Source organism: Stegostoma tigrinum, chromosome 12 (assembly GCF_030684315.1).
Source record: "Stegostoma tigrinum isolate sSteTig4 chromosome 12, sSteTig4.hap1, whole genome shotgun sequence".
NCBI classification, from domain to species: Eukaryota; Metazoa; Chordata; class Chondrichthyes; order Orectolobiformes; family Stegostomatidae; genus Stegostoma; species Stegostoma tigrinum.
In genome coordinates, this window is record NC_081365.1 from 22,388,719 (window position 1) to 22,460,807 (window position 72,089).

The following is a 72,089-nucleotide window of genomic DNA, read 5'->3' on the forward strand; positions in this document are numbered from 1 at the left end:
TTCCTCCAGCTCCACACTGTGTTGTCTCTGGCTCCAGCATCTGTGGTTTTTGCTATCTCCAAATGAAGGCTACCCCTTCACTGGTTGGTTGATGACAGTTTATTTGTTGATGTACTGTTCTCTAGAAAGTGATCCACTTTCTCCTACTTTCCGAAGAAGGTTGGAATTGTGATATGGCTTAAAAGTAAAGTTGATTGATTCTGAACAATGTGCATATTTTTAATTCTCTTATGTGGTTTACAGTGTAATGTAACTTGTAGTATTCTGTGCTTCAGACAGGCATAATCTTATCTCTGTAGGTGGTGGCGTCTGCTTTTTCAGCCATGGTAGCTGGTTTGATAGGATAGAACCTTGGCACTTGTGCCAAACTTAAATGCACTAGGATATCCATTGACATTGACAAGCTCTGTGAATCCCAGATTGTTGGGACCAACAATATCCACATAAATACCTCAGTTCTATTTCAAAGGGAGATTGCTGTAACATGTTAAAGTCTTTTCATGTGTAAACTATTCCCTTTCTGCAATTCTATAGCCATGTGCTTCTTCCACACTTTTAATGTTGAGGCAATGTTGCAACATATAAACTGACTCCTCCATGATATCCAATCCAGTGTTCTGTATGGTCCTTTTCTGACCTTGAATTTGCTTGGAATTATTATGTATTTTCCCACTTCTACTCAATGTGCTGATGAACCTTATTATTGTTAAGGTATTTTAAATTTGTACTAATTCATATTGCTTTAAGCCTGCTTTTCTTGTGTCCTTGTATTGGTGAAATTGAATGAAATGTTAAATTGAACGACCGTCAAGGTGCCTAGACATTGTATTGCAACACTGTTGTTCTCACTTCCCATCGTTTAAAACATAAGCACTCTTATCTACTCATTTGTTTTAAAGAAAGTTCTCTGGCTGTGCCCTTTAAACATTCGCACCAAAATTGATAACTACCCCTTGTTCCATTTCAATTATTACCTTTTCCCAAATTTGTTTATCAATTTTTCCTCGGATGATTTCCCTGGTTAGGGAGTCTAGAAGCAGGTATCACAGCCTCAGGATATGGGGTGGGCCTTTTGGGACTGAGATGAGACAAGAATTCATTGCTCGAAGTTTATTAAACACATGCAAAACTGTGGAGGCCAAGTCACTGAATATATATTTAGATTTAAAGACATCAAGAATTATGAGGAGAATATGACATTGACATGGAAAGTCACCATTATCATACTGAATGATGGAACAGGCTTGAGGGGCTGAAAGATCTTTTACTGCTCATAGTTTCTATGTTTTTACTGTTACTGTGTAAACATATTTGTTTCCTTTATATTCTGGATTTTTTCTCCTCACAGTCAGGTGGGATCTGCTCCTTTGCAACCATGTGGTACTATAGTCATGACGACCATGGGTGTCTTGTTGTATTTCACCTCTTTCAGTAAGTGGTGTTGGGTGCAAATTGTATAAGATAGTTCACTGCCACAAATCTTCCTCTGTTTTTACTTTGTCTTGGGTCTACCTAGCAGTTAGTGGTAGAGTATACACCATCATTAACTATCTAGATAACAAGAAGCAAGAAGTACATCTGGTCGGGCATAATTACAATGACCTTAGGGAACTGGTACACGTACAACTGGTCTCTCCAAAAGCTGGTGTAGAACTTCTGAGCTCCATCAACAGATTACATGTGACATCAATAGAATGGATGAAGTCTATGTAGCATTAACCCCTTCAAAACTAATACCCTGTACAACAGTCTGTACTTTTAAAACTTCCCTTTTCAACTGTTATGCTCACAGGTTTGTGCAGCGCAAATACCTATATTCCCTTCACAGTATTCAACCATCCCAGTAAACAACCTTGTATTTTCTCCCTCCAGGATATCTAATAACTGAGACATGAGAGCGAGAGGCACCAGCAGGCCTAAAGCTAAGATTACAGGGTCTTTCTAATGTATTCATTGCAGTTGCGTATTGACATAGATGTAGAAATTCTTGTTTAATCTGAATATCATATCATAAATACATGAAAGATCAGAGATGTGTTTCTATCCCCATAGATGCTGCCTGACCTGTTCAGAGCTTCCAAATATTTCCTGCCCTTATTTCAGACCTGCAGCATCTGGAGGTTATTTTTGTTTTTGCTATGTTACATTTGATAGTTTGTATATCCAATATGTATATGCAGAAATAATTTCTGGATATTGAAACTGATTTTCATTTTCTTTTTCCTGGAACGGTTAAACTATGAGTGAGTGAATGCAAAACATTGGGATAGGGAAGCGGCTGAGGGAGCTGTGCTTTATTCTGATCTGGTAAATTGCATGTTCTGTCACAGTACTCCAGTCATTGTCAGTGCAACTAACCACAGGAAGGTCTGGAATATCCAGTTTAATCTTTTATGAAAATTATTTTTTGTCAATAGATCGATATGATAAAACAGGCAAAGAATATGATTGGAAAATTGTGTGACACATTTTAAATCGTTCCTGATGCTACCCATATCGTTCTTATTACCTAAATAGAGCAGAATGAAACTTTGAAAGAGAGAAATAGTTAGCTTGTTAACAACCATGCAGATCTTGTTAAAAGGCAATAGTGATAGAGACATACTGCTTTACTATAAGGTGCCTGTGAACTTCCATTTAGAGCAAGGGTTAGTCATGCAAAGGAATGTCTGGATACAACTGACACTTCTTGATATAAATAATCAGTAACAGACGTAAGGAACATGCAGACAATGAAGCTAAATTCCCCATGTTAAGTCAGTACCTAAAATAACTCCAGAGGCCGGTATCCCATCACCAAGTCACTCCTTATTTACATGTGGAGAATCCTTGACACTGATCCAGTTCCCTCAGAGCTGACTCTCAGAATGAACGGAACCTCCTGTTCTTATCTGTCAGCCAGGGCTCCCTGATTGGGGCTGTTAACCTGGTCCAATCAGGGAACTGATATTCTATGATATCCAACTGGCTGACCTCGTTACAATCACGACAGCACCCACTGGCAGTCCGTGACCAGTCCCAACCCCACTTTGACATAATTATGCAGAAAACACAGATCATTTTGAATCCTCCTGGGAGCTGGGTTAGAAGAGCAAGGAAACTAAGAATACAGATGTATAATCATTAAACTGTCAGTGCAGGTCAGCAAAGTGAATAAAAATGCTAAAAAGTACACTTTCCACCTTATGTTAGGGCTAAGTCTCTGCCCTGCTAAAGTCCTGCAGCAATGTCCAGGGAATGAGATGATTAACCTCCAACACCTGCAATCATTTTCCTATGACACCAGCCAGTAAAGAGTTTTCCACTTCATTTCTATTCACTTCAATTTTACGAGGGCTCCTTGATGACAAGCAATATTGGAGGATCACTCTCCCCTCACATATTGGTCAAATTGTATTTTTTAAAAAATAACAGTTAAGTCTTTGATCATGTAGTTTTAGCATCTCTATCTCTGACTGTAAATTCTGTGTCCAAGACCCCCTTGTCTTGGTGGTGTGTCATAAGATACCTGAACAGATTGATTAAACGTAGACCAAGCATCAATTGTAAACAAAATCCAAATGTTTACAAATGTTTGCATTCATAAGACTTTGCTAATTTCATTTGTAAATGGCTTTGGCTTTAATTTTGAGGACTTGGCCCCTTGTCCTAGCATAGAAATGGTTTCTCTGCAGCTACTATATAGATGTCCTTACGATCATGAAAAAGCTGACTAAAGCTTTTAACTTGCTAAAGTCCAAAGAATACAACCTCATCTTGTATGATCCGCCTCATAATTTAAGCTTTGGAGTCTAGGTATCATTCTGTTACATTTATCCATCTCTCACTCAAAGCTCAGTATGTCCTTCTGAAGATAAGAAGCTGAGAATTGCTCATGTTACTCCACGTGAAGTCGGAATAGGGCTTGTTGTAGCTGAAAGATGATGTCCTCTAGAAAAAAAAAGTCAATATTGGGTCTAGGCCCGAAATGTCAGCTTTTGTGCTCCTGAGATGCTGCTTGGCCTGCTGTGTTCATCCAGCCTCACATTTTGTTGTCAATATTTCATTTGTGTCTTGATAACCTTTTGTATGTTCCCATGACATTTTATTGATTTATGAATGTGTAACTCTAAGTTTTTCTGGACCTCCACTATTTCTAGATTTTCACCATTGAGAACATAATTAGTTTAGATTCCCTACAGTGTGGAAACAGGCCCTTTGGCCCAACAAGTCCACACTGCCCTTTGGAGCATCCCACCCAGACCCATCCCCCTATACCCCACACACACCTGAACACTATGGGCAATTTAGCATGGCCAATCCACCTAGCCTGCATATCTTTGGACTGTGGGAGGAAACCCACGCAGACACAGAGGGAATGTGCAAACTCTGCACAGACAGTTGCCTGAGGCTGAGAATTGAGTCTGGGTCCCTGGTGCTGTGAGGCTGCAGTGCTAACCACTGAGCCACCGTGCCACCCCAAATCTACACTTACTTTCTGAATCCAAAGTGGATGACTTCATATTTGCTTCAATTTTTTTTTCTCTTGTAGGTCATTGCCATTACTTGCTGGGCCAGCATTTATTACCCGTCTCTAGTTGCCTTTGAGAAGGTGATGGTGAACTGCTCTCTTGAATCTCTGCCATCCACATACTGTAGGTAGACTCACAATGTGATTAGGGATGGAATTCTAGGATTTTGACCTAGCGGCAGTGAAGGAATGGCAATATATTTCCAAGTCAGGATGGTGAATGACTTGGAGGAATACTTGCAAATGGTGACATTCTCATGTATCTGCTGTCCTTGTTCTTCTCCAAGGAAGTAGTCACTGTTTTGAAAAGCACTTTCTCAAGATCTTGGGTGTATTTCTGCAGTGCATCTTGTAGATAGTACACACTGCAATGAATGAGCGTCATTGGTGAAGGGAATGGCTGCTTATGAATGTGGTGCCAATCAAGTGGGCTCCTTTGAATTTTTTTTCATACAGCACAGAAAAGGCACTTCAGCCCATTGAGACATAACTATCACTAAAGGTGTACTAATCCCAATTTCCTGCACTTGTCCCATGCTCACTTCAGTATTCCCAGCCTCTAATCTTCTCTTACAGCCACAATATTAATATAGCAAGTCCGGTTGAGTTTCTGGTCAATTGTAAGCCCCAGGATGTTGATAGTGGGGGATTCAGTGAAGGTAATACCATTGAATGTGAAAGGGTAGTAGTTAGTTTGTTTCTTATTAGAGATGGTTATTGCCTGCATTTGTGAGACATGAACGTTACTTGCTACCTGTCAGCCCAAGCCTTGATGTTGCATTTGAACATAAACTGCCTCAGTAACTGAGGAGTCACGAATTGTGTTAGATATTGTGCGGCCATTGGCAAACATTCCTACTTCTGATCTTACGACCCAGGGGGGATCATTGGCGATGCTCCTGAAGGCGGTTGGGCCTTGGACATTACCCTGAGGAACTCCTGCAGAAATGTCCTGAAGCTGAGAAAACTGACCTCCACAACCTCAACCATCTTCCCATGTAACAGGTATGACGTCAACCAACGATGGTTGCTCCTTGATTCCCATTGATTCAGTGTTGCCTAGGCTATTTTATGGCACATATGGTCAAATACAGCCTTGATGTCAAACTCTGTCACTCTCACTTCTCACATATTTTTATCATAATTTTACCTGCTAATTTAATCTAATTATCTTGTGTATTTTAAATGCATGTCTTTATACTCCTCGTTGTATCATCATTAAATTCTAAAATGTTGTTTTCTATCTTACTTTCTCATTTATTAACAAATAAAGTGGAAATCTGAGGGTCCCGTTGTAATGATACTATGGCTTTAAAAGGTGTATTTTGTCCCGTTTTATTTTATGAAGAGATGTTGAGACAAAGGTGGAGAGTGATCTGGTCCAAGGCAATATTGTATACAACTGGTGAGACCTTGTTTTTTTTTTAATTGGGACAAGAGAAGCAACATGAGTGGAAGATGTCAAGCTCCCACAGAACCAGGGTTTAATTTTCAGTAGTTGTTAGGGTTTTGAAGTTGCCATACATTTATCCCTGCTACAGCAAGATGCTTGAGTTCTCTCTCTCTCTGTGCCAGAATTTTCTTTTGATATTCTTTCCTCCTGGTCTGGAGAAATATTACGTGTGAGACAATTTATTTTACTGAATTAGCCTCTGCCAAGGGTGTGTTTATGGGAAGTTACTGGATCAGAAGAGATGCTGTTTAGTAGTTAAGTAATCTACTATTCTTTGTTTTCCAATAGAACTAAAGCCAGGCCAATTCTTCTTTCTTTTGTTTGCATTTAACTGTTGAGTAAGAATAAAGCATTTTTTTGCTCAAAGCTGAGCAGTGTTCCCAACCAAATTATATCTGGAACACACTACCTTACACTTGCCTTTAAACAAGAAAAAGTTTGGGTCTAGCTGCCTCCTTTATATATTTGAAGTGGGCTCAATCTCTTCCATAACACCACGTAAATCCTTATAGGATTCTGTTCACAGCCAGATAGTTAGAGGTCCTGCTCATTGTTCCTGAAAAATGCTTCCTGCCATTCAAACAATTCCCAAACCAGATTAACAGTTTGCCATTCTCTTGAGCTTCACTGTTAGCTAACACTCTTTGTGGGGGTAATTTACAAATTATTTTTGGTAGTCCACACAAATAACTTCCATTGACATTTTCTTGTCATCACCTTTAATCAACTCTTTGATTGGATGATGTTCATCTGGTATGACCAGACTACAAATTTCTCAGAACAGGTAAGAAGTTTCTAGTTGTTGCTTTTTAAAGATACAATAGCATTGGACAGTCAGGGTGGAATCTTACTATCTGGAGATATCAATGGATCAGGTGAGCAAGGCAAGGGAATGTTTTAAGAATGGAGTATTGAAGCAAACACCTCATACATTTTAATATCTATCTCATACACTTTGACCTCAAATCTATCTGTCAGGGTGGGTGAGCAATGGAAGCATTTACTTACATGGCAGAGATGGGAAGCTCATTAATGTTATTTAACTGGCCAACTGGGGTCAGGCTCAAACTACAGCTAGGACCTTATCTGTTGAAAATGGGCCCTAAGCAAAGACCGTCAGTTCCCTGGATTCAGCCTAGGAGACTGGGCATGCTGGAGCGGGTCAGGAAGATCTCCTTTATTTACTTTCCCAGCTTTGTCCAATAGGATTCCTCCTCTACAATAATATTAATTATGGCTACAAAGGACCGAAAAATTTTCCTATATCTTTAGATGGCAGCTACATCTTTCATATCTGCTGCAGCAGCGAACACCTCTCCTGCTGGCTCTGAGAACTAACTGGGTAGATACCCCACCCTGGCATCCTTAAAGTGTACAGTGTTTCTGGAACTGTCTCTCAATAGATGTCCCCTGGTAAGATCATCCAATTGGCTGTCCAGGTATTAGAGAGAGCTAGAATCCGCTTTTGATTCCAATTTCTGAAACTCCCAAAGGCCTGAAGTAGTTTTCTTGTAAAGTGATTGATTAAATCAGACCAAAGCTCATTGCTGAAGCAGGTCAAGTGGCAAAATTGCTCCCCATACCATGGGTAGAACAGTAGACTTATAGATGAGGAATGAACTAGAAAGGGAGGTGATAGTCCAGTGGTAATCTCACTGGATGGTAATCTCGGACCCATATGCCCTGAGATTATGGATATGAATCCTACCATGGCAACTGATCAGATTTGAATTGAATTACAAAAAAACACCTGGAATAATGGTGAGCATGTGACCACTTTCATAGTTGTAAAAGCCTATCTAGCAGTAATGTACTTTAGCGAAGGAAATTTGCTGTCCATACCTGATCTGACCTACATGCGTTTCCACACTCACAGTAACGTACTGACTCTTAACTGTCCTCTGGGCAATTAGGGATGGACAATAATATTGCCTAATGTAAACCTAATATTGCCCATATCTCATGAATGAATAAAAATATTTTAGTAAAAAAGGGAAAATGGAAGGCTTGGTTTGAACACTGAAGGACAAAATGTCAAAACTTTCAAGGTAAGAGTCATTTTACATGGAACTGCTTAATGCATCTGCACATCAAACATGGAGCCATCCTTGTGCATGGTCACAACGTGATAGTAATTTCAGATGAAGTTGTCACTGAGCGAAACAAACTGCAAGAACACAGTCAGGAACTGAAAGTATAACCAAAGCTATACAATCAAATACAAACTTTAAGATACAGAAATGTGGCTCCAGGATTCCATTCTCCATTATCTCACAGGGCAGTTTAAAAACTCATTGCTCAGTATAATCCAATTTTTAAAACACTTTTTTAACCTTGTAAGGGATTGTACCAGCAAAATGTTCAAGGGTAACCACAGTTACTGCAAGCTTGTCAACTTCGGGCAAGATTCATAATGATGATATCCCAGTTCCCAAGTACTGTTTCACCTCACTTCATTTCTATTTCCTATCTGTAAGCAAGCCCTTGACTTGAAAAGATGCCACATTTTACCATCAATGAGTCACTGTCTAACTTTCTGAGATGTGTGGGAGCGATGCAGGTCTGAGACACGTGGGGAATCTCAAAAGATGTCTGAAAACAAAATCAAACAATGTTTATAATGAGACCTCAGAAATGTCTGCATTATAGCATTATCGCATGCTAAATTAGAGCAACTCATGACTTTGTTTAACCTGCAGTGAGACTTCATTCAGAAATGTCAACAATCTCTCAATTGGCCTCAACAATGCTGTAATTTACTGTGTGAAGCTTATTCATCCCATGTGAAAGTAATAACCACCAGAGACGGATTTCACTAAGTCAGACATTTCAGACGCAGCATATATGAGTAAAGACTCTTGACTCTGCAACAACATGACCTGTATGTGGTTTGAGGTCAACTCTGGATAAGTCAGAAATCCAGTAGGAGCTGGAGAAGTAACTGTCCCATGGCTTTGTGGGTAAACCGTGATCTGGTATATTCTTTCCAGACCATACAAACCAGGATCGGGCCCTGGTCTGTGCTGAGCTTGGTAGAGTTAGGGCAGTAGGTGGCAGTGCTACAGTGGGTCTCAGTGGCTTACGAAAGGTGAAGTCAGAGTCAGGGTTCCCACTTTCCGTCAACATGCATTGACTCATGCTGAAAGAGCTTGTGTGGGTCATGGATAATGCTCGTTAATGTGTAAGCTGTCAATGCACAATGTCTAAAGAATATGACTGGTGTGAAGTTGCTGAGAGTCTAAGGTAGATGTGGATTTGTATTCCAGCAAGGGCGAGCTCCTCTGGGGCCAGAAGGAGTAAAAAAAGTGGGAAAATAATGCTGTCAGCATGGCTCAGTGGTGATAATTATTTGTGTGTCAGACACAGCGGTTTCAAGTTGAACTGCTTGCACGTTATTTAGGTTGTCATTTCAGTGCACTACTGTATCGATGGAGCACAGCATTGTCTAGTGAACTGGTAGATGTTTTAGATGGAAAACAAAGAAGAGAGTTCTTCTAGTTCCTTTTTTTCCTTAAAGAAACATCAATACAGGTCTTTTCTTTTTTAATTCATTCACAGGATGACAGCATCATTAACTAGGCTAGAATTTATTGCCTATCCCAGACAACAATTAAGAATCAACTACATTAATGTAGGTCTGGAGTCACATGTAGGGCCAGACCTGATAAGGACAACAGTCTCCTTCCCTAAAGGATGATAGTGAACCAGATGAACCACATTAAGTTTTATTTCCACATTTTTATTGAATTCAAATTCCACTATTTGGCATGGTCAAATTTGAACCCAGGTCCCCATAGCATTAACTGAGTCTCTGGCTTAATAGTCCAGCATTATACCACTAGGCCATTATCTCCACCTCTGCTTGTTTCTCCCATTCCTGTTTGTGGAACTTTGCTGTTGTGAACAACCTGCCTTGAAAACAGTCCTGGTTCCAGATTGAAAAGAATGAATCTCAAAAGATTGGAGGTTTTTTGGAGTTGCCTTTGTTCGTGAAAGGTGCTAGGTAAATTCTCATACAATTTGAATGTAAGAAGAAAGGTCCATTTGAGTTAGGTACCCACACAAATATTCTGCACCAAATAAGTTATGCATCTTTCTGTTTAAAAGCTTTAGACATAAGGAAGTAACAACAGAGGAAGCTGCAGTTTAAGAGCAGAACTAAGACAGTACCAGTCAGATGGAAACTTTAAGTCAACACTGTGAAATTTTAGACAGAATTTTATCATTTGTTAATACCGAGCAGATGCACTACTTCAAAAAAAAAGTTCCGCCTGGGGTCTAACAAAGGATACTTTAATATGAGTCATTCAGAGCAGCGATTGTTTACATATTGTACCTAGTAATTACCAAGTCATCAGTTCACTTCTTATGTTTATTAGAAAAAGGTCACTAATACCTAAGATTGGAACTTTCTGCAAATGGGTCATGTTCCACGGGATCAGAGACAGGTTAAGGAGCAACGCAAGCTTCTTCCTGTATCTTACCCAAACCACAGCAGTAAAAAGGGCTTTTCATCTTGTGCCAAGCTGGCATCTCCAGTCATAACATTCCCAGTCAGAGATAGCATAACAGAATTGAATGAACAGTTTAGAATCAGTTTTTTTTCTCTCTGTTAACTTGAAGTCTGCCCCCAAAATGCAAAATACTGATTCAAATGCATAAGACGTAGCAGCTAGTGAAACTGATACTAAGGTCATCTCCAATACAGCATCTGAGGCTCCTTTACTCCTTCTGTTTCAATATTTGCTCTTGATCTTGGGCCCACTCTACAGAGTAGAGCATATAATCCGCATACTATAGATGCAACCAGTCAATGCCATCTTTGCAATGAAACTCTGAAAAGTTGTAAACTGTGAGGAGGACAGCGTTGAACTCCAATAGGACATTGGCAAATTGATGGAGTGGACAGAGAGGTGGCAGATGAAACTCAATGCAAAGAAGTGTGAGATGATCCTGTTTGGTTAGAAGAACTTTGTCAGACATCACAAAATACCGGATTCAATGCAAAAGGAGGTACAGGAACAAATGGACATGGGGTGCATACTGTAGCAAGAGAAGTGGAGAAAGCAGTAAGTAAAGCATACTGTATTCTCTGCTTTATTATTGTGGGTGTAGAGTACAAGAGCAAGAAGAGAATGATCAGGGAGAAGGTAGGGCCGATCAGGGATAGCGTAGGGAACTTGTTCGTGGAGTCTAAGCAGATAGGGGGAGCCCTAAATGAGTTTTTTTCTTCAGTTTTCAATAAGGAAAGGGACCTTGTTGTGAATGAGAACTTTGAGGAGCAGGAAAACAGGCTTGAACAGATCGAGATTGAGGAAGTTGATTTGCTGGAAATTTTAGCGAACATTAAGATTGAAAAGTCCCCAGGGCCAGACCAGATTTATCCTAGGTTGCTCCAGGAAGCGAGAAAGGTGGTTGCTAAGCCGCTGGTGAAGATCTTTGCTTTCTCACTCTCCACGGAAGTTGTACCGGAAGATTGGAGGGAAGCAAATGTTGTTCCTCTTTTCAAGAAAGGGAACAGGGAAATCCCTGGAAATTACAGACCAGTCAGTCTTACGTCTGTCGTCAGCAAGGTTTTGGAAAGAATTCTGAGGGATAGGATTTATGACTATTTGGAAAAGCATAGCGTGATTAAAGGGAGTCAGCATGGCTTTGTGCGGGGCAGGTCATGCCTTACAAATCTTATTGAGTTCTTTGAGGAAGTCATGAGACAGGTTGACGAGGGTCGAGCAGTGGATGTTGTGCACATGGACTTCTTCAGCAAGGCATTTGATAAGGTTCCCCACGGCAGCCTCATTCATAAAGTCAGGAGGTATGGGATACAGGATGATTTGGCTGTCTGGATTCAGAATTGGTTGGCTGACAGGAGGCAGAGAGTGGTTATAGTTGGTAAGTATTCTGCCTGGAGGTCAGTGCTGAGTGGTGTCCCGCAGGGCTCTTTCTTGGGCCTCTGCTCTTTGTAGTTTTTATAAATGACTTGGATGAGGAGGTTGAGGGGTGGGTTAGTATGTTTGCTGATGACACAAAGGTTGGAGGTGCCGTTGATAGTATCAAAAGCTATTGCAGGCTTCAGCAAGACATTGACAGAGCTGGACTGAGAAATGGCGGATGGAGTTCAACCTGGATAAATGCGAAGTGATGCATTTTGGAAGGTCGAACTTAAATGCTGAATATAGGATTAAAGGCAGGATTCTCGGCAGTGTGGAGGAACAGCGGGATCTTGGTGTTCAAATGCATAGCTCTCTCAAAGTTGCCACCCAAGTGGATAAGGTTGTTAAGAAAGCATATGGTGTTTTGGCTTTCATTAACAGTGGGATCAAGTTTAAGAGCCACGAGGTTATGCTGCAGCTCTACAAAATCCTGGTGAGACCACACTTGGAATATTGTGTCCAGTTCTGGTCACCCTATTATAGGAAAGATGTGGAGGCCTTGGAGACAGTGCAAAGGAGGTTTACCAGGATGCTGCCTGGACTGGAGGGCTTGTCTTACAAGGAGAGGTTGTTTGAGCTCGGACTTTTCTCTCTGGAGAGAAGGAGGAAGAGAGGTGACCTGATTGAGGTGTACAAGGTAATGAGAGGCATGGATAGAGGTGATAGCCAGAGACTTTTCCCCAGGGCAGGACTGACTGCCATGAGGGGGTCATAGTTTTAAGGTGTTAGGAGGAAGGTAAAGAGGACATGTCAGAGGGAGGTTCTTCACCCAGAGAGTTGTGAGCGATGGAATACTTTGCTAGTGGTAGTCTTGGAAGCGGAGCCATTAGTGACATTTAAGCGACTGCTGGGCATGCACATGGACAGCAGTGAATTGAGGGGAATGTAGGCTAGGTTATTTTATTTTTGGAGTAGGACTATTCCAAGGCACAACATCGTGGGCCGAAGGGCCTATGCTGTGCTGTACTTTTCTATGTTGTATGTTCTATGTTTACACTGAATTTGTACAAATCACCCATTAGACCTCAGCTGGAGTACTTTATACAGTTGCTGGCACCTCATTCCAGGTAAGACATGAATGTGTTGGAGAGAGTGCAGCAGTGATATAGTGTAATGGTTGTAAATGTAATAAACTTCAGCTATGAGGATACACTGAAGCAATTAGGACTGTATTTCCCTGCTGAGTAGAAGTCAGGGAGGAGATCTGATTGAGGTTTTCAAAATCATGAGGGGGCTGGACTGTGCAGATGGGGGTGAAGCTGTTTCCGCGTCTAAAAGAAACAAGAACAAGAGGATTTAAAGTAATGTGCAAACAAAGCAAGTGAGAGGAAAAATGCTTGTACTCAGCAAGTTGTTAGGGTCTGGAATGCACTGCTTGGAAATGTGGTAGAGGCAAACTCAACTGAGGCATTCAACAGCGCATTCGATCATATGGTTATTTGGATAGTAATGGTTTGCAAGAATATGGGGAAAAGGCAGCAGATTGATACTAGATAATGGAGCCAGAGGAGGCATGATGGACCAAATGGCCTCATTATGCACCATGGTTTATACTGAGATTCTATTAAAAAATTCTGAGATTCTGTGACTTTAACTCAAGGTCATACTTACCTTTTCAAGTGAAGACTAAAATCCCAAGACATGAGGAAAGCACTTGTGTTCTGCTGATTTCCTATCCAACAAACAATGTCACCAGAACAGATTGGGACAACTGTTGTTGCAGCAGTGCTTCTATTGTGATTCACCATTCAATCCGCTCATGTGCTGTTTCAGTACAAAAAGTCATTGAGTTGCAACTTTCCAAAGTGTGAGCTGACAAGCGTAATCTGTCATGTGGTCTGTGGTCAATGGGTACTGGGAATCTTAGTGAAAGGCAAAACCAGCTGTCTATCTTCTTAGCCCAACAGATTGGGCCACTGAGGAAGAAAGAGGAGTAATATAGAAGGCAGGTTAATTGAGTGAGTGGTGAGAACTAAACAAGGTAAAGGAAGAGAAATAAAGAGAAGGAAAGAATGATTAGATAATCAGAGGTATCGTAAGAGACAAAAGGAAAGAGAAAAAAAACTATGAGTAGAAATTAATACATCATGTCTGGGTCAGGGAGATGAGTTTTGATTTGTTATGAGTCATAGAGTTATACAGTGTGGAAGCAGGCCCTTCGGCCCATCTGGTCCTTGCTGACCATCGTGCCCACTCAGCTAGTTCCAATTTCCCAAATCATGCCATATCCCTCCAAACCCCTCTCATCCATCTACCTGTCTAAATGTTGTTTAAATGTCGTTATTGTATCTGCCTCGACCACTTTTTCTGGCAGCCCATTCCATTTATACACCAATTTGCCCTGCAGGTCCTTCCTAAATCTTTCCCCTCCCACGTTTTTTAGTTTTCAATTCATTACCCCTGTGAAAAAGTCTATATGCATTCATCCTATCTATGCCTCCCTTGATTTTATACACCTCATAAGGTCACACTTCATTCTCCTGTGTTCCAAGTGATAAAGTTTTGTCTTGCAACTGGGAACCATGTGGCGGGAGCTGAATGCACGAGTTGTGTCCTGCAGTGAAGATGGATTGAGCGTGGACCAGGAGTGACGGTGGTGGATCAAGAATGGGCCAGCATGAGCAGGCTGGTGAGGCAGCGGTGATGAGATTGGGCCATTGAGGCAGCAATGGTGAGAGCAAGCTGGTGAGGCAGCTGAGAGTGGGCTGGTGAGGCAGTGATGGCAAGATCAGGCCAGTCAGGCAGCCCAGAGTGGGACTCTGGCAGGGGCATAGCATGGGCTGGAAAGCCCAGAGTGAGGCTGTAGTAGGGGCATGGCATGATCTGGAAAACCCAGAGTGGGACTCTGGCAGGGGTATGGTGAAGGCTGGAAAGCCCACAGCAACACTGCAGCAGTGGAAACGAAAGTTAGACTAAAGTAACCAAAAGATCTACAGATGCTGTAAGCCAGGAACAAAAGGAGAAGTTGCTGGAAAAGCTCAGCAGGTGTGGCAGCATCTAGGAAGATCCACTGGACCTGAAATGTTAACTCTGATTTATTTTTAACAGGCACTTCCAGATCTGCTGAGTTTTGCCAGCAATTTCTGTTTTTGTTCCTGTCTTAAGTTATCTGTGTTCTTCTTATCTTTTGCTAAGTTAATGTGATAGGTACCATGTACGTATGGCAAAAGTGCGCACTTTTCACTGTAGTTTTACATTGAATCAATTATTGTCACATATATTCAATCTCCCTATCACTCAGGCCTATTAGTCCTGGCAACATCCTCGTAAATCTTCTTTGCACACTTTCCAGTTTAACTATGTCTTTTCTATAACAGGAAAAACTGACCAAAACTGCATACAATACTCCGACTATGTATTTGTAATCCAAGGTCCGTCCGTACCACAACACTCCTCAGGACGTTACCATTTACTGCATAAATTCTACCTGGCTTTGACTTTCCAAAGTGCCATACCTCACACTTATCTGTATTGAATTGCATTTGTCAATCCTCAGCTCATTACCTCATCTGATCAAGATCCCTCTGCGATTTTTGATAACCTTCCTCGCTATCAACAATACCTCTTAATTTTGTATCATCCTCAAACTTACTCGTCATACCTTGTACATTCACATCCAGATCCTTCATGTAAATCACAAATAACAAAGGTCCCAACACTGACCCCTGTGGCACACCACTAGTCACAAGCCTCCAGTCCTAGAAGCAACCTTCAACCATTACCCTCTGCTTCCTACCATCAAGCCAGTTTGGAATCCAGTTAGCTAGGTCTAGTTGTATCCCATGTGACCTAACATTCGTGACTAGCCTGCCATGCATGATTTTGTTAAAGGTATTACTAAAGTCCATATAGATAACATCCACTGCCCTACCCTTGTCAATCCACTTGGTTACCTCTTCAAAAAACCCAAAACGATTTGTCAGACATGACTTCCCATGTACAAATCCATGCTGACTATCCCTAATCAGACCTTGACTATCCAAATGTTTGTTGGTCCTGTCCCTCAGTATCCTCTCAATAACTTGCCTACCACTGATGTCAGGCTCACTGGCTTGTAGTTCCCTGGCTTATCTTTGCTATCTTTCTTAAACAATGGAACAACATTAGCCAACCTCCACATTTGCAGAATTTCGCCAGTGGCTAAAAACGAAGCAAAAATCTCAGCAAGGGACTCTGCAATTTCTTGCCTAGACTCCCACACTGTCCAAGGATGGACTTGAACAGGCCTACGGAATTTATGCACCTTAATGCGTGTTGAGTCTGCAAACCCCTCCCCTCTGGTAATATGTATGTGGTCCAAAACATCACCACTTGTTTCCCTTATTTCCTTAGCATCCATGATTACTTCCTCAGTAAACACCAAGGAGAAAATTCATTAAAAATCTCTCCCATCTCCTATGGCTCCATACATAGACAGCTATGCTGATGTTTAAGGAAGCATATTCTCTCCCTAGCCACTACTTTGCGCTTAATATACCTATTGAACCTTTTGGAATTATCTTTAACATTATCTGCCCGATCCATCTCATACCCTCTTTTTACTCTTCTGCTTTCCCTCTTAAATGTGCGCTTACAGTTTTAATAGTCATCTAGGGATTCAACTGAGTTCGATAGCTTAAATCTAATGTAGGCCTCCTTCTTTGTCCTGACCAGAGCCTCAATAGCCCTAGTCAGTCAGGAATCCTTAAAATTGCCAGCTTTTCCCTTCACGGTAACAGAGACATACTGTCCCTGGACTCATGTTATCGCAATTTTAAAAGCTTCCCATTTGCCAGTTGTTTCTTCCTTCAAACCGACCCACTCAATCCACCTCTGCTAGATCCTGCCTGATTCCCTAGAATTGGCCCTGCTCCAGTTTAGCATCTTAACCTGGGGACCTGTCCTATCTTTCTCCATAACAATGCCAAAACCAAGAGAGTTATGGACACTGGACACAAAGTGCTCTTTGGCTGATGCTTCAGACATTTGCCAGACCTCGTTTCCTAAGAAGAGGTCAAGAGTTGCACCCTCTTGAGTAGGGCTCTCTACATAATGATCTAGGAAATTTTCTTGGACACGTTTGACAAATTCTACCCTGTCCGAGCCTTTAACACTGTGTGTGGCCCAATCAATATGGGGGAAATTAAAATCTCCAACCAATACTACTCTATTATTCCTACAGGTATCTGCAATCTCTCTACATATCTGCTCCCCTGGTACCCGCTGGTTATTTCGGGGTCTATAATGCAGTCTCAACATGGTGACCATACTCTTCTTCTTTCTAAATTCTACCCACGTGGCCTCATTTGATGACCCCTTAACAATATCCACTCTAAGCACTGCTGTTACGTTCTCCCTTATCAAAAGGACAACTCTGCTTCCTCGCTTACTTGTACTTCTGTCATGCCTACAGCTTCTGTATCCTGGGACATTGAGCTGCCAGCACTGCCCTTCTCTCAGTCATGTTTCTGATTTGGCTATAATTCACAGTCCTCAGAGCCACACCCTACTCTGACCTCCTCTGCCTTACCAGAGAGGGCTTGTGTGTTTAAATAAATGCATTTTAAACCAGAAGCGGTGGGAAAGCTGCAGAAAGATTTAGACAGTTTAGGAGGGTGGTCCAGGAAATGGCTGATGAAATTCAATGTGAGTAAATGTGGGGTTTTGCACTTTGGAAAAAAGAATACAGGCATGGACTATTTTCTAAATGGTGAGAAAATTCGCAAATCAGAAGTGCAAAGGGATCTGGGAGTGTTGGTCCAGGATTGTCTAAAGGTTAACTTGCAGGTAGAGTCCGTAATTAAGAAAGCGAATGTAATGTTGTCGTTTATCTCAAGAGGGTTGGAATATAAAAGCAGCGATGTGCTTCTGAAGCTTTATAAGGCTCTAGTTAGGCCCCATTTAGAATACTGTGTCCAATTTTGGGCCCCACACCTCAGGAAGGACATACTAGCCCTGGAGCGTGTCCAGCGGAGATTCACACGGATGATCCCTGGAATGGTGGGTTTAATGTATGATGAACGGCTAAGGATCCTGGGATTGTACTCATTAGAGTTTAGAAGGTTGAGGAGAGGATCTAATAGAAACTTACAAGATAATATATGGTTTAGAAGGGGTGGACGCTGGGAAGTTATTTCCGTTAGGCAGGGAGACTAGGACCCGTGGGCACAGCCTTAAAATTAGAGGGGGTAAATTTAAAACTGAAATGAGACGACATTTCTTCAGCCAGAGAGTGGTGGGCTTGTGGAATTCATTGCCGTGGAGTGCAGTGGAGGCCGGGACGTTAGATGCCTTCAAGGCAGAGATCGACAAATTCTTGATCACACAAGGAATCAAGGGCTACAGGGACAGTGCAGGGAAGTGGAGTTGAAATGCCCATCAGCCATGATTTAAATGGCGGAGTGGACTTGATGGGCCGAATGGCTTTACTTCCACTCCTATGACTTATGATCTTATGATATTTCCCCTCCTTTTACTATGCCCCTGGCTATCGTGAACAGTAAACTTGTTCTTGATGGCTAATATATTTTCCCCTGAATTCTCAATGGACCCACTCTTATTCAGAGCTCCCCCACCTCATTCCCCAGCTAAACTAGCTTAAACCCTCCCAGGTAACACCAGTAAATCACCCCACAAGGATTTTGGACCCCCTCCGATTCAAGTGTAACCCTCCCTCTTGTACAGGCCGCATCTACCCCAGGAGAGATGATACAAAAACCAAAAACCCTGCCCCCTACACCAGCACCTCAGCCATTCATTCATCTGGTCTGTTCTACTATTTCTATCCTCACTGGTGTGTGGCACTGGGAGTAATCCGGAGATCACTACCCTTGAGATCCTGCTTTTTAACTTGTTACCTAACTCCCTATACTCACTTCGTAGGACCCCATTCCTTTGTCTACCTATTTGTACCAATGTTTACAATGACCTCTAGCTGTTCACCCTCCTCTTTCAGAATGTACTGAAACCGCTCAGAGACATCCTTGACACTGGGACCTGGGAGGCAACATACCATCCTGGTGTCACTTCCACAGCCACAGAACCTCCCATCCGTCTCCCTCACAACTGAGTCTCCTATCGGTATCACTCTGTCTGGCAGCACCCTTTACCCCTGAAACTCAGAGCAGGTCGCAGTGCCACTGACCTGACTGCTGCTGCCAGCTCCTGAAAGGTCATCGCTTGTGTGTAGCATCACAATTGAAGCCAAATTTATACTCTATCCTAAAGGGACATTGATAAGGTCATACCAAGCCACCATCTGGATCTTCACCACCATGTGGTGTTAGGCACAAACACAATTTTATTCACTGAAGAGTACCAGGATTTTGATCGGTATGTGTATACGTGTACACATTAATGTGTAATATGTGAGTCTGAGTGTATATGGATGAATGTATAGATGTGAGTGTGAGTGTATGAAGATGTATATGTGTAAATGTATATAGATGTGAGTGATAGTGCTTGCTGATGTGTGAGAGTGTATATGAATCTGTGTGTGGATTGATATATGGATGTGTGTGTGTGTGTGGTTGCATTCATGATCAGATCAGAAATTGTAAAATGTTGACAGTGTCTGATGTCATGCCAGCGCTCTAAACTTTAAAATATAACCACAAACATTCTGGCAACTTCAGCAATTTGTTCCAGGAAGAAATTAAAAGATTTTATTAAGGGGGAGGGGAGGGTAGGAATGGTGGGAAACAATAGTTTCGTGCTGAAATCCATATGCTGACTTGTAATATTCCATTCTGTGTCTTTTCAAAGTAGCAGGATTTCTTTTTTTCAAATGTTGTGTGCAATAAAAGCCAAAGTATAAAATAAGAATTTTTTTTTAAAAGCAGCACTTACAGACAAAAGTTCACTGTTAAAACAGAAAGCAAAGTAGCATGCAAAGAATATACTTATATAGAATAATGATCTCAGTGTTGTCTGGCACAAAAGCTGTTGATCAGCGAATTGTTCAAATTCGATTGTTCAAATTGGTCAAGAGGGGATCAGCACAGGAAGTGACTTTGAATTAGTTGTTCCAAATACTTAATTGAAGCCAATTTAAACTAAAGTTGGTCAGTGATGACTTTTATGTCTGGCAATGAATCAAATATGTTCACTAAGTATGGGTTGAACTGCCTAAAGATGATTTGCTAATGTACTAATGCTGCAAAAATTCCTTAGTTTATGCTCAATGAATGAGCAGTTGTGTCATGTTTGATTAATATTATGAAGTGCTGCTTCTGTTAGTTCCCTAAACTGTCGCACTTTATTTAAGCATGGGCTTTAGCAGCAGTTGGGCAAACTGACTATTCATTTAAAGGCAAAATACAGTGAATACTAGAAACCTGAAACAAATACGGAAAATGCGAGAGAAACTCAGTAGGTCGGGCAGCATCTAAAGAGAGAAAAAAATGGAGTTAATGTTTCAAATCCAGTACGACTCTTCTACCTGACACTAATTGTTATGTACACCCACAATCCGGTAGTGTAAATTCTTATTTTTCTCATCTACATAAGAATTAAAAGAATTTCGCTACAAAGTTTAACTTTATGTAAAGCAAATTGGGTTTTATATCACAGCAATTTGTTTCATATAATTCAAATGTGAAGTTTTTAAATTAATTCCATCCTTTGGACAATTTGACTTCAACCAGGATGGGTCATAATTGCAGTGCATTATATGCGAACAAGTTACCTATTGGCCACTTTGGAGTTTACTATAATATTCTACTTGGACGTAAGTGAGCAACCAACACATCAGTCTGATCTGGGACAATGTTGAAATTAAATGAGGAGTGGAGATCTTTGTACCTTAGCAAGTATAAGACCTGAAACTCGCTGCCGATGAGTGTGGTGGAAGCAGAGGTGAGAAGAGATCTGAAAAGGAAATTGTATAGGCACTTCAGCGAAAATAATTTGCAAAGCTACAGGGATAGAATGCCAGGAGATGGACTGAAAGATAGCCAGAATGGATTCTATGAACTCAATGGCTTCCTTTATGCTGTAACGACTTAATGGCTACAAGAATAAAATTAAATCCAGGTGACAGTAGACTTGGCTGCTGGTTGATGGTCCTGCAAGAGCCTGCGTCACCTGTATCTGGGAGAGCTTTCCTTCCCACGTGCCCATTAGTGATTTAAATGGCAGGCCTTCCTCAGGGTTTAGTACCTCCCCCCACCAACTGTCCACTCACTAGGAGCAATAACAGCTGCAGTAAGATACCCATCAGAGGCTAACAATCGCTGAGAGATGAAGGCCACTGGTATAACTTTCAGATGCCTCATGTGGCCACCTAATTAATTGCTCAAATAATGGCCTCAATTCATATCCAGGTAGGAAGGATACCCACAAATTTTCCCACGCAGACTTACTCCTCAGTCAGTATTGTTCCATGTGACAAAATGACTCTATAGTCTCCGAATTCACATGCTGGAGAGGGCATTATATTCAAACGGCAATAGCATAAGCCGTAATACCTTCAGTGAAATGCTTAGAGCTCACTTTGTTCTAAATCCACTTAATCCTAACTCTGTCATAATTTGAATTATGTCGACCGATTCTTGAGGTCCAACCATCAGGAACCACAGATTGTGAAGCAACGAGCCCCTTGTATAATATTCCTTCAGGGTTAGCCATTCCCTGCAGCCACATACAGAACCAATCACCTGGTCCATTGAAAAGCAATGAATGATTTGAAAGAGGAATGCAAATGTTATGGTGGCTGCACTTGGGGTATTGCAAACAGTTTTGGTCACCGCATTATAAGAAGGATGTGGAAGCTTTGGAAAGGGTGCAGAGGAGATTTACTAGGATGTTGCCTGGTATGGAGGGAAGGTCTTACGAGGAAAGGCTGAGGGACTTGAGGCTGTTTTCGTTAGAGAGAAGAAGGTTGAGAGGCGACTTAATTGAGATATATAAAATAATCAGAGGGTTAGATAGGGTAGATAGGGAGAGCCTTTTTCCTAGGATAGTGACGGCAAGCATGAGGGGGCATAGCTTTAAATTGAGGGTTGAAAGATATAGGACAGATGTCAGACGTAGTTTCTTTACTCAGAGAGTAGTAAGGGAATGGAACGCTTTGCCTGCAATGGTAGTTGATTCGCCAACTTTAAGTACATATAAGTCGTCATTGGATAAGCATATGGACGTACATGGAATAGTGTTGGTTAGATGGTCTTCAGATTAGTATGATAGGTCGGCACAACATCGAGGGCCGAAGGGCCTGTACTGTGCTGCAATGTTCTATATCGCCTGATTAAAAACCCACATCAGTGATGCATTACTCAGTCAGTGAATGGTGAAAACTGCCCTGATGCAGTGTCTCCAACTGGTACCAGGGGGAGGCAGACTACACAGAAGGAGGTGGGCAGTACCTTGATACCAACCAAGTCGAGCAAAACACCACAGATTTTGGGATTTAGCCAGAATCCCTGAGGAATATTGGATCACAGGGAAGGATATGGCTAGCAAGGCTGTTTACCAAAATCCACAGGGCAAGCACCATGAAAAACATCTCACGTCAGTCTAAGGTCATGACAAATGCCTGGCCTGGGGAATGAGTTCATGACTCATGCAAGTCCTGTTCCATTTCCTTCACTTAACTGCAAAGTTTTGCATTGTTGCAAATTGTGCCGGCATCCCCAAAGTGTAAGTAATTGATGTAGATTAAGTACAGCAGTGGCCTGAGTATGATGGAATGTAAACTAATATCTCACGGATGTCTGAAAACAACTATTCATCCCACTTCTCCGAGCAGAATTTTCCCCTTTCTAAATAAAGTGTTTGGTTGAATGCGATTCACGGTGCCTGATCCATCATGGTTTGGAAGGACCTTTCTCTTGCAAACCTTGACTTTTCACCTGATTAATTACACAAGCAGACTTTTGGGAGCCTTTCTTGGAGAATCGTGTATCTGGAGAGTTGGATGTACTTACCACTGCCAGGCCTTCCAGCTTTCATGTCTCGGCTGCCATATTCAAAGCCCAGGTTCAGTCCTTACCCAGTGGGGGGCATTTCAGGCCAGTTTGTTCACAAACTACAACACTGGCCTGGCTCTGTCCAGGATGAAGCATACGGGTAACAGTGTAGATCAGAAGCCGATGATCTGTGCTCCACAATAGTGGGTGCTGCCACCTTCTCTCTACTGCCTCTCATTCAAAGGGTCAGCACTCACTATCATTCTGACACACATGTCAACAAAGCTTATCAAATTTAACTCTTTATTTCACACATTATGTCTGCTCAATGGCCCTCAGTCACTTCATTCTCCCAAACTACTAACCCTTCCTGCCATCTGCGCTTTCTACATTCTCAAAAGGGACACCTCACCACCTCTCCTGCTCAGACATCATTTTTAACTGCTCTTCCACCATACTCAACCTCTCCGTTTGTCTCATTGTATGAACAATTGGCTCACCCCTTGGACTGCTGTCTCTAGAACATTCCGAGTGACCTATCTGTAATACCCACACTGCTCACGCACACTCTGGGGGATCTGTAGACATGGAAAGTACGAATACCCAACCTAGTGAGCACCTCACAGTGACAGCCCTGCAGCTGGCTGAGGAAGAAAGAGCCCAGCTCGCGGGCATGAGGAGAACCATCAGACTCCAGGCACCAGCTCAGCCCCAGGCAGGAGAGGACCTTGTGAGGACCCCAGTCAGGGGCTCCGTCCACCCGCACAAAAAGGAACAACAGCAGCAGACAGTCTTCTGGGACACAATCGCCTTCATTTCCCAGAAGCTGCAGCAAAGCAGACTACGACAATCAGACTGCCTCCATGGACAGTCTAGTGGCTGCCATGGAGATCCAGGCCCAGTTCCCTTTGGGTTTCTGGAGTAACCTGTGTTACCCCAGCAACTGGTCCTCAGGAACAAAAGCCTGAGATGAGGGGCGCAAGAAACTGTGACTCCAGTCCAGGTGGCCTCTCTTCACAAGGAGACTAGGCAGTGTCACCCAGCCAGAGGTGGGTTCATACACAGGCCCCTCGGCAGCTTCACTCAGGACACTATTAAAGTGACCAGGACCTTCAGCTTGACCCTGCCTGCACCTCCTCTGACGCTGGGAAGTTCAACCTGAGGAGAGTCAACTTGAGAAGACTCTTGGCATGGCAGGCCCTTCTAGAAACAAGCATCCCCAACGTTGCCCCACCAAACCTCCAGGGCCAACAGACTCCATGTCAGTTCAGGCTCCCTCCACCCCAGCTGCAGAACCTGGGAATACATTGAGATGTAGAAAAGATAAAGTTACCATAGTCCATATTAAAGAATGATGACTGGTCTTTGTACCTCAGGCAAGGGGAGAAGGTTGAGAAGGAGAGTCCTTCATTGTATTGCAAACCAGCTGCCCAGCCAACTGAACAAATTAGATGCATTGGGAGGGAAAGAAAGAAGAAGATGTTTTCAGGACATTTTGGTAGCATGGCTGAAGAAAGCTCTTTTCGAAAAAAACAATTTGTCCAGAAGGTTCATCCAGACAATCGTTGCCGAAAGCTTTTTCATGAGCTTTGCTAAAGTGACTGATCTTTAATTAGCAGGCCTACTTTATTCCTCTTTATAAACAAGTGTTTAACATTTGCAAGCCTCTGCTTCTCTGATATCTATGGAGGATTGGAAGCTGATGTTCAAAACTCTGCCATTTCTACCTTCATTTCCTCCAATAGTCCAGGTTACATTCATCCTGACCATTGATTTACCTGCTTAGGTACCGTAAACTTTCTAGTTCTACCCCCTTGTCTTTTTTACTAACTCAGCCAATATCCTGAAAACTCCTGGTTTATGAGATCTTTGGCATAGTCCTCATGTTTGGTAAACACTGTTACAAGGATTTTTTTTTAATACCTAGCCATGCTTTCTGCCTTCCATGATAGATTTCATCATCATCAGCTCCATGTTCTAACAATTTCTTGTCAATGTGCCTACAAAAGTGGGTTTAATCCCCTCTATGTCAACCTCATTGAGGCAGGATGGCTCCTCAAAGACTGAAACAACTAACATCCATGCTTGTTTGTAGGTCAGATTCAAGTATGATCACAGGAGAAAGTATATTATAGTTGCAAACATGTAAAATCAGAGCTTTTTAAAATGAACTTTGAATATGCTCAGCTATAGTATTATTGTAGGTGCTGAGTTTCTGCAATATTGAGACTTCTTTGTTGCATACAATTCTTCACTTTTAAACCCTCAGAAAAACAAGTTGTACTAGAGATAACAAAGTGTGAAGCTGGATGAACACAGCAGGCCAAGCAGCACCTTAGGAGCACAAAAGCTGACATTTCGGGCCAAGACCCTTCATCAGAAAAGGAGGAGGGGGAGAAGGTTCTATGAGAGACCTGCAATAATAAAGCAATATGACCAAGATAGCACTTCTATAACTCGGTTCACTGTACAAGAAAGAATTGTGGAAGAATTGTGATTTTTTTATTTGTTCATGGGATTTTGGCATTGCCGGCTACTCTCTAATTGCACTTGATCTGAGTGGTGTGCTAGGACCATTTCAGACTGCAATCAAGAGTCAAGCACATTGTTGTGAATCCCATGTATACCAGGCCAGTTAAAGACAATAGATTTCCTTCCCCCAAGAATATGAAGAACTAGATGGGATTTTAGAACAATTAACAATTGGGTTAGCTTTCAATTCCAGATTTTTAAAATATTATTGCATTCAAATTATTGGTGGATTCAAACTTATGCTGTTAGAACATTAGCCTGAGGTACTGGATTACCCAACCAATGATATTACCACCTGACACTACGTCTCCTTATCCATCAGCTTTGAATAAGATTTTAACTGGTCGAAAAGATAACAAGTTTATACTTCTTTAAACTGAATCAGTTTAAACTGACCATGGACAGAGAATTGGAATAGATCAGTGAGACTGACTTCAACAGTAAAGACAAAGCATCATATAGCATGCACTGAGATAACAAGGTGTGGAGCTGGATGAACACAGCAGGCCAAGCAGCAGCTTAGGAGCAGGAAAGCTGACGTTTTGGGCCTAGACCCTTCATCAGAAATGGGGGAGGGGAAGAGGGTTCTGAAATAAATAGGGAGAGAGGGGGAGGCGGATGGAAACTGGATAAAGGAGAAGATAGGTGGAGAGGAGGCAGACAAGTCAAAGAGGTGGGGATGGAGCCAGTAAAGGTAAGAGTAGGTGAGGAGGTAGGGAGGGGATAGGTCAGTCCAAGGAGGATGGACAGGTCAAGGGGCGGGGTGAGGTTAGGAGGTAGGAAATGGGGTGTGGCTTGAGGTGCGAGGAGGGAATGGGTGAGAGGAAGAACAGTTTAGGGAGGCAGGGATGAGCTGGGCTGGTTTTGGAATGCAGTAGGGGGAGGGGAGAGTTTGAAGCTTGTGAAATCCACATTGATACCATTGGGCTGCAGGGTTGCCAAGCAGAATATGAGTTGCTGTTTCTGCAACTTAATGGGTAGCATCGTTGTGGCGCTGTAGGAGGCCCAGAATGGACATGACATCTGAGAAATGGGAGGGGGAGTTGAAATGGTTTGCGACTGGGAGTTGCAGCTGTACACTTGAGCTTTTAAGATAAAAGTAATCTATTGTGCCATGACTATCACTTGTCTGATGTGCAGTTTAGTCTGAGTAGGGGACTATCCACTTTTTTATGATGCACAGTACTTAACTTCCAAAATGTACAAAAGCAATTAGGATGGATACCAGTTAGCACAGCAAAACTAATTCCTATTGCAGTGTCTGTGGAACTGCTGTAATGGTAATCTGTCTGTCTCAACTTTGATGGCCTGCTGATAAATCAGAGGAAATGACTCATACTCTGGAGTCAGACAATGTTATATTTTCGCAAAGCTCAAAAATTGGAGCAATTGTGTGCATCACAAGAGAGGGCAGCTAGAAACCTACCTGGAAATATAATGGATATGCACAAGCAGATAAATCAGTGCTCAGTCAGATAGGGATGCTGGGCTATAACCTGGAAAGGCACCTGGATCCCTGTTGAACTTTGTATGGGCCATGTACTTCAAAGGCTAAGGCCTAAAGATCAATGAGATGGTCTTCCTTTTTGTGGAAGAGACTTTATTGAAGACCTGCAACGCTCTGAAGTCATTTAATGAGCATGCTCCTCTAGCCCAATGGGAGAGCTTGAAACACTAGCTGAATCATATTGCGATTTCTTGGTAAAATGGACAGATTGATCAATAGCTAAAGCTGCTGTTTATCTGGCTAATGGAGGGTGATGAGGTAGCAATGCCTGGAAATAATTTCAATACCATTTCTGTGTCAGTTTAAAAAAGAAACCTGACAAATTGCATGTTAAACATGTTCTAAGGTTCAGACAAAATGTTATAAATGAGTCGATGTGCCTACAAACTATGTGCAATGATATAGTAATTGAATTACGGCAGGGCTATGGTCTTTATCCAACCAATGGCACCAATCCATAGCCAGGAAGTACAGGGACTCACATGCACAGTGTTAGTGCCAGTTCTTGCCTCTTGTTTTTCTTCTGCTGAACTTAAGCAAGATTCCTGTTAACAGCATTTAATGATGTTATACCTGGAGGCTTTGCGCATGTTGCTTCTACAGGCTTCCCCTTTATATCCAAATGGGATCATTATAGAGTACTGGCTCAGAAATATAGGCTTCTCCTGTTTCATCCTCAATTTATTAAAAACAGTGACTGAGAAACTTCCAGCAAGCAAGCAGGATATATTTGCACAGTCTCTGCTTCTGATTATCAAACACAAGTTCCTGCCAAATATAACTCCTGTAACATTAAGACACAGTGAGGACAGCCATTTCAGAATTACTGGTATCTTGACTGATTATCATCAATCAAATTGCCAGCATGATGAAGATTATTAAGATTATTAAGAAGCTTGAGTGAAGGGACTTGGCCCACAGTAAAAGATGCCATCAGGATCAAAAAAAAAGCACAAGAGGAATGAGGTGAATGTAGAAAATATCCAATATATCACACTAACCTTCCATTTTAAAAATCAGAAGTACGGAGAAAATGAAAGAAGTAACAGAGTTACATAGTTTTGAGGAGCAGGGAAAGAATGAGCAGGTAGGTGTGAAATGAATTCACGTTACATCAATTCTACAGCGTAAATGTAGAGTCCCTCTCAAACCTATTCCTGAGAGATGCAAAATGAAATACGCTGAAGGTGAGAGTCTCACATAAAGACAGTTTGGATTTTGCTTTGCATATACATTATATTTTAACTCCAAACACGAAGCTTAAACCACTTCACACCAAGGTAAGTACATTCTTAGAGAAAAATTACAACCAGGCCACCTATGAGTAAAGTCAGAACTCATTTTTTTTCACATGAAGGACTGTGGAAATCAAGAGCTGCTTCCTCATGAGGCTGTGAATTCTGAGTCAATTAATGTTTTCAAGAATGGAACCGATAGATTTTTGTTAGGTATGTGTATCAAGGGATATGGTTCAAAGGTGAGTAAATGGAAGTTGAGGTAACTATCAGTCGTGACCTAATTGAATGCTACAACAAGCTCAAGAGACAGGGAGGCCTATTTCTGTCCCAGTGTTCTGAAGACTATGTAATGGATCAAGGTTTTAGTACAGTGGTAAGGCGAATAAAGGTTCTGCGGCCTGACAGTAAATTCAGAGGACAATTTCCACATTAGGCTCACAGGGATCTCTTTACAATTACTCAATGTCATATTTCCTTAGTCATAGACTATGTCGACGTTGCCAAAAGAAACCGTTTAAATTCTGACATACTTTTTTGCAATGGATTTGTTTGCAGTAAGGCTCACAGCAAGGAATGTTTTATACGTCATTTGCCAGAAAAGTACAAAGTAATTTTTGATCAAAGCTTGGCTGACCTTTTGAGTTAGATCTTGACCTCAAAACTCAGCACATTATACTTAGTCATAGTTGTACACTCCTTCCAAAAATTAGCAAGAGCAGGCATTGTCAGAACCGTTAAACACTTATGTTTTCACAAATTTTAACAACAATTTAAAATGCTGAGAAACAGTTTAAGGGACATCCCTAATTGGATAACACTGCTTAAAGTATGATTAAAGTCAGCACTTCATTGACACTCCTTGAGCAAATGAATAGGTTCAGAAAGGACTTAAATACTGGCCTTTAGAAGGTGGGGTGATTTCTTAAAGATATGCTGGACTTGTTACGTTTTTGCCTTTTTGGAGGTCAAGATATCCAAAAATTTGATTTCCTGTAGTCAGTTCCCCTAAAGCAGATGGCAAGCTCTTGTCGGCAGCTATGGTACGAGGACACAGACCTAGCAAGTTCTTCACTGAGCTCCAGCAGCCTACTACCTGTTCCATTGTTTCAATGTCACCCTTTCAGCTTGGCGTTGATATTCTAGGTATAGCTCACTGCCTGCATTATTCAGTTGTACCAACCTCCTCGCTCACCAAATTTAAGACATGCTGACTTAATCAACTAGTATAGTTTTGGGTGGGTTGGTTTAAATTGTTCTAAAAGCAACAGCATTGGCTGTGAGAATTGTCAGCTCTGTGAGAACACTTGCAGAGATACCCCACCCTGAATGGATCAAAGACTGCTCCATCGTCTATCCTTTACCGAAGGGTGATGGACGGGACAAAGCTGCTAAAGGGCCCAGGGTGATGCTGGCAGGACTGGGTGACCAGCCTGTAGCTGTACTGGGGAGAAATGGGTGCCACTGAGGCAGAGGGGAAATGCATGGGCCGGACGTACTGTTGAAGAGCTTCGAGAGTTTACTAAATGAAAGTTTGAGAACTGTGCTGCCATCAGTGTGGAAGGGGGATCCCTCTAAAGGAACGCTCTTGTCTGCATCTGTGCCCAATTCACAGTTAGGCCACACTTGGAGTATTGTGTGCAGCTCTGGTCGCCACTGCACCAGAAGGATTTGGGTGTTTTGGATGGGGTGCAGGAAAGATTCACCAGGATGTTGCTTGACATGGGGGATTTTAGCTTTGAAGAAAGTTTGGATAGACCGTTTTTTTTCCACTGGAATATAAGAGGTAGAGGGGCAACCTGGTAGAAGATTATAAGATTGTGAATGCCATGGATAGAGTGAGAAGTATGAGGCTCTTTTTTCCCAGGGTAGAGTGGTCAATTACCAGGGTACACAGGTTCAAAGTGCGAGCAGGGGAAGTTTAAAGGAGATGTGTGAAGGAGGTTTTTCTCACATAGGGTAGTGAATGCCTGGAACGCGCTGACAGAGGAGGTGGTGAAAGCAGACACAATAGCAGTATTCAAGAAGGACCTGGATGAATACATTGAATAAGAAGGGACCAGAGGGATACGGATCCTGTAAGCGAAGACAGTTTTAGTACGCAAAGGCAAAATTTGTTGGCATAGGCTTAGAGGGCTAAAGGGCATGTTCCTGTGCTGTGTTCTTCTTTGTTCTTTCCTTGTTTAGTTTTCTGTCTTTGTGACAGAGTGTAGACAGTAGCCTGAGATAATGGGAACTGCAGATGCTGGAGAATTCCAAGATAATAAAATGTGAGGCTGGATGAACACAGCAGGCCCAGCAGCATCTCAGGAGCACAAAAGCTGACGTTTCGGGCCTAGACCCTTCATCAGAGAGGGGGATGGGGAGAGGGAGCTGGAAGAAATAGGGAGAGAGGGGGAGGCGGACCGAAGATGGAGAGTAAAGAAGATAGGTGGAGAGAGTGTAGGTGGGGAGGTAGGGAGGGGATAGGTCAGTCCAGGGAAGACGGACAGGTCAAGGAGGTGGGATGAGGTTAATAGGTAGGAGATGGAGGTGCGGCTTGGGGTGGGAGGAAGGGATGGGTGAGAGGAAGAACAGGTTAGGGAGGCAGAGACAGGTTGGACTGGTTTTGGGATGCAGTGGGTGGGGAGGAAGAGCTGGGCTGGTTGTGTGGTGCAGTGGGGGGAGGGGACGAACTGGGCTGGTTGAGGGATGCAGTAGGGGAAGGGGAGATTTTGAAGCTGGTGAAGTCCACATTGATACCATTGGGCTGCAGGGTTCCCAGGCGGAATATGAGTTGCTGTTCCTGCAACCTTCGGGTGGCATCATTGTGGCAGTGCAGGAGGCCCATGATGGACATGTCATCAAGAGAATGGGAGGGGGAGTGGAAATGGTTTGCGACTGGGAGGTGCAGTTGTTTGTTGCGAACCGAGCGGAGGTGTTCTGCAAAGCGGTCCCCAAGCCTCCTCTTGGTTTCCCCAATGTAGAGGAAGCCACACCGGGTACAATGGATACAGTATACCACATTGGCAGATGTGCAGGTGAACCTCTGCTTAATGTGGAATGTCATCTTGGGGCCTGGGATAGGGGTGAGGGAGGAGGTGTGGGGGCAAGTGTAGCATTTCCTGCGGTTGCAGGGGAAGGTGCCGGGTGTGGTGGGGTTGGAGGGCAGTGTGGAGCGAACAAGGGAGTCACAGAGAGAGTGGTCTCTCCGGAAAGCAGACAGGGGTGGGGATGGAAAAATGTCTTGGGTGGTGGGGTCAGATTGTAAATGGCGGAAGTGTCGGAGGATGATGCGTTGTATCCGGAGGTTGGTAGGGTGGTGTGTGAGAACGAGGGGGATCCTCTTAGGGCGGTTGTGGTGGGGGCGGGGTGTGAGGGATGTGTTGCGGGAAATACGGGAGACGCGGTCAAGGGCATTCTCGATCACTGTGGGGGGAAAGTTGCGGTCCTTGAAGAACTTGGACATCTGGGATGTGCGGGAGTGGAATGTCTTATCGTGGGAACAGATGCGGCGGAGGCGGAGGAATTGGGAATAGGGGATGGAATTTTTGCAGGAGGGTGGGTGGGAGGAGGTGTATTCTAGGTAGCTGTGGGAGTCGGTGGGCTTGAAATGGACATCAGTTACAAGCTGGTTGCCTGAGATGAAGACTGAGAGGTCCAGGAAGGTGAGGGATGTGCTGGAGATGGCCCAGGTGAACTGAAGGTTGGGGTGGAAGGTGTTGGTGAAGTGGATGAACTGTTCGAGCTCCTCTGGGGAGCAAGAGGCGGCGCCGATACAGTCATCAATGTACCGGAGGAAGAGGTGGGGTTTGGGGCCTGTGTAGGTGCGGAAGAGGGACTGTTCCACGTAACCTACAAAGAGGCAGGCATAGCTGGGGCCCATGCGGGTGCCCATGGCCACCCCCTTAGTCTGTAGGAAGTGGGAGGAGTCAAAAGAGAAGTTGTTGAGGGTGAGGACGAGTTCAGCTAGGCGGATGAGGGTGTCGGTGGAGGGGGACTGGTCAGGCCTGCGGGACAGGAAGAAGCGGAGGGCCTTGAGGCCATCTGCATGCGGAATGCAGGTGTATAGGGACTGGATGTCCATGGTGAAGATGAGGTGTTGGGGGCCAGGGAATTGGAAGTCCTGGAGGAGGTGGAGGGCGTGGGTGGTGTCACGGACGTAGGTGGGGAGTTCCTGGACCAAAGGGGAGAAAATGGAGTCCAGATAGGTGGAGATGAGTTCGGTGGGGCAGGAGCAGGCTGAGATGATGGGTCGACCAGGGCAGGCAGGCTTGTGGATTTTGGGAAGGAGATAGAAACGGACCGTGCGGGGTTGGGGAACAATGAGGTTGGAGGCTGTGGGTGGGAGGTCCTCTGAGGTGATGAGGTCGTGAATGGTGTTGGAGATGATGGTTTGGTGCTCGGATGTGGGGTCATGATTGAGGGGGCGGTAGGAGGTGGTGTCGGAGAGTTGGCGGGGTTCCGTCGGCGTTGGCCGTGGGCGGGGTTCCGTCGGCAGTTGGAGGATCGGGGTGGGCAGCAGCAGCTGCGGTGAGGGTGGTGTGTGAGGTGTTGTACCTGGAAGTGGAGGTGGTGACTGCAGCAGCGGTTCCGGAAGTTCTGTGGCCGGCGGAGGCGGATGTGACGTCATCGGTGGGGTCTCCGGCGGTGTCCTCATGGTTAATGGCATGGTGGGGGAGGGGCAGGGACAGACTCGGGATTTGGGAGGCGCAGGAATCCTCTTGTGAGTGGCAGGGGCCCGTGAGTTGGTTGTACTTACGATTTTTGGTGTCCAGTAAAGCTGAGTGAAACTGAGTGTTCAGTCTGTGGATCCTGCGGAGGATAAAGAACAGCAGGGGTCCTTTGCAGGTCTGGGAGAGGGAGGCTCCTAGCTGGGGCAGGCTGGATTGCAGTGTGTGGAGGTGCCGGCGCATGGCTGCGAGTGTCTGTTTCAGGACTCGCAGGGAGAAACGCTTCTGAAGGGTCTGAATATTCTGGGTGTAGAGGTGGTCACGGTTGGGGACAAATTGGGAAGGCTGAAATGTAGACTGTAGCCCTTGGGGATGATCTGGTTCCATAGGCAGGTGCTGAGGAAGGTGATGTGGCTGTGGTACCTGGTTTGCTTCAGGACATGGTCGAGCAGTTTCAAGGCCGAAGAGATTACAAGAGAGTTGCAATGGGAGAGAGATTCCCTGAGGTTGGTCCGGAGGGAGGAGGGTAACTTCTTCAGGTTAGGCATCCCTGGAAGAGGCTTCGCAGTGAGGTTAAAATAGTATCAGAGATAATGGGAACTGCAGATGCTGGAGAATTCCAAGATAATAAAATGTGAGGCTGGCTGACACAGACAGTAGCCTGATATGTCTTTCTGATCTACCAGTGCACTGTCCTCCTGGATGGCTGGGGCAACAGGTGCCATGACCCTCCAATAAGGTCACATTACTGTGCACAATTCAGGGATATTTGCCAGTTGATACTCTTTGATTGATGTCAACCCACATGTTCTTTCCAGATTTTCCTTCTATAATGATCTTCTACAGTTAATTATTAAAATTCATTGGAAAAGCCTCGGATTCTGTATAAAGTTCTTGATTCAAGTCCCTCCCCACTGTCTAGGGAATGGGGCAGCAGGGTGCAGAAGATTGTCTGCTGATTGGCCACAGAAAGCCAATCAAAACTGAAAAGCAGTTTAACTCTATGACCTCACAATAGGTGCAAAAAGGGTCAGTAAAAAAAATTAACATTTTGGAGGGAAGTTAAGAGGCTGGAGTTGTAAAGCCACTACATGCAGCCCTGTGTGAGGAGTTGACTGCTAGTGTTTGAGCAGTAAGGTCTGAGGAAGACTTGCTGCTGGAGAGAGCATCGATTTGGTGGGGCACCACAGGGACACTGCTTAAAGCAATAAACAGATAACTGGGATTGGAGCAGGCAAGGTCAAACTGGAAGACCGTTTTCAGCGAGAGGCTGTATTATGTGTGTCCAATTGGTAGGATACCGCAAGGAGACTGCCCAGAAAAAGGAACCAATTCAACTCAGGAACTCTTTCAAAGGTTTCAGCTTTCTTGACCAAAGTGCGGTATAGCTGCTCCGAGGGGTTTACCACATTTGGAGGCCAGAAGTGCTAGCTTGAAATTCAAATACTCTAAGTCCAACTACATGGCTCACCACCGTTCTTTCTTTCTTTCTATCTTTAACCTGATATCTAACCTCAAATAGTAACCTTTTGAGTTGCCTGTCAGGTTTAAGTGCTGGTTTGATGTGGGAAAGGGTCATTTGGAGTAATAGTCCAGGTAGTTAGTTAATATTCTAAGAATTGGTAACATTGCCATTCCTGATATTTTAGGAAGTAGTTTACATGAGTAGGAAATAGTTATTCCTGTTTTACGTAAAACAAACAGTGTCAGAAATCTTTGCGATAAGTATGGTTTGGGGGTAGTAAATTGAGAGAGGGGTCAATTGGAACAAGTTATTCCAATAACTTCACAAAACTTTCATCACATGTACAGATCCACAGTTCTCCCCTTTGCCTTTGCACAAGTGGTTAATCCATTGTTTGTGGTATTACCCAATGTGGTCAAACAGGTTGTCACTCCTATGGAGAGCTCACCTTTGGGAAAAAAAATCATCTGAAGTTAAGAACACATTGAAGAACTATCACAGCATTTGGAATTCCAAACATGTCCCACTGCCTGCAAAAGTACACTCCTGGGCCTGGTAAGTCTACTCCATATTTAATTTCTGTCCTTTAGTTGTTCTTCCCAAAAAGCCTTTGGAAATATGAAAAAACTGCTGGCAATCTTTCTAAAGGTAGAACAATATTTACCCCCTATAGGAACACTTGCATTTATTATTATTAGTTCATCAGATGTGAGTGCCACTGGCTAGATCAATATTTATTGTCTATTCCTAATGATCCTTGAGAACTTGGAGGTGAGCCACCTCTTTGAAGTGATGTAGCGCATGCAGTTTGGGCACCAACAGTGCTATAAGACAGATCCAGGATTTTGACTCAACAGCAACAATGAAGGAACAATGATATTATTCCAAATCATTCTGGTGAGTGGCAGGGGAGGAACTTGCAGAGAGTTGTATTCCTGTGTGTCTGGTGCGTTTGTCCTTCTTGTAGATCGTATACACAGCTGTCACTGTGAGTTGGTGGTGGAGCGAGTGAATTTTGAAGGTGGTGAATAGGATTCTATTTAAGTTTCCTGTTTTGGTCTTTGTGGTGTTGACTTTCTTGAAAGTTGTTGGAGCTACATCCATCCAGGAAAATTGAAAGTATTGTGTCACATACTCACTGGTACCTTGTAGATGGTGGACAGGCTTATGGCAGCCAGGAGGTGAGTTACTCACAGCAAGATACTTTGTCTCTGGCCTGCTCCTATCACAGTGGTGGTTCATCCAGTTCAATTTCTGCCCAATGGCAATCTCCAGGCTGTTGTTGGTGAGGGATTCAGAGGTGGTAGGAACCATTGAATGTCATGGGAATAATGAGATACCCTGTTGTTGGAAATGGTCATTCTCTGGCACTTGCGTGGCACATTTGTCAATTATCACTTCACAGCGAGGGCCTGAATGTTGTCTAAGTCTAAGAGGCATTTTTTTTTAATCTGAACAGGTACAAATGATCCAGAACATTGTGTGATCATCAGCAAACATTTTCACTTATAACTATATTGTCTAGGTCTTGCTTCATGTGGGTATGGACTACTGCACTATCTGAGGAATTGGGAGTAGATATAAACATTATTCACTTATGATTAGATGTCATGACTTCAGACTTTATGATAGACAGACGGTCATTGATGAAGTTGCTGAAAATAGTTGTGTCTAAGTTTCTGCCCTGGGAGCTTCTGCAGTGATGTAAGGACTGAGATGATTGACTTCCAACAACCTCAACCATCTTCCTTTGGGCTGGGTCAGACTTCAAACAGTGGTAAATTTTACCCTGATTCCCACTGCGTCTAACTTTGCCAGAGGTCTTGTTCCACTTGGTCAAATGCAGTCTTGCCAAAAGTAATCACTCTCACCTCATCTGTTGAGTTCAGTTTTTTTGTCTGTTGGAATTAAGGCTGTAATAAGGTCAGGAGTTGACTAGCCCTGACGAAACATAAGCTGAGCATCAGTGAACTGAGTAAGTGCTACTCGAAAGCACTGCTGGCACCCACTTTGTTCATTATCAACCGTAACCTGATGGGGGAGTAATCAGTCAAGTGGATTTATCCTTTTTTTTTGCAGACTGGGCATACCTAGGCAATTTTCTACATTGCTGATTAGAAGTCAGTTTTCACATCATACTTCACGACAATTCCTTCTTTACGGTACACTATTGTGTCATTGCTGGGTCTGTTGTTTGATAAACCTATGTGACTGCTGTACCAATTTGGCACAAGCACCAAGTTATTAGTAAGGAGGATTTTGGTGTTGAGTTGATGTTATAATTTCTAGTGTCAAGATTAATGTTGAGTGCTCCATCAGGATTCATTCGTTTTGGAATTCCCTCTAGCGGTTTGATAGAACTGAGTAACTTGGTAAAGGGCAATTAAGGGTCAACTATATTGTTCTGGATCTGGAGTCACATGTAGGCCAGATCAGGAAAGAGTGGCAGATTTCCTTCCTTAAAGGACATTCATGAACCAGATGGGTTGTTACAACAGGTCAATCACAGTCACCATTACTGAGAATGGCATTTCATTCCAGATTTATGAGTTGAATTTAAATTCCACCCATGCCCCAGAGCCATAGCCCACACCTCTGTATTACTAGTCCAGCAAAATTACCCTTACACTACCAGGACTTTCATCACATAAATGACTGCATCACATTTAAGGTTATTCATAGCTGTTAAGGGGCTGCATTTAGTGTCATTCATTGCTCTTAACATTGATTTGCTTCCTTGCATAGGAAAATGTGGAAAAGAGGAATTATTAAATTAAACTATGTTGCTGAGTCCAGCAAATCTGTCAAGTATCATCAAGGCTACCAGTATCAGTTCTAGCAACATTTTTTCCACACCACTGTATGGCTCTCTAGCCTCTCAATATTTGGATTACTCAGTTATCCTTTGTATCAGCTTTGAAAAACATTTAACTTGTCCCTGGATGGCTCACTGAGCAAATATTTTGGCATGTGCAGTAACAATCAGACCAAATAGCTTTGGGTTTGATTCTTGGTCTGTGCTTGATCGTTTTGTAAGCTGCTGTGATCATAGCTCAATTGATTGCTCTCAAGTTTCTGAGTCAGAAGCTATGTGTTCAATCTTCCTCCAGTGAAGGTCATGACAATCAAGGCAGACACCTCAGGGCAGTACTGAGGGAGTGCTGCAGTGCTATTGGTGCCTTCTGTCAAATAAAACATTAAAAAAAAGACCTCCCTCTTCTGTCTCAAGAGAATGTAAAAGATTCCATTGTTTCAAAGAAGAGCAGAGGACCAGTGTATTGACATAGAGATAGTAGGAATTGCCAATGCTGGAGAATCAGAAGAAGGGTCCAGACCTGAAATGTCAGCCTTCCTGCTCCTCTGATGCTGCTTGGCCTGCTGTGTCCATCAAGCTCTACACCTTGTTATCTCAATGTATTGACATAGTTTGGTTTTAAAGGCAACTTGCAATGAGCAAATTAGTCGCCACATTTCCTTACCTTGCAGCAGTAACTATGCATAAGCACACTTTCAAAATTATGACAATGAAGTGCTGTGGTATATGCTGCAGTTATGAGAGTTAATGCAGAAACATGGTTTCTTTCTTTCAAGAACCCTTCAGTGAGGAGCTCATTGCTGGTTAGTGACCCCTGATGGATGAAATGTTGGATTTGAGCTTAGCTGAAATATCTTCCATGGCCATGATTGTGGCGTCATCCATTCGTAGACAACTTCAAAATCCTACTGGCACTTGTGGAATCTGACTCTGGCATGAATTAAGTCCTTTAGACCATAAGGATGAGAATTCTTAAATAAATACCTTTTATCTTATTAACTGCATCATAAATTGAAGATGCTATTTGTTCCAATAAGGCACAATGGAACATTAACGTGACTTTTTAAATACAGATTTTCTTAAAGTTGTTTATTCAACTTGTATTTCCATTTTTCCGGTTACTAATCAAGACTATCAGTGATTTTTTTTTTAGTACGTACAAAAACCTATTTCACAAAAAGTAATCAGAAATTCATGGAAGATACTCTTTCTGGTTTCAGTGAATGTTGGCAGAGTTGCTAGCGATTCTGTTTTTAATTAAAAGGGATTTTTGCAGAGAACTGAATGTAATGGAAAATGATGAACAGTCTGTATACTGATGGAAACATTATATTTATGGAAACTTTAGACCACTGCTTTTATCTGACAGTGCCACTCAGAAAGTTAACCCTTTTCTGTTTGTGGTGCTATCAGAGTAATCTGTTACCTTTTGAATGACTGGCATTTGATGAAGGAGTTATATCAGAGAAGAAGCTGAAGAATAGCTAAACTATAAATGTCCTTTGCACTTCGTGGCTTAACTCGTTGGGATGTCAAAATCATGGACTGAGGAAATCCAACTAAGCATATTGCTTCTCTTTTTACACTAAGAGACTTCTTGTGCAGTACAAGAGTCTATTGAACTCAATGGCGTTAAAAGTCAACAGTGTAATTCTTAAATGAATGTTTAATGATGATACAGGTCGCCTTATTGGTCAAGGCATGTCATGTATTATTTCTAAGATGCAAGCAACAACTTTAGTCACAAAACGTATTAACATGATGCCTGGTGAAAATCTTCCCTGTGATACGAGAAAGAAAATAGCAACTGTGTTTCTTATAAACATTCTTATAACATTCTTGCTATATTTGGGACAGAGGAAGGCACCCTTCTGTATTTTGTTTGTAACAGCAGCAAGTTTTCCTGCGTGATTATCATGTGAAATTGCATACCATTACATTAAATCATTCACAGAGAGGGCTAGTTGGTACTGCAAACACAGAATCCACAAACATCCTCTGGACACCCTAATGGCTATTACTCAAGTTCCTTGGATAACTGGCCTGATCCTTCTTTTCACATGGTGTGCCCACTGGAGTGGACTAATAAGGTTTCCGAGACTTTAAATCCATTTTGGGCGTTAGTCTAATTTCTCATTCATTGGGTGGAATCTTTATTTTGCAGGCTGCATGTGGAATCAGGCCTTCCCTTGGGGGCAGGCTGGAGTGGGCCTTCATACGTAGTTATCCACTTTTAAGCTCACGACCAGCGCATACAGAACTTCAAATCTCACTGGAGATTAGATTAGATTACCTATGATGTGGAAATAGGCCCTTCAGCCCAATAAGTCCACACCGCCCCTTGAAGCACCCCACCCCGACAGATCCCCCTATAACCCACACATCCCTGAACACTACAGGCAATTTAGCATGGCCAATGCACCTAACCTGCACATCTTATGGACTGTGGGAGGAAACTGAGCACCCGGAGGAAACCCACACAGACACGGGGAGAATGTGCAAACTCCGCACAGACTGTTGCCCGAGGCTGGAATTGAACCTGGGTTCCTGGTGCTGTGAGGCTGCAGTGCTAACCGCTGAGCCACCATGCTGCCCATGTAGGAGGCAAGTAGGAGATTCGCCACCCACATTCCATGATGCTCAGGCAGGGCTATACTTTCAGGAAGCCAGTACTGTCATTCAGTCTGTGTTGGGCCCTCCCATCCACCCATGAAGATGTCTGAGATCAAGCAGAAAACGACTCTACATTTCTTTGATATCTCACTTGATGTTCTCTTGCAGATGATCAGGAAACCCAATTTGCCAGAGAACTCAGCAGCAAAATGTTTGCATGATATTGGGAAACTGAATGTTGGCCTCCTGCCTAATTAGGTTCATCCCCTCGCCTTCCTAAAAGCTCTGAGGGGGCCCAGATTTTTCCCACCATTTCAAGCTACTGACAAACATGCCTTTAGATTGTTAGAGGGAGCAAGAAGCAACCCAGGTTAAGTACCTGATAGGGCAAATTTTATTTGCCTAACCGATATGTGACATTTTAATGTGCAAAGCACCCACGTAATTCCGACAGCAAGATTCAGCAATCTGCAAAAATGCAGTAGAGAACTGGATTTTAATAAATTAGGAAATAAATATATCAACAGAGACAGCAGTAAGGAGCACCAAAGGAACAGAGCAGCTTGTAATTGTGCTTTATCAGGAACCAGGTATATTTCAGTTGTCAGCTTTGGATAAGAGATGATTGATGGGGCTTGATAGTTATTGCAGCAGACTTCACCCTCTGTGATCTGGGTTCAAATCCAACCTAGACTCTTGGGTGAGGATTTCCTCTGATTACCTCCTCAGAGCAGGAAGAGGCCATTTGGCCCTGCTATCTCACTCTACTATTTGTTATAACCATGGCTGATCTGTGGCCTCAATGCCATATTCCTGCTTTTCACCATTTAGCCCCTAACTCTCTTGTTAGTCAAGACATTATTTGCCTCAGCCTTAAAAATACTCAATGACAATGCATCCATCAATTTCGGGGGAAGAGAATTCCACAGACTCACAACACCCTAAGGGGAAAAAAAAACTCATACCTATCTTAAATGTAGTATCCCTTATTTTCACACTGTGTCCCTTGGTTCTCCCTCAATGGAATCCATCCTTTCTAGATCATTGGGAAAATAGTCTAAGAATTAGGCCTAGACCATTCAGACAAGACATTAGCTCTGCAGTAACTTACACACTCCTGGACATTTTATGGGCAATTTAACATGGCTAATCCACATAATCCACACATCTTTGGACTGTGGGAGGAAATTGGGGCACCAAGTGGAAACCCACACAGACGAAGGAGGAATGTGCAAACTCCACACAGACAGTCGCCAGAGGATAGAATCAAACCTGGATCCCTGGCGCTGTGAGGCAACACGGGGTTAACCACTTAGCCAACGTGCCAATAAAAGACTGCTTACAAATACAGGTAGGTCGACTGAGTGGGAAAAAAATATGGCTGAAGGAATACGATGTGGGAAGCTATGATTTTGTTCGTCATTGTTGGAAGAATAAAAGTATCTGATTATAACTTAAAAAGAAAATGACTCCAAAATTCTGAGCTACAGAGGGAACGAACTTTCCCAGTCTATGAGCCACAGAAAGTTAGTATGCAGATGCAGTAAGTAAGAAGGCTAATGGAATGGTATTATTTACTATAAGAGGATTTGGACATAAAATATGCTTTAGCCCTGCAGGACATTGGTGACACCATATTCTGAATATAACATAATTTTGGTCTCCGTATTTGAGGAAGAATATAAATGTGAGGAAGTCGGTTCAATGCAGGTTTACTGGGTTTAATAACTGGATTGAGTAGACAGTCTATTGAGAAGAAATTGGACAGGCTGGATTTGTTTCCAGTGGATTTTATTGGAGGTGAATTGATTGAAGTATATAAAACCCTGAATAGCCTTATGTAGGTGGATGTTTCCTCTAATAGGTAAGTGCAGAGCTAGGGGAGCACTATTTAGAAATTAGGAAGTCATTTTTAAAGACAGAGGTGAAAAGAATTTTCTTTTCTCTGATGGTTGTGTAACTTTGGAACTCATTGCCTCAGTAGGCGCTGGAGGTGAAGTCATTAAATATTTTCAAGATGGAGGTAGATAAAGGAATTATAGGCTATTGGGGAGGAGACTGGGGTGTGGAATTTGAAAAAGAACCAGATCAACTGTGATGTTTTTGGATGATGGAATATGCTTGAGGCTGGAATAGCCAATTTCTGCATCTAATTATTACACTTGTACACCCAGAAAATAGCTTGCTGATGCAGGTAACCCCGTAGCTGCATGAAATGAAACAAGGTTTGGTCTTGACTTTCACAAACACACACAAGCCTTTTGCTAGCACATTAATTCCCAGTGCATCCTAAAACATATTGTAGTTCCAGTATTTTGGTGCAAAAAGTGTTCCTGGCCCTCATTTTAAAATTACTTAAATGAACTTTGGGGGAATCATAACATGAAATTCAGATACACTCAGGATTCAAGTATACCAACCTTGGAATGAAAGAAAACACAATAGAAATAGTTTATATCCTATGTTTCAAGACTATAGAAATGGCAAAAAAAACATAGAAGGAGGCCATTCAGTCCATCTGTCATCGCAAGATCTCAGTGACAGTAGCTCAAGCGCCCCATTCGCTATACATTCCCTGTGGGCCTGCCACATTTGTTTCTTTAGGTATTTCTCCAATTTTCATCTGACATCTTTGTTTGTATCTGGTTTTACACATCTCAGCTGCATCGCAGATTTAAACAATTCACCTCACTTTTGCTTCTTTATCCAATCACCTCAGATTTGTGGTCTCCAACATTCGAACCTTCTACAAATATGAGAAACAATTTCTCTTGTTATAATCTGTCTAAACCGTTATGATTTTGTACATCTCTATCAAATTTACCACTCAACCTTGTATAAGGAGAACTGCGTCAGCTTCTTCAGTTTCATGTAACTGAACTTCTTCATTCTCGGACCCATTTTCCTAAAGAATTATTCAGCCCTCTCCAATGTCTTTTCATGCTTCCTGAGCAATGTCCTTGAGGGAGCCTAAATGCTGTAGGATTGTTGGAGGGTTAGCTCTTTGTGGAAGGAATCAGATCTTTGAGCCACCTGCCAGGCAGTGCCTCAGGAATTCCCTTGTAATCCTGGTCAGTTATTCTATTTCCTGATGAAAAGGAAACATTGATAGGAGCAGGAGTGAGCCATTTGATTTTTCAAGCGAAGACCGATTCAAAAGAAGTCTGGAAAAAACCTCTCTGATGAAGGGTCTAGGCCCGAAACGTCAGCTTTTGTGCTCCTGAGATGCTGCTTGGCCTGCTGTGTTCATCCAGCCTCACATTTTATTATCTTGGAAAAAACCTGCTTTGTTGGTCAATTTTAAGCCTTTCCCCTCTCACCTTAAACCTGTGCCCTCTAGTTGTGGATTCCCCCACCCTGGGGAAAAGACCTTGTCTATTTAGCCCATCCATGCCCCTAAATGATTTTATAAACCTCTATAGACACCCCTCGGCCTCTGACACTCAAAGGAAAATAGCCCCAATCCATTCAGCTTTGCCCTATAGCTCAACCCTCCAGCCCTAGCAACATCTTTGCCAATCTTTCTTGAACCCTTCCAAGTTTCTCAACATCCTTCCTATAACAGGGAGACCAGAATTGTATGCGGTATTCCAAAAGTGACTTAACCAATGTCCTGTACAGCCACACATGACCACCCAACTCCTACACTCAATGCACTGGCCAATAAATGCAAACATACCAAACACCTTCTTCAGTTCCCTATCTACCAGCAACTCAATTTTCTAGGAACAATGAAGCTGCACTCCAGGGTCTCTTTGTTCAGGAATGCTCCCCAGGATTTTACCATTAAGTATAGTCCAGTCCTGATTTGCCTTTCCAAAATGTAGCACCTCACACTTATCTAAATTAAACTCCATATGCCACTCCTCGGCCCATTGGCCCATTTGATCAAGACCCCGTTGTAACCCGAGGTAACCATCTTCACTGTCGACTAGATCACCAATTTTGGTGTCATCTGCAAACTTACTAACATTTGTGCGGGAAAACCTATTAAGAAGTATTCAGAAGAAACGGTGATGTTCAAAAGGTCTGCAGCAGATATTTGAGGACTAGCAAGGATCTGTGATCTGTCAACAATAAGACCTTGTTTTAGTATCTCTGGAACAGTTTGAGTAGCTGGGAATTAGGCTGTTCTTTCATCCAATGCAACATCACTGCTTTTGAAGACACGTGGAGACCAGTCCTCTCCAATTGGTTGGCATCACTTTTCCTGTAGTGTCACATGTCATATGTATCTCCTGCTCGGAGTAACTCTGTGAACCACCCTTGTCACATTATCTCTTCTTTGGATGAGACCCAGATCTTCCCATGGACCACCTCCATGGACTTACCACATCTTCTGATGGAGATGGCCAGCCAATGAGTGGATGGAAGAGCATCATGTGAATTTAAGCCATTTCAGTTGGGTTTCCAAGAGGACTGAACAGAGAGAGAGCAGCTGAGAAGAAGAAATGGTGATGATGATAAAGCTGGCAGGACTAACCTTCCTGTCAACCTACGGGTATTCCTCCTAAATCAAGATATCAGGTGTTGGAATAAGGTACAGGATTTGAACCCCACAGAGTCATCAAATAGCTCGACACAGATAGTAATACTTAGGCTGTTGAGCCAGTAGCTGAAGGGCATCATCAGAGAATACCTTATAGTGCAGCATTGCTTGAGGCCAGAGGTTGATGTGGAGACAAGCAGCTCACTCAGTGATATTGTGGAGCCTGCAGTGTCAGTGTGATGCAGCTTGAATGGAGTGGGTCCGGATAGCAATGAGAAATCCTTGAGTAATCTGTGTGTTACAAATCCAGAGGGAGCATCCAGTGGATGGTCCAATTCCAGCCCCTAGTTATGGCAATGATGTAGAGCTTACCTGTGGAAGGCAGCGACTGAAGCAATAAGCACTGTTAGTTCCCATGGAAAGCACCAATAAGAGATAACAGATAACAGATAAGAGGACAAGTAGATTTTCTTGAGCAAATGCTGGTTATCATTCCAACTCTTACCATCATCTCATATCAGAGCTGCAAGAAGAGAATGCTGCCACTAATGTGGACCTGAACATGCTAACCATTATAATGCATTCAAACCTGCTGATCATCAGAGCCACTTAGTAAATGGTTCCTGTGTGCTATACATAGTTATCAGGGTGACAAGTCTCAGTTGGGAAGTGTAAAATGGGCCTTTAGCAGCTGTTGAGAAAGGGCACTGAGCAGGAGATCTCAAGCAGGTGCATGGACCCTCACTGTAAAAAATGGCACCTTTGTCATTTTGAAGCTTCATGGAAAGGGGAAAGAAAGACAAAGATTTTTTCAAACAGATGGGAGCTACTGGCTTGCTGCCATGTATGTACTCTGTCTTCCCAGTTTAATCATTTCCCTTCATGCTTTTAAAGACCTAATGCCAGTGCAGTAAAGAATCCTTGATCTTATGGCCATATGTGTGCTAAAATCTCACTTTATGACGCAGTGATCGGAACCAGGTAGATCCCTTGACTATGCGATCCTTGATATGGGTTGTTAACCTGGGGAAAGCAGGAAGCTCTGGCTGACCAATATAAACAGGGGATGTAGAATCTCCTCAGTTCAGGCTCTGACTCCAAGCTGGCTGGTCACAGCCACTGTATTGTGCACAAGTAAACAAAAGGTGACTTGGTGACTGGATACCGGTCTTCAGTGCTGTTATTTCAGTTTTAAGGTTAATGCTGGTAGTAAATTTAAAGGCTAATATTGTTTGCTTTCTGATCTTTTCCTCCATTGGTCCCCACTTTCACCACCAGAAGCAAGCACAGCAGAGGTGTTTCCAGGTTACAGGAGATGTAGCTCCTGGATGATTTAGTGAACACATTATACCTCAATGGGCATGGATCTGGTCAGAGATTTCCTGCAATTTGTTCATTGAGATTAAGAGTTGAGAAGAGTGGAACATCAAACATACGCCCAACTCTCAATAACCCTGTTGTTAAAATGCACAGTTTCTGTGTCAGAAAAGGACAACTTGTAACTTGCCAAAAATATGAAATGATGGTGTGTAGGAAATGAGAACACATAGCTAGTTTCAAATTAGATCTTAGGTAATTAGCAGAATGTTTGGAAGGGAAAGATGAGAATATTTTTAACAAGTTACAGTGATAAATATACAGCATGAAAGGGTGACGGAGAATGAGTAGCGAGCTTAAAGGAAAGATTTGTAGGGCTATAGGGGATTGAGATTTCTACACAAAGTCTTTCAAAGAGCCACCACAAGAATGATGGGTCAAATGGTCTCCCCTAGTACAGTGTGATATTTGATTCTAATTTATTTTAGTCTGCTGTAAGGCAACGTCATCTTCATGTAACTGAAATAATGATGTATGTTATTGCATTTGGCCCATGTAGCAATTTATCACAGTGAGTCACCCATTTTCTTTGTCTGTGTTAACTTGATTTAGTTTTATCCAAATATTTCCACCTAAACTTTAAGGTAATGATAGGATTTACTTCAAGTGAGTCAGCCTGGGAGTGAGGTTTTGACAATCCTCTTTGCACATGGACAGACATCAGAAGATAATAAGCTGTGTCAGGCAGCAGTGATTAGATCTTACAAAAGTGATTGATGATGTTGTTACAATGTTTGACACTGAGAAACACAGAAACAGGAATAGACCATCCAATCCAATCATGTCTGATCTGTATCTCAGCTCTATTTAGTCACCTTTGTTCCTTATCCTCTGCAGCCCTTTAACTCTTTTGAGTTCTAACCAAAAACATTGGTCAAAATTTTCTTGAGTCTAAATTTGATAACAGGGCTATAGGCTGGAGGGAGTTCTGTTCAGGACTGGTTGAGTTTTTGTGCGCAATTACATTCTCCTCAGCTTACTACATATTCATGTGTGGAGAAAATTATAAATTTTATAGGCAGGACATTCCGCACCTCACTGTGACCTTTCGGAGTGCAGCTTCTACACACAGTATTTAGCAGACAACCAGACAGTACGTCCCTTTCTGTAACATCAGGAGCATTACTTCACTTCTGATCATCACCCCCACACCCTGAAGATGTCAGAAGCCAGGCAAAATGTGGCACCGCGCTTTAGATATGGCTCCCTGCGGGTTTTCCTGGAGATTGTCCAGGATGGAAGGGAAGTTATTTTCCCATGGGAGGGCAGCAGGGCACTACCCTGACTGACACGACCTGGATAGAGGTGTCAGCAGAGGGCAGCATATATGGATGTCTCAAGTACCACAAGGGGATGAATGATCTGCTGCACTTGGTCAAGCATGTACCATTGCACTCAATGCTCCATGCTCCTATGAATGTGAGTTAGTTTTGTAAGGCTGCCATTGCAGAAGACTATCACATACAGTCACGTCCACCAGGTGCCTCATGTGCATTCGATGGTTGGTCACTTCATTGCAGCTACCAATGAAACAAGACTGCACCTCAGTGTTACTGCCTCTCTACGTCTGCTAGGTTCACACTTAAAACATATAAGGAGCTACAACAGTCAGCAGTACACGCATTATCAGGCCACTGACTTTTTCATCACACTAGGTGAAGAACACCTCCAATGGCTTATAACTAAAGCCTGGCATAGGACAAAGACACAGCCACAAAGGATGACATGTTGACTTAAGCTTCATTTGAAGTTTTGAGGAGAGACTATAGACGTTTGTCCTGTTTTGTCAAAAATTTAGATGGTTAAGGGGCGATCTGATTGAAGTCTTCAGGGATAGACAGGGCAGTTAACAATAAACTACTTCCACAGTTTGGGGATTCTAGAACTAAGGCATTCAAGAGAGATATTACAATGCATTTCTGCATGCAAAATGCAACAGCAGTTTAGAATTCTCTTCCACAAATGGCAGTTGATGCTGGATTGGTTGCTAATTTCAACTCTGTGATAGATATAGTTTTGTTAAGCATTGGGCTTAAGAGATCTGGGTCAAAGCAGGTAGATGGAATTAGGCCACAGATCAACCACAGTCTCTTTCAATGGCAGAACAGGCTTGAGGGGATGAATGGCCTACTCCTATCTTCAGTTCAACCTCGCTTGCCAGCCCCATTCAGCTTTGCTAGCAGCAACCAGTGTAGCTACCTCATCTGTTCAAGCTTTTTGGCCCATCAGCCTTCATCCTTAATATTTAATAGCAATGAACCATTCTGCATTAGGCTGATGTTTCTCATGAGATGATCAACACAGGGAGGTTTCACCCCTAACGTTATAAATGTTTACACAAAGAAACACCTTGGTTATGAAGGAGCCAAATTACCATAGAACATAGAACATTACAGCACCGGACAGGCCCTTCGGCCCTTGATTTGTGCCGACCTGTCATACCGATCTCAAGCCCATCTAACCTACACTATTCCATGTACGTCCATATGCTTGTCCAATGACAACTTAAATGTTCCTAAAGTTGGCAAATCTACTACCGTTGCAGGCAAAGCGTTTTATTCCCTCACTACTCTCTGAGTAAAGAAACCACCTCTGACATCTGTCCTATATCTTTCATCCCTCAATTTAAAGCTGTGCCCCCTCATTCTCGCCATCACCATCCTAGGAAAAAGGTTCTCCCTATCCACCCTATCTAACCCTCTGATTATTTTATATGTCTCAATTAAGTCACCTCTCAACCTTTTTCTCTCTAACGAAAACAGCCTCAAGTCCCTCGGCCTTTCCTCGTAAGACCTTCCCTCCATACCAGGCAACATCCTAGTAAATCTCCTCTGCACCCTTTCCAAAGCTTCCACATCCTTCTTATAATGCGGTGGCCAGAACTGTACGCAATACTCCAAGTGCAGCCGCACCAGAGTTTTGTACAGCTGCAGCATAACCTCTTGGTTCCGGAACTTGATCCCTCTATTAATAAAAGCTAAAACACTGTACGCCTTCTTAACAGCCCTGTCAACCTGGGTGGCAACTTTCAAGGATCTGTGTACATGGACACCGAGATCTCTCTGCTCATCTACACTACCAAGAATCTTACCATTAGCCCAGTACTTTTCCTTCCGGTTACTTCTACCAAAGTGCATCACCTCACACTTGTCCACATTAAACTCCATTTGGCACCTCTCAGCCCAGCTCTGCAGCTTATCTATGTCTCCCTACAACCTACAGCATCCTTCGTCACTATCCACAACTCCACCGACCTTAGTGTCGTCTGCAGCGAGAGCTTTAAACTCTCCAGACATTGAAGGAACAAGTCTACCCTGCCAATGACACACCTTGTATTATCTAGCTGGGTCTGTGAACATGAGTGCTTCCTGTTTCTGTATAAAGCCATCAGGGGAAATTCATTGCATTATGGTGTTGATGAGTATTCTTGACATGCTAATGAATGCAAAACAAGTTTGAAAAAGCCAGGCCTACTAAAGATTTCTGAGACCCTAATACCAAAACTTCCAACCGCTGTTGGGAGACTGAATCTTTGCCTCCCATCCAATGGCGTTCATCCATCTGCCTGTTTAACGTCTGGTTGGATCCTGAAGACTCTGTTTGAATAAAGTACTTAGCAAGCTCATTTTTGAAGTGTTCCGTTGATTCCCATCTACAGTTTTTTTATGGAATGTGGTTGATGTACCACTATTTGCATTTTCAAGGGGTTCTCCGTTTCATTCCTAAAAAGCATGACCCTAATTTTCTGCCCTCACTTTCTGCAAATCCCAGCAACAGACATTATTTGAGATAATGGGAACTGCAGATGCTGGAGAATTCCAAGATAATAAAATGTGAGGCTGGATGAACACAGCAGGCCAAGCAGCATCTCAGGAGCACAAAAGCTGACGTTTCGGGCCTAGACCCTTCATCAGAGAGGGGGATGGGGGGAGGGAACTGGAATAAATAGGGAGAGAGGGGGAGGCGGACCGAAGATGGAGAGTAAAGAAGATAGGTGGAGAGAGTGTAGGTGGGGAGGTAGGGAGGGGATAGGTCAGTCCAGGGAAGACGGGCAGGTCAAGGAGGTGGGATGAGGTTAGTAGGTAGCTGGGGGTGCGGCTTGGGGTGGGAGGAAGGGATGGGTGAGAGGAAGAACCGGTTAGGGAGGCAGAGACAGGTTGGACTGGTTTTGGGATGCAGTGGGTGGGGGGGAAGAGCTGGGCTGGTTGTGTGGTGCAGTGGGGGGAGGGGACGAACTGGGCTGGTTTAGGGATGCGGTGGGGGAAGGGGAGATTTTGAAACTGGTGAAGTCCACATTGATACCATATGGCTGCAGGGTTCCCAGGCGGAATATGAGTTGCTGTTCCTGCAACCTTCGGGTGGCATCATTGTGGCACTGCAGGAGGCTCATGATGGACATGTCATCTAAAGAATGGGAGGGGGAGTGGAAATGGTTTGCGACTGGGAGGTGCAGTTGTTTGTTGCGGACTGAGCGGAGGTGTTCTGCAAAGCGGTCCCCAAGCCTCCGCTTGGTTTCCCCAAAGTAGAGGTAGCCGCACCGGGTACAGTGGATGCAGTATACCACATTGGCAGATGTGCAGGTGAACCTCTGCTTAATGTGGAATGTCATCTTGGGGCCTGGGATGGGGGTGAGGGAGGAGGTGTGGGGACAAGTGTAGCATTTCCTGCGGTTGCCGGGGAAGGTGCCGGGTGTGGTGGGGTTGGAGGGCAGTGTGGAGCGAACAAGGGAGTCACGGAGAGAGTGGTCTCTCCGGAAAGCTGACAGGGGAGGGGATGGAAAAATGTCTTGGGTGGTGGGGTCGGATTGTAAATGGCGGAAGTGTCGGAGGATAATGCATTGTATCCGGAGGTTGATAGGGTGGTGTGTGAGAACGAGGGGGATCCTCTTGGGGCGGTTGTGGCGGGGGCGGGGTGTGAGGGATGTGTTGCGGGAAATACGGGAGACGCGGTCAAGGGCGTTCTCGATCACTGTGGGGGGAAAGTTGCGGTCCTTGAAGAACTTGGACATCTGGGATGTGCGGGAGTGGAATGTCTTATCGTGGGAGCAGATGCGGCGGAGGCGGAGGAATTGGGAATAGGGGATGGAATTTTTGCAGGAGCGTGGGTGGGAGGAGGTGTATTCCAGGTAGCTGTGGGAGTCGGTGGGCTTGAAATGGACATCAGTTACAAGCTGGTTGCCTGAGATGGAGACTGAGAGGTCCAGGAAGGTGAGGGATGTGCTGGAGATGGCCCAGGTGAACTGAAGGTTGGGGTGGAAGGTGTTGGTGAAGTGGATGAACTGTTCGAGCTCCTCTGGGGAGCAAGAGGCGGCGCCGATACAGTCATCAATGTACCGGAGGAAGAGGTGGGGTTTGGGGCCTGTGTAGGTGCGGAAGAGGGACTGTTCCACGTAACCTACAAAGAGGCAGGCATAGCTGGGGCCCATGCGGGTGCCTATGGCCACCCCCTTAGTCTGTAGGAAGTGGGAGGAGTCAAAAGAGAAGTTGTTGAGTGTGAGGACGAGTTCAGCTAGGCGGATGAGAGTGTCGGTGGAGGGGGACTGGTCGGGCCTGCGGGACAGGAAGAAGCGGAGGGCCTTGAGGCCATCTCCATGCGGAATGCAGGTGTACAGGGACTGGACGTCCATGGTGAATATGAGGTGTTGGGGGCCAGAAAATTGGAAGTCCTGGAGGAGGTGGAGGGCGTGGGTGGTGTCACGGACGTAGGTGGGGAGTTCCTGGACCAAAGGGGAGAAAATGGAGTCCAGATAGGTGGAGATGTGTTCGGTGGGGCAGGAGCAGGCTGAGACGATGGGTCGACCAGGGCAGGCAGGTTTGTGGATTTTGGGAAGAAGATAGAAACGGGCCGTGCGGGGTTGGGGAACAATGAGGTTGGAGGCTGTGGGTGGGAGGTCCCCTGTGGTGATGAGGTCGTGAATGGTGTTGGAGATGATGGTTTGGTGCTCGGGTGTGGGGTCATGATCGAGGAGGCGGTAGGAGGTGGTGTCGGAGAGTTGGCGTCTGGCCTCGGCGATGTAGAGGTCAGTGCGCCATACTACCACTGCACCACCCTTGTCTGCGGGTTTGATGGTGAGGTTGGGGTTGGAGCGGAGGGAGCGGAGGGCTGCCCGTTCTGCGGGGGAGAGGTTGGAGTGGGTGAGAGGGGTGGAGAGGTTGAGGCGGTTAATGTCTCGACGGCAGTTGGAGATGAAGAGGTCGAGGGAGGGTAGGAGGCCTGGGGGTGGTGTCCAGGAGGAGGACTTGTGTTGGAAGCGGGTGAAGGGGTCAGTGGAAGGAGGGTTGGGTTCTCGGTTAAAGAAGTAGGCATGGAGGCGAAGACGGCGGAAAAACTGCTCTATGTCCAACCGTGACTGGTATTCGTTGATGTGTGGTTGTAGGGGGACAAAGGTGAGCCCCTTGCTAAGGACTGACCGCTCGTCCTCAGTCAGTGGGAGGTCTGGGGGGATGGTGAAGATGCGGCAGGGCTCAGTGTGGCTGTCTCCTCTGGGGTTGCTGGCTGTGGAGGTTGTGGGCGGAGCGATGATGTCGTCGGCCGTGGGCGGGGTTCCGTCGGCCGTGGGCGGGGTTCCGTCGGCCGTGGGCGGGGTTCCGTCGGCGTCGACATTATTTCCTTGTATCAATATGAGCAAAGCTATTAATAATTTTAAATATCTTTGTTATACAGTCACTAAAAGGAATGCTTTGAACCTTGGTATCATTCTGGTACACCCATTCCAAGGCCAATTTCCTAATGTTCAGTGCCCAAAGCTGAAAAAAATGCTCCAACTCGTCCTGAAACGTCAAGTCCTCACTGTTAAAGTCCAATTCTTTTGATGTCAGCACTAGTCACAACTCCTCAGAGACTAAAATAGTTGATATTCAAATGCATCAAGATCTGGTCAACATCCAGGCTTGGGCTGACAAGTGGCAAGTAACATTGTTGCCACACAAATGCCAGGCTATGACCATCTCCAATAAGACAAAAACTAACCATCACTCCTTGACATTCAATGGTGTTGCCATCACTGAATCCCCGACTATCAACATCCTGTGGGTTATCATTGGCCAGAAACTCAACTGAGCTCACCATATAAATACAGCAGCTCCAAGATCAGGCCAGAGGCTAGGAATACTGTGATGTGTAATGCACCTCGTGACTCACCAAAGCCTGTCCAGCATCTATAAGTCACAAGTCAGGAGTGTGATGGAATACCCCCCACTTGCCGAGATGTTAACAGTTCCAACAACACTCAAGGAGCTTGACACCATCCAGGATAAAGCAACCTACTTGATTGGCACCACATCCACTCCCTCCACTACAGTTGCTCAGAAGCAGCAGTGTGTACTATCATAGAACATAGAATATAGAACAATACAGCGCAGAACAGGCCCTTCGGCCATCAATGTTGCGCCAACCTGTGAACTAATCTAAGCCCATCCTCCTACACTATCCCATCATCATCCATATGCTTATCCAAGGACCGTTTAAGTCCACAAGAAGCACTGCAAAAATTTGACAAAAACCCCTAAACAGCACTTTCCAAACCCGTGACCACTTCTATCCAGAAGCACTAGGGCAGCAGATATTTGAGAACACGACTACAAGTTTCTCTCTGAACCACTCACCATCCTGACTTTGAAATATATCTCTACTTGTTCACTGTTGCTGGATCGAAATCCTGAAAATTCCTTCCTAAGGGCATTGTGGGTCAACCTACAACATGTAGACTGGAATGGTTCAAGAAAGTAGCTCATCACCACCTTTTCAAAGGCAACAAGAGCAGACAATAAATAGTTCTGGCTAACCAATTATACCCACATCACACAAGTGAATAAAGAAAACACGTAAAGGCCAACATTCACTTTACACTACTTTCTATCGGTACTTTCTACTCAGACAGTAGTAAGGGAATGGAACGTTTTGCCTGCAACGGTAATAGATTTGCCAACTTTAGGTACATTTAAGTTGTCATTGGACAAGCATATGGACGTACATGGAATAGTGTAGGTTAGATGGGCTTGAGATCGGTATGACAGGTCGGCACAACATCGAGGGCTGAAGGGCCTGTACTGTGCTGTAATGTTCTATGTTCTATCCTTGTTCCTCAGCTTTTAGTAATTTGTGTACGTGAATATTTAAATATTTACTATTCTTTCATAGCTGCTAGTCTCTTACGATGACGAGAAAAGATTGAGTGGCCCATCTACCTATTTCCTGAACAGCTGAGTATCCTGTGAATGACACCAATAAGATGGTACAAAAGAACTGAAGGAGAACTGGCATTATTCTCGTGACAGGAAGCAGCTATCTGGATAAAGTGGCCTGCATGATAAAATAAAAACAGTGCATTTTATTTTCTCCTCCCTCTGGGTCTCATTATCCCTCCCACTCCCAGTTTTCCCCCAGGCTTGCCGTCACTCCGAGGCAAAAAAGAGCCAGGACCAAGGTACAGGCTCCCTTAAACAATACCCCACCACACCACCTTCCACCAATTACCGGCCACCACCCACAAAACCTTTCCACTAGAACCTGCAGCCTCTTGTCATCTGGCAACATGTGCCAGTGTCAGCACTCCACACTTGCAAAGGAAGTGATTGTACAGTATTAGTGTATGCTGCTCTATCAAATGGCACCTAATCAGCATGTGAGCGTTAATCCTGTCAGTATCTCTTTAGCACCTCCAGGCAACTTTAAAATACAAGAACCATCAATTACTACCAAAACTGTGAACTAAATCCAGACTTTACAAACAAGCATGTCTTATTATCACTTCAGCAATTTAACACCTCTTTACCAATATAGCAGCTATGAGATCGTCACTATATCTATGTATTTATGGTTCTCATTAGGTTTATGTTCAAGTCCCATCTAGTCAGTGTTCAATTATAGATGAGGAAAATAATGTTTGACAATGGCAACTTCAGAATCCAGATTTGATTATTCAAGGGCCATTCTCACATTACCCCCAAACTAAACATGCCTGAAAGAAAGAAGTTTCTAATTCAGTTTGATTCAATTAAATGGTGCTTTGTCGAGATTTTCACTCATCTCTATTTTTACAGCACGTACAACACAAAGAAATTCTCCTGTATACTCGACAGTGCATTCCTCGACATTTATTAATAGGATGTGGATGTCACTGACTCGCCCAGATTTATTGCCCATCCCGAATTGCCCAGAGGGCAGTTGAGAGTCAACCACAATGCTATGGTCCTGGAGTTACATGGAGGCCAGACCAGGCAAGGATGGCAGTTTCCTTCCCTCAAGGATATTAATGAACCAGATTGGTTGTTCCTGGCAACTGTTTCATAGCCATCACTTAAATCCAGATCATTATTGAATTCAAATTCCATGATCTGCCATGGCATGGTTTGAACCCAGATACCTAGAATGTTACATGAAAAGGCCCCTAGCCCAGTGCCTACCCATAATGAGCTTTCTCAGTCCTCCTCATTTCACCATATCTATGTCACCTGTATTCCTTGCATTACTTACCACAAAGGCTCCTTGTGATAGTCAGTTTTACCTTGTAACCACTGTCTGAGTAAAGATGTTTCTCCTTTGGAAAAAATAAATTCACACTTATGGCCCCTGGTTCTGAATGGTCCACAAGTAGAAACATTTCCTTTCTGTGAATCCTTACTAACACTTCCATAATCAAAACATCTCTGTCATGTTACCTCAAGCTGACCCCTTTCTTGAGAATGAAGCCACAGCCTCTTCAACTTCCCTAATAGATTTAACCTCTGATTCTGTGAGCATCCATGTAATTTTTTTGCACCTTCTCCAGGGCAACTGTACCTGTTTTTGCATATAATGCAGAGACCACAGCTGCACACAGTACTCTATTCTCTTCTCAAAACTGAGGCTTTGGACTTTGAGTCATGTTGGAAATCCCCCTCAACTAATGTAAAGAAGCATGCTTAATCTGCATTCTCAGGCTGCTGACTGGAATGCCCCACTAGGGAAAATACAAATGTCATCATATCATATGAATGCGTGTCTTTTTTTGACTAAACTGTTATTGGAACATGCACTGAAGCCAAAAGTTGCCTTCACCAACAGAGTTGACGACTGCAACACTTCATTAAGGATTTTAAGGAAGTGTAGTATTCATTAATAGTAAAAGAGAATTTCAGACCAAGGGTACAAATAATAGCAAATCTTTATGGTGGAGACAAAAGCAGAAATTGCTGGAAAAGCTTAGCAACTGTGCAGAAAAACACGAACCAAAATCAGAAAAAATATCAGAAAATTAAAAATCAGAATTTGGTTCCAGTGACCCTTCTTCAGAACCCGATGGTATCTAGGGAGTTTTTTCACGCAGAAGATAGGGTGGGGAGGAGTGTGAGATAAGGAGTGAATGATAGATCCCAAAGAGAGAGAGGAACAGTTCAACAGACAAAGGAGTCGAAAACACTCAGCCCAGGAGAATGAATAGCTGTTAATGGAGATTATTAGTGGGTAACATTGAGTAGTGTGTAATAGCAGATCATGTTATAAAACGGTCTGGTGTGTGGGGTTTGGACATGTTTGGACATATCTCAAGGCCTAAGATTTCTGAACTCAACACTAAATCCAGAAGGCTGTAGATTCGCCAAGTGGAAAATGAGGTGTTGTTCTTCCAGCTTGCGCTGACCTTTGCCAGACACCGCAGCAAGCCTGGGACAGAGATGTTGGCCGGTGAACAGGGTGGTCTGTTGATGTGTCAAGCAACTGGAAGCTTGAAGTCTTTTTTGAGGGCAGAACATGTGTTCTGCAAAGCAATCTCCCAGCATAAGCTTCGTTTCCGCAATGCAGAGGAGACCAAATTGTGAGCAGCAAATGAAGATTGTGGGAAGCAGAGCTAAAGCAGTGCTTCATCTGGATTGTGTGTTTGGGCCCTTCAATACTGAGGAGGGAGGAAGTAAACAAACAGGTCATACAACTTCTTTGTTTGCAGGGGAAGGTGCTGTGGGCCTGTGGTGACGCAAGGGGGATTTAGAGTGAAGGAGACGTTGACTAGGGCATCCCGCCAGAGGTGGTAGAAATGGTGGCGAATGATCCTCTGGATGTGGATGCTGTGGGGATGGTAGGTGAGATCAAGGGAGACCCTATCGCTCTTTTGGGAAGGAAGAGAGAGAGGGTGAGGCTTGAAATGTGGTCGGACCTGTCTGAGGGTTCTGTCGACTACAGTGCTGGGGAATCCTTGGGTAAGGAAGAAGATAGACTTTTCGGATGCCCCTTGTTGAAGTTTATATTATCAGAACAGATGCAACAGAAATGGAGGTACTGGGGAAGTGTAATAGAGTCTTTTCAAGAAGCAGGGTGTGAGGATGTATAACCAAGGTAAGTGTAGGGGTCGGTTTGTATGTAGTGGCCAGTCTATCCCCAGAAATGGAAATAGAGATGTCGAGGACGGGAAAGGAGAGTTGAGATTTAGAGTGGAGATTTTATTCACAACCTTTTTGAAAAACTCCTTTGAACAATACCTACTGCTTTTCTCTTGAATCACAATCTCTTTTACGATTTAATCTGTCACTTTACACCTATCGCAGGCTCTGCCTCTTCTTTTCTCCTCTGCAACCTTTCTCTGTTCTCATACTTACAGAAAACTGTCAATTCCTTCTTCATCATTTCTAATGACAGATCATCAATGTTAAGGGGTTTATAAAACAATATGGGACATGGGTACGGTAAATAGCCAAGATCTTTTCCCCAGGTAACCCTATCGCAGAGGAGTTCAAAGCTAGAGGGCATAGGTTTAATGTGAGAGGGGAAAGATTTAAAAGTGACCCAAGGGGCAAATTTTTCATGCAGAGGGTGGTACATTTAAGGAATGCCAGAGTAAGTGGTGGAGACTGGTACAATTACAACACTTAGAAAAGTATCTGGATGGGTGTATGAATAGGAAGGGTTTAGAGGGATGCAGGCCAGATGCTGCCAAATGGGAGTAGATTACTTTAGGATATCTAGTTGACACAGATGAGTTGGACTGAAAGGTCTGTTTCCATGCTGTACAACTCTATGACTCTAGGACTCTGAACTCTGTCTCTCTCCAATAATGTTGAGTTTTACCATAGATTGTGTTTTCAATTCAGCTTCCCATCACCTGCAGTATTTTACTTTTCTACATTAACGTACATTTCCAATGAGATTCTGATGTCAATTGTTGTTCTTGTTCATATTAGACTTTGAAAAGTGCTCTTTGTGTCCTTGGGCATGTGGTGGAATATTTATCACGTTAGAGTGTTTCTGTGAAATGAAACAGGGTGGGTGCACAAATACCACATTTGTTTTTATTCATTCACAGGATGAATTGTTGTGTGAGCCGGCATTGTTTACCCAACTCTAATTGCCCAGAGTGCAGTTAAGTGTTAACCACATTTCTGTAGGCCTGCGGTTGCGTGTAAGCCAGACCAGCAGTTTCCTTCACTAAAGGACATTCATGAATCAGATATGCTTTTCCTGATCATCAACAATGGTTTCATGGGTCATCATTAGACTCTCAATTCCAGATTTTTATTGAATTCAAATTCTACCATCTGCGATGGCAGGATTTGAACCCAGGTTCACAGAACATTACCCAGGTCTCTGTATTAACAATCTAGCGATAATACCACAAGGCCTAAGCAAACAATAATTTACACTATAGATAACAAAGTGTGGATCATCAGATCTGATGAAGGGTCTAGGCCCGAAACGTCAGCTTTTGTGCTCCTGAGATGCTGCTTGGCCTGCTGTGTTCATCCAGCTTCACACTTTGTTATCTTGGATTCTCCAGCATCTGCAGTTCCCATTATCTCTAATAATTTACACTACATGAGGGATGGGGTGCTGATTGGTTGATAATTGTTCTATGTGGAGTGTATAGTGGTTGACAAGGCATAGCAACTATGAGGAGCAATGAAGGATGAATGGATGAGAATGCTTTGGCATTAAGAGGAGGACATGAGAAACATCAAAAGCATGATATGACACAGATAGATCACGGGAGTGAATGTGAGGGAGGGATGGGCTGGTGTGAGGAGTAAGGGCAAGAGGGGATTCCTGTTTTTTATTATTACTGGGGCATTGTCTCAAAACTCTGAGATAGATCTTTTAAGCAGCCTACTCTAACACCCAGGAGCCCCTGTGGTAGCCGTCCCTGAACTAATATAGGGAACAATCGGTCTAATTCCAGCCTGGACCTATCCCCTGAAAGGATAATTGTGGCTTCAGAGCCACATTTTCTCAAGGTTGAGATGCAAAGAGCAATTATTGCAATTCCCACTACCAGACTTGATAATGAAATCCAAGTGATGAACTTGATCGCTTCCTGCTAGAAGCTGCCAGACCTGTTGAGCATTTGCAGCATGCTCTCTATTCATTTTCTTAGCAATCTGTTCAAAGTAAGATTAAGGGAAGAAAGATTTTCAGTAATGTAATTCCTCTCATTATCATTGAAAACCTGAAAAATGCTTTAGAGCCAATAAAGTACTTTTAAACTGTAGTCACTATCAGATTATAGGAAGCACGATGCTAAGCTGCATTTATCAAGCTCTAAAAACAGCAATGTGATTATGATCAGATGGTCTGTTTTTGCGATTTTGCCTGAAGGATGAATAGTGACCAGGACATGGGAATAACTCCTCTGCTCTTTCTTTTCTGAATAGTGCTATGGGATTTTTAAATTCACCAAAGTTGTGTATCTACACGTGACAGCACAGTTTAATGTCTCAACTGTCAGCTGGAACTTCCAGCAAAGCATTATTTGCTCAGCAATGCAATGGATTATAGCATTTGTGCTCTAAGCTTGTGTTTAGAGCGGAGCTTGAACTCTGTGACTCTGATGCCAAAGTTGTACCAAATATGTCTCATCAATTATTGCAAAATACCAAGCATAAGAAATGCACAGTTATTGTTTTGTCATTGTCTTACAAAGTGAAGCACATATTTTAAAAGTAAAATTAATGGGTGACAGGCCTATTCCTGATTTTTCAATGGTCAACTATTGAAAAGCTATATCTTTCAAAGCATGATTTTTGCTCCTGATAAACTGTCTGTAAGAATTTTTAAAAAGTAGATGAATTAAAGATAACTTCTCCAGAGCACAAAAGCTGATGTTTCGGGCCTTTGGGTCTAGGCCCGAAACATCAGCTTTAGTGCTCCTAAGATGCTGCTTGGCCTGCTGCGTTCGTCCAGCTCTACACTTTGTTATCTCGGATTCTCCAGCATCTGCAGTTCCTATAATCTCTAAAGATGGCTTCTAGTGATTTACCCACAAGACTTATACTGAAAATGTTTTTACTGAAAAATATAATAATTATATTTTGAAGTGCATTACCTAAACAATACTTTTTTCTTAAATATATTTGTTCTCAGGTAATAACTCACAAATTTCTATGAAAATATCTTTTTTAAGTACCCAGAAAGAGAATTTTTAGGAATTTTAGGAAGAGAAATAATGATTCAAATAAGAGAAAAAAAAACAAATAGAAAGGCAAAATTGGATTATTTTTAGGTTTGACATTTTTATAAACTAAGCAGTTAACTGTTCCCTGGTGCAATGTCTATGGCAATGCTTCCACAACTCGTGTCACCCAGTCAAAATGCTCCTCTCATGCAACGTAAAATGGAGTTTTCTTTCTGATTTGGTATTCTTGCAATTATAGTCCTAATGAGTATAAGATGGAACACTTCAACAACATGTCTTTTTTTTGCAGCAATACACAAGTTCTGTACTGCCAAATTACTTTTCATTTAAACTTCCAGCTGTACTAATATCTGAAGCCATGTCACTCCACATTTGTTACAATGAATTTCAGTGCTGAAGAGATTAAAACTTCACCTGTTATTAAAATGTCACTTAGACTGTGTAGATGAGGCTTATTTTTCTATGGTGATGTTAAAGCTCAGACCTACCACTCTAATAAAGATTACTTCACACTATTCAGTGCAGTACAGCAGAGAATAATTTTTTACAAAACCAATATTGCAGCAACACAGCATGGACAACGACTACAGGATATTCGTCCTTCGTATCATTTAGAGTTTCTCTACAAATTTTGGATAAAGAATAGTGAGTGTTATTAGTCCATCGGTTATTCTCATATCTATGTCTGACTCAGTGTACTTTAGAACCAATATTATTTTTAAAAGATATTGGTCCTGCATCCACAAAAGCACTATAAGCTATGGTTTTAGAAAATTGTGGGAAATTTCCTATTAAAACATTTTTAAAATAAAAGTAATGTACACTATTACAAAACTATTATGAAAGAAGACATAAAAAGTCTGTTCATCATTAAGAAATCAATTTGACATAGGTGCATACAGCATGGAAATAGACCAACCAGTCCGTGCCAACCATGTTCCCAAACTAAACTAGTCCTACCTGCCTGCACTTTGTCCATATCCCTCCAAATCTTTCCAATTCATGTACTCATAGAAATGTCTTTCAAACGTTATAACTGTTCCGACATCAACCTCTTTCTCTGGCAGTTCATTCCACACATGGACCACTCTTTGTATAAAAAAGTTGCTTCTCATGTTCTTTTTAAAATCTTCTCCTCTCACCTTAAAAATACGTCCCATAGTTCCGAACTCTCCCACCTTAAGGAAAAGACCCTTACTATTCACCTTAAATATGCGCCTCATGATGTAAAAACCTAAATAAGTTCATCCCTTGACTTCCTATGCTCCAGTTAAAAAGTCTCAGTTCTGTAGTCTATTTTTATGTCTCAAATTCTCTATTCCCGGCAACATCCTGGTAAATCTTTGCTGAACCCTCTCCAGTTTAATAATATACATCCTATAACAGTACACAGTACTCTGGAGGAGGCCTCACCAATGTCCTGTGCAATCGCAACATGACGTCCCAACTTCTATACTCACAATTCTGTTAATGGAGCTCTCCTTGATCCCAAACCACACAAGCACGAGATGGAAAAAAGAAAAATAAAGATTCATTCAGCAAATGAGCTAACTGTTTATTCATAAATTAGTTTATTTTATCATGAGGCTAAGGCATAAAGTGGGTGAAAACACTCAAAACACCGTGTGCTGCTTTCTGAGCGTGTGATCCACCTATGCCCATAGTGTCACACAACTGTACACAAGGGAAGTCAGCCTCCATTAATTTCACAGGATGCAATACATCAAATAGGCTATATTTCTAAACAACAGTGACTTCACCTCTCAATCAGCAACATTTGACAAGTCTAATACACACCATAACAGCAGATAAAGTGATTTAAAGCTGTGGTGTCCCATGGTTAACTGAGAACTGAAGCACCTTAACTCACCAAAATATCTTAAGGTGAAGAAACACAGTAGAGATTTTAAAACAGTACAAATAGTGGAGAACAGGGTTGGAGCACAGAGATCCCTAAATTTTGAGGTATCAATTATTGAAAAGTTAAATCCTTCAAAACATGTTCAGACCGTGATTTCTGCTGCTGTTGAACTGTTGTGTCTTTGTTTGTCCTAATGCAGAAAGTGTATTCCTTTCAAAAATATGCAGATTACTTTCCCTTAAAGATGTTTTGTTTTCCCTGAGGAACAATTCCAAGGTTCCTGAGCTAATACCTGTTCACCATTTAACTTTTCACCATCTCTTTCAATTTGTTTTTAATGACTTGCTGTAACCACCTTGAATTTCTATCTTCTCAGAAATAGGATTAGTCTTCAGGAAACAGAAGGAGCTGTGTGAGTCAGAAGGCTGAGTCACAGAGATGGTTTGATAAGAGGGTTCCCAGGGATGTGCTGTGCCTATCTCTGCCCCAGCACCACCACTTTCCTTCCTGTTTTTGAAAACATTCACAAGCAATCTTTATATCTGTCTGAAAAAGATATGTGCTCATGTGTCCTGACATTGGCTTGATTCAGATACTGCTGATTCCTTCCTCATATTGTCCACCATCTGGAGGCTGACATAAATTAAAAATTCATTTGAAGATTCAGTTGTGAATTATAGTGCACGAGTCTGCCTTGAGGCATACAGTTAACTTGGTACTCTTCCTACTCAGACCTACACATGTCTTTGAGATTTATTCGTTGGGAATTTGGTCCCTTTAATTATGATTTGCACATAACAACTCTATGGCCTAGAAAAACCTGCATTCATACAGCACCACAGGGTTTTCCAAAATATTTTACAGTGACTGAAATTTTTTCCAAGTATCGTTACTGCATGTACGCAGGAAATATGGCAGCCAATGTAATACACAGCTCTTCGGAGAGTTGCTGTAGATTTGATGGGCCGAATAGCCTGCTTCCACACTGTAGGAATTCTATGGTTCTATGATAGTGACATGAAATTTATTTTAAAATACTGGTTGAGGGACAAATTTAGGCCAGGAAGAACAACCCCCTCATCTTCAAAGTTGTGCACAAAAGACGCCAAATAATCTTATACTGACCATGGAGTGGAATATCGCCAAGGTTCACCTTTTCAAAATTTGCCAACCTAAAAGAGCCTAGGGTAATAATTGCTGCCTTATTCCTTGGCAAGAAAAATGAACTTTGATTGCTGCTCTGGAATTGCCAGACAGTGAAAGAAAGGTATACATTTAGACAGCACTTCTCGCAACTCAAAAATACCCCGAAAGCACTAGAAGGCCAATTATTTATTTTCTATGAGTAACCACTGCGACAACAGAGGGAGACTTAGCAAGCATTTTGTATAAAGTCTGCACCTACAATAAATGACTCTATTACTGACATTCAGATATTTTACTGAGAGGTCAGACGTTGACTGAGTGACAAATGTTGTTTAGGACTCCAGGAGAACTCCTCAACTTTACAAGCAGCTGAGTTTTTTTTAGTCAGAGACTTTCAGAAGCCCACAGTTCAATAAAGCAGACTTTTTATTAACTGGCACCTATGGGGCCAGGAGTGTGCCAGTTGATTAAATGTTTTGGGTGATGAAGAGGTCCACATAATCAATGTAAAAACACACACTAAGTATGGGGAGGTAATGGCCTGGTGATATTATTGCTGGACTGTTGATCCAGAGACCCAGGTAACATTCTGGGGATCTGGGTTCGAATCCTGCCATGGCAGATGGCAGAATTTGAATTCAATTACAGTCTGGAATTAGGAGTTTAATGATAACCAAGAAAATTTTGATGATTGTTGGGGAAAATCCCACTTGGTTTACCTGGTCGGGCCTACATGTGACTCCCGATCCACTGTAATGTGATTGACTCTTAACTGCCCTCTGGGCAATAAATACTGGCCTAGCCAGTGATGCTTTCACCCTGTGAATTAATAACAATCTGGGGGGTATACATTATCACTGTCATACTTTACTTACAGCATAAATCACTTAAAAAATAATGCAGCTTTCCCTTGAATAAAACTTACTGACAGACAGCGTTATAAACTGAGATAATGGGAACTGCAGATGCTGGAGAATTCCAAGATAATAAAATGTGAGGCTGGATGAACACAGCAGGCCAAGCAGCATCTCAGGAGCACAAAAGCTGACGTTTCGGGCCTAGACCCTTCATCAGAGAGGGGGATGGGGAGAGGGAACTGGAATAAATAGGGGGAGAGGGGGCGTTATAAACTAACTACTCGGACATTGTGGTAGATCATGGTATTTGGCGAGAAATTGAATCAACTGTTGACATTTCGTGTGGTCATTCGATCGAACAAGAAGTATAAGTATATGAGGTAAACAAATTAAGAAAACTATAATAATTGGACAGAATAACACAGAAAACTTCGTTGTGTTTGAGGTATATAACTTTTACTGGTTTCTTGAGGCTGCCTGTTGATAAAGTCAGAGAGTTGTACAGCATAGAAACAGACCCTTCAGCCCAACTCATCCATGTTAACCATATGCCCTAGATAAATTAGTCCCATTTTCCAGCATTTGGCTCGTATCCTTCTACCCATCCAGATGCCTATTAAATGTTGCAATTGCACCAGCTGCCACTACTTACTGGCAGCTCATTCCATACACATGCCACCCTTTGTGTGAAAAAGCTGCCTCTTTGGCCCCTTTTTATTCTTCACACCCTCACCATAAAACTGCAGCCTCTAGTTTTGGAATACACTCCCCTGGGAGAAAAATCTTGGCTATTCACCCTATCTGTGCCCCTCATCATTTTATAAACTTCTATAAGATAATGCCTCAACCTCAAAAGCTGTAGGGAATAGCCCCAGCCTATTCAATCTCTACCTATTGTTCAAACCCTCCAACACCAGCAGCATCCTTGTAAATCTTTCCTGTACCCTTTCAAGTTCAACAACATCTTTCTGATAGCAGGGGTATCATAGTTGAATGCAATATTTCAAAAGTTGCCGAACCAATGTCCTGTACAGGCAGAACATGACAATGCACTGACCAATAAAGGCAAGCATACCAAATGCTTTCTTCACTACTCTGTCTACCTGTGACTCATCTTCAAGGAGCTATAAATTTGCACCCCAAGTTCTCTTTGTTTGACAACACTCCACAAGACCCTACTATTAATTATATAGGCCCTGCCCTGATTTGCCTTACCAAAATGCAACGCCTCACATTTATGTAAATTAAACTCAATCTGTCACTCCTCGGCCCATTGGTGTATTTGATCAAGGCCCCATTGTGCTCTGAGATAACTGTCTTCACTGTCCACTACACTACCAAATTTGGTGTCAGCTGCAAGCTTACAAATCATTCAAATCATTGATATGAATGCAAAAAGCAGTGCTAGCCCATTGGTCCTCGTGGTACATCACTGATCACAGTCTTTCAGCCTGTAAAACAATCCTTCACCATCACCCTCCACCTCCTACCTTCAAGCCAATTACTTTTTATCCAAATAGCTACCTCTCCCTGGATTCCATGTGATCTAAACCTTGCCAAGTGGAGCCTTGTCAAACGCCTTGCTGAAGTCCATGTAGACAATGTCCACCACTCAACCTTATCAATCTTCTTTGTCACACCTTCAAAAAAACTCAGTCAAGTTAGTGAGACACGAATTCCCACACTAAAGCCATGCTGACTATCCTTGATCAGTCTTTACCTTTCCAAATGTATGAAAATCTTACCCCTCAGAATCCCCTCCAACAACTTACCCACCACAGATGTCACTAGTCCGCAGTTCACTGGAGTTTCCTTACCAACTTTCTTAAATAATGACTCAACCACAGGCACCCTCCAGTCTTCTGGCACCTTGCCTGGTGGCTATTGATGTTGCAAATATCAACAAGCCCAGCATTCACTTCCCTAGCTTCCCACAAAGTTCTGGGATACACCTGATCAGGTCTAGGGTTTTAACCAACTTTATGCATTTTAAGACATCCAGCACCACCTCCTCTGTAATACGGGCACTTTTCAAGATATCACTATTTGTTTCTCCAAGCTATCTAGCTTCCATGTCCTTCTCCACAATAAAACTGACCCAAAATACTTTTTTCATATCTTACCCACATCCTGCATATACCTCTTTTTTCTTGAACAGAGCCTCAATTTCTCCAGTCATCCAGCATTCCCCACACCTACCAGCCTTGCCATTCACCCTAGCAGAAAAATATTGTCTCTGGACTCTCATTGTCACATTTTCAAAGGTCTCCCTCTTTCCAACTGTCCCTTTACCTGAGAATAGCCTCCCAATCAGATTTTGAAAGTTCTTACCCAATACCATCAAAATTGGCCTTACACTAATTTAGAACATTAATTTTTAGATCAGTCTATTCTTTTCCATCACCATTTTAAAACTAATAGAATTATGATCACTGGCCCCAGAGTGCTCCCCGACAGATACCCCAGACACCTGTCCTGCCTTATTCCCCAAGAAAATGTCAAGCTTTGCTCCTTCTCCATTAGGTACATCCGCACACTGAATAAGAAAATTTTCTTGTACCCACTTAACAATTTTCTCTGCATCCAAACCCTTAACAATATAGCGATTCCAGTCAATGTTTGGAAAGTTAAACTCTCCGAACATTATAATCTTAGCATTCTTACAGAAATCTGAGATCTTACAAATTTGCTTATCAATTTCCCACTGACTACTGGGGGCCTATAACACAATCCCAGTAAGGTAACCATCCCTTTCTTATTTCTCGTTCCATGCAAATAACTTCACTGAATGATCTCCCAGGAATACCCTCCCGTCTTGGGCAACCATCTGTGTGGAGTTTGCACATTCTCCCTGTGTCTGTGTGGGTTTCCTCTGGGTACTCCGGTTTCCTCCCACAGTCCAAACATGTGCAGACTAGGTGGATTGGCCATGCTAAATTGCCTGTAGTCTTCAGGGGTGTGTGAGCTACACAGGGATGGGTCTGAGTTGGATGCTTCAAGGGGCAGGGGGGACTTGTTCGGCCGAAGGGCCTGTTTTCACACTGCAGGGAATCTAATCTAATCTAAAAGGTGGATAGAGGAGAAGATAGGTGGAGAGGAGGCTGACAAGTTAAAGTAGTGGGGATGGAGCCGGGAGAGGTGAGTATAGGTGGGGAGGTGGGGACAGGATAGGTCAGTCCAGAGAGGACGGACAGGTCAAGGGGGTAGGATGAGGTTAGGAGGTAGGGAGTGGAGGTGCAGCTTGAGGTGGGAGGAGGGGGTAGGTGAGAGGAAGAACAGGGTCAGGGTTTTGGGATGCAGTAGGGGGAGGGGAGATTTTGAAGCTTGTGAAATCCACTTTGATACCATTGGGCTGCAGGGTTCCCAAGCGGAATATGAGTTGCTGTTCCTGCAACCTTCGGGTGGCATCATTGTGGCACTGCAGGAGGCCCATGATGGACATGTCATCTAAGGAATGTGAGGGGGGGTTGAAATGGTTTGCGACTGGGAGAAACAGTTGTTTTTTGTGAACTGAGAGCAGGTGTTCTGCAAAGTGGTCGCCAAGCCTCCGCTTGGTTTCCCCAATGTAGAGGAAGCCACAACGGGTACAGTGGATGCAGTATAGCACATTGGCAGATTTGCAGGTGAACAGCCGCTTGATGTGGAGAGTCATCTTGGGGTGAGGGAGGAGGTGTGGGGGCAAGAATAGCACTTCCTGCGGTTGCAGGGGAAAGTGTTGGGTGTGGTGGGGTTAGATGGGAGTGTGGAACAGACAAGGGAGTCCCGGAGAGAGTGGTCTTTCCAGAAGGCAGACATGGATGGGTATTGAAAAATGTCTTTGGTGGTGGAGTCAGATTGTAGATGGCGAAAGTGTCGGAAGATGGTGCATTGTATCCAGAGGTTGGTGGGATGGTATATTAGGTCGAGGTGGATTCTCGTTTGGTGGTTATTGCAGGGACAGGGTTTGAGGAATGAGTTGCCAGAAATGCAGGACACACGGTCGAGGGCGTTCTCAACCACTGCAAGGGGTAAGTTGTGGCTCTTGAAGAACAAGGACTTCTGGGATATACGGGAGTGGAATTCTTCATCCTGGGAGCAGATGCGGTGAAGTCAAAGGAATTAGGAATAGGGGATGGAATTTTTGCAGGAAGTTGTGTGGGAGTCGGTGGGCTTGAAATGGATGTCGTTTGCTAGGTGGTTGCCTGAGATGGAGTCTGAGAGGTCCCAGAAGGGGAAGGATGTGTAGGAAATGGTCCAGGTGAACTTGAGGTTGGGGTGGAAGGTGTTGGTGAAGTGGATGAACTGTTCAAGCTCCTCTTGGGAGCATGAGGTGGCGCCAATACAGTCATCGATGTAATGGAGGAAGAGGTGGGGTTTAGGGCCAGAGTAGGTGTGGAAGAGGGACTGTTTGACGTAACCTACAAAGAGGCAGGCATAGCTTGGGACCATGCGGGTACCCATGGCCACCCCCTTTGTCTGTAGGAAGTGGGAGGAATCCAAAGAGAAGTTGTTGAGGATGAGGACGAGTTCGGCTAGGCGGATGAGGGTGTCAGTGGAGGGGAACTGTTCGGGTCTGCGGGACAGGAAGAAGCGGAGGGCCTTTAGGCCATCTGCATAAGGAATACAGGTGTATAGGGACTAGATGTCCATGGTGAAAATGAGGTGTTGGGGACCGAGGAATTGGAAGTTCTGGAGGAGGTGGAGGGCATTGTTGGTGTCACGGACATAGGTAGGGAGTTAATGGTGTTCAGATAGGTGGAGAAAAGTTCGGTCGGGCAGGAGCAGGCAGAGGCAATGGGTTGACCAGGGCAGTCAGAATTGTGGATTTTGGGAAGGAGATAGAAGCGGGCAGTGCAGGGTTGGGGAACAATGAGGTTGAAGGCTGTGGGCAGGAGGTCACCTGAGGTGATGAAGTTGTGATGGTTTGGGAGATGATGGTTTAGTGCTCGGGGGTGGGGTCGTGATCCAGGGTGCAGTAGGAGGAGATGTCAGAGAGTTGGCGTCTGGCTTCAGAAATGTAGACATCAGTGCACCATACTACAACTGTGCCTCCCTTGTCTGCGGTTTTGATGGTGAGCTCAGGATTGGAGCGGAGGGAGCGGAGGGCTGCCTGTTCTGCGGGGGAGAGGTTGGAGTGGGTGAGGGGGTGGAGAGGTTGAGGCAATTGATATCTGGACAGCAGTTGGAGATGAAGTGGTTGAGGGAGGTTAGGAGGCCTGGGGGTGGTGTCCAGGAGGAGGACTTGTGTTGGAGGCAGGAGAAGGGGTCAGCGGAGGGAGGGTTAGGCTCCCGGCTAGAGAAGTAAGTTTGGAGGTGGAGGCGGCGGAAAAACTGCTCTATGTCCAAACGTGACTGGTATTCGTCGATGTGCGGGTGGAGGGAGACAAAGGTGAGCCCCTTGCAGAGGGCAGACCGTTCGTCCTCAGTCAGGGGGAGGTATGGGGGGATGGTGACAATTTGGCAGGGCTCAATGTGGCTGTCATCTCTGGGGTTGCTGGCTGTGGAGGCTGTGGGCGGAGCAATGACGGTGTTGTCTGTGGGTGGGTTTGGGACATCTCCAACACATCCCTCCCCTTCCTGGACCTCTCTGTCTCCATCTCAGGCAACCACCTAGGAGCCGATATCCATTTCAAGCCCACCGACTCCAACAGCTACCTGGAATACACCTCCTCCTACCCACCTTCCTGCAAAAATTCCATCCCCTATTCCCAATTCCTTCACCTCCGCCACACTTGCTCCCAGGATGAGGCATTCCACACCTGTACATCCCAGATGTCCTTGTCTTTCAAGGACCACAACATTCCCCCCCCCCGCCCCCCACAGTGGTCAAGAAAGCCCTCACCCGTGTCTCCCGCATTTCCCGCAATTCATCCCTCACACCCCGTCCTCATAATAACCGCCAAAAGAGAATCCCCCTCGTCCTCACATACCACCCCACCAACCTCCAGATACAACGCATCATCTTCCAACACTTTCGCCATCTGCAATCTGACACCACCAAAGACATTTTTCAATCTACACCCTTGTCTGCCTTCGGGAAAGACAACTCTCTCCGGGAGTCCCTTATCTGTCCAACACTCCCCTCAAACCCCACCGCACCCGACACTTTCTCCTGCAACCGCAGGAAGTGCTACACTTGCCCCCCCCACACCTCCTCCCTCACCCACATCTCAGGCCTCAAGATGACTCTCCACATCAAGCAGATGTTCACCTGCACATCTGCCAATGTGGTATATTACATCCGTTGTACCCGTTGTGACTTCCACTACATTGGGGAAACCTAGCGGAGGCTTGTGGCCTGCACCTCACAGTCGCAAACCATTTCAACTCCCCCTTGCATTCCATCAACAACATGCCCATCCTGGGCCTTCTGCAGTGCCACAATGATGCCACCCAAAGGCTGCAGGCACAGCAACTCATATTCCGCTTGGGAGTCTTGCAGCCCAATGGTGTCAAAGTGGATTTCACAAGCTTCAAAATCTCCCCTCCTCCCACTGCATCCCAAAACCCCGAACCTGTTCTTCCTCTCACCTATCCCCTCCTCCCACCTCAAGCCGCATCTCCATTCCCTACCTCCTAACCTCATCCCGCCCCTTTGGCCTGTCCTTCCTCTCCGGACTAGCCTATCCCCTCACTACCTCCCCACCTATACTCACCTCTCCCAGCTCCATTCCCTTTAACTTGTCTGTCTCCTCTCCACCTACGTTCTCCTCTATCCACCTTTGATCTGCCTCCCCCTCTCTCCCTATTTATTTCGGAACCCTCTCCCCATCCCCCTTTTCTGATGAAGGGTCTAGGCCCGAAACATCAGCTTTTGTGCTGCTGAGATGCTGCTTGGCCTGCTGTGTTCATCCAGCTTCATACTTCGTTATCTTGGATTCTCCGGCATCTGCAGTTCCCAGCATCTCTGATACAAATACTCAGTTAAGTTTGGCTGCTTAGTAGACAATCTCAGGAACCTGTATAATGGGTTCCTTGTTCAAATGATTTCTCTAAAAAAAGAGAAATTAGAAGAAAAGAGAAATATTATCAATGGGGGAACAATTTGTCAGATCATGGATAATTTTTTTTGTGACAAGTTTATTCTCTATATTTCTTATCCCACTGATATTGATGGCCCAGAACTTCCTGAATCCATTTTTGTTTAATGGTGTGTTAATTGTTCCCTCAGGGAATCGAATGCACGTGAATGATATAGTCTGGAGCTACCAACATTCTCCCATCACATGGATCACCAGAAATTCCTTCCACTCTTACCACCTGTGTGTGTTGCAAGGATTTACAGGCTGATAATCAACCTGTCTGACTGCATTATGAATGCACCCTCTTTGGCCATCAGGTCCCGGCATGGGACTTGAACCTAGACCTTCCGACTCAGAGGCAGCACTAGTCCACTGTCCTAATAGACCTCCAGTGCTAATGGTCTATGAAATTCCAGAAATGACATTACTAATTTATAATGGTACTGGCACCACGCAAACAAATTCATGGCCATCCGTTCCTCTCCATCACTATCTTTCTTCGAACCAATTAAAAGTTAATCATGATAGACATTACTTCATTCTAAATATTGGCAGTGACCATATTTCAACTTGCTTTAATTGTCTCATCACTTCGTGGGATGTCAATAAACAACATGCATTCCTGCAGTCAGAAAAAAATAATACAATGTGGAGACTGTTTAACCCCAATGTTAAAATTCTCATCCCTTCGCTGAAATGTCCTTTTGCTCTCAGTTGGCCTATCCCTGACATCTCCCTCAAATACTACAACTGCCTAGATTCACTGTGCTTCTCTAATTCCTCAAACTTGTGAATTTAATTGCTACGCTATTGATAGACATGCTTTCAGCTACTGATGTCCTATGCTGGAATTTTCTGATCCTAACCTTTTCAGCTCTCTACTCCTTTCTTAAAACCTACCTCTTTGACCAAGCACATCATTCATTATGCATAGATACGTTTGTGTTGCTCTGCTTACAATTGTCCCTTTTCGATGTTATGCTTTGTGCTGCTGAATAACATGTAATATAAACCAGTCGGAGAAAAAATATTTCTGTACCTATTTCAGCATTAAGTGGAATTGTTTTCTTATACTCTTCCGTAAATATCCCACTGCTAGTTTATAATTGTCAAAGTCTGATTCCCAAATGACCAAAACACAAAATTATCAATCTGCTATTAAAGCAGTGATATTCCCTCATAAGACAACTGATTAATAATGATGGGAGTTCTACAAACAACCATTTGACCGTGGAATAAGTTCAACAATGTCAGTGGCTACTTTGTTGCATTATTTGATGCAATTCCCAAAGGAATCAAAGAGCTGTCACCCTATTGTATTTGAGAAGTGTTTTAACAGTGGACTGCCACGGTGCTTTTTTTTTACATATCCATGAAATATTCTAC